This window comes from Podarcis cretensis (genome assembly GCF_951804945.1).
Source record: "Podarcis cretensis genome assembly, chromosome: Z".
Classification (NCBI taxonomy): Eukaryota; Metazoa; Chordata; class Lepidosauria; order Squamata; family Lacertidae; genus Podarcis; species Podarcis cretensis.
Window position 1 is genome coordinate 18,286,560 of NC_137184.1, and position 69,352 is coordinate 18,355,911.

The following is a 69,352-nucleotide window of genomic DNA, read 5'->3' on the forward strand; positions in this document are numbered from 1 at the left end:
CGATGGCAAACCTAGACAGCATCTTAAAAAGCAGAGACATCACCTTACCAACAAAGGTCTGTATAGTTAAAGCCATGGTTTTCCCAGTAGTGATGTATGGAAGTGAAAGCTGGAACATAAAGAAGGCTGATCGCCGAAGAATTGATGCTTCTGAATTATGGTGCTAGAGGAGACGCTTGAGAGTCCCATGGAGTGCAAGAAGATCAAACCTCTCCATTCTTAAGGAAATCAGCCCTGAGTGCTCACTGGAAGGACAGATCGTGAAGCTGAGGCTCCAATACTTTGGCCACCTCATGAGAAGAGAAGACTCCCTGGAAAAGTCCCTGATGTTGGGAAAGATTGAGGGTACAAGGAGAAAGGGACGACAGAGGACGAGATGGTTGGACAGTGTTCTCGAAACTACAAACATGAGTCTGACCAAACTGTGGGAGGCAGTGGAAGACAGGAGTGCCTGGCGTGCTCTGGTCCATGCGGTCACGAAGAGTCGGACACGACTAAACGACTAAACAACAACAACATGGCCAGGAACCCGTGCATCCGTGATTTTTGTGGTGGATGCTGTGCCCATGGCCATGATGTTTGATCTGATGGTGACTTTGGCCTGATCTAGTGCAAAAATCATGAGGATCCGTGTTTTTAACCATGTTTTTGCGCCCCTGCAAAACAGTGGATGTGTGATTTTTTTGATGCTGTCTACAGAGTAAGACATGGTCTATAGTATCATGGTGATTTTATTTAATTTGAATGAAAAAATCATATGAATTCATGAGGATCTGTCTAGATGCACCTTTTACCTTTTTCCATCAAGAACTATACAACTTTTAGAAGATATCTGAAGGCAGCCTTGTATAGGGAAGCTTTTCATATTTAATGTTTTGTTATGCTTTTATATTTGCTGGAAACTGCTCAGAGTGGCTGGGGCAACACAGTCAGATGGGCGGGGTACAAATAATAAATTATTATTATTATTATTATTATTATTATTATTATTATTATTCAGTGTGGATGCAGATGCAGATTTGGTTAGCATTTTAGCACAAATGGCTTGAGCCTCCACCCTGACCTTCAAAATATTTCCAGGCATCTTCTTCATGTAAATTAAATTTGGGTTGCAAAACTTTTGCGGAGAATTCTGCGAAGAATTTAAAAGTAAATAAAAAGAAAGTGTTTGTAATAAAGTGGGGGGAGGGGGAATGAGCGTCCTTCCCTCCGGGTCTCACAAGCTCAAGAAATGCGTGTAGGGCGAGTGAACTCTGTGCATGCTCAGAGGCACGGTGGGGCTCTTAGCCAGCCTACTCCACGCACTAAAGATTCCGAGCTGAAAAGCCGAGGAATGATTTCGGCTCTTTCCGCCTCCTCCCGCCGGAGAGTTCCGAACTTCTTTAAAGGGATCGCCGTGGCCTCTCCTTTAACTGACTCATTGATTGGGGGCGGAGGACGGAAACGCCGAGCAACGAATTACTGACGGCAGACGAAACCGTAGAGCTAAGAAAATAAGGAGCAGCATGCCCACCCTTCAATTCCTGTTTCCTCCCACCGGAACACAAACATAGATGACAGGTCGGCGCTCTGATCCCAACTTCTATGGATCGATTCCTCCGATTCTAACCCACCCAAGAAAGGGCACCTGTAGGTTGTTAGCATACCTCTGTCTCGGGAGATCATGAAGGCGTGTGCTTTTGGGAGTTTAAGATAAGCTGTTAAGCTGTTGGAAGGTTACAGCGCCTTATGTGGCTGTAGAGACTGATGTGGGAGAGAGATGTTTTGTTGCATCTGGGGCAGATGAAGGCACCCGGTTTCGCTGTTACAGGTGCACCATGGCGATTCTTCTCGCTGTGCTCCTCCTAGCAGTCATTCCTCCTCTGAGCACTGCTGTGGATCCAGGTACTGTGATCATCTGCAAGGGATTCACGCACGGCGAGATTGATGTTGCCAACCTTCATGTCACGTTTGCAGACATCTTTGTAATGTACATAGCGATTCTCCCCTCGAAAGAATCCTGGGAACTGTAGTTCGCCACACCTCAGAGCTACAGTTTTAGCACTTTTAAGCAAGCTGCAATTCCCACGATCCTTTGCGGGGTGGATTGGAAATATGATTTAAATGCAAGGCATTTCAGGCAGCCAAAGTTAGCAGCCCTCGTGGCTCTTAGGGAGCAAAAGGGGCGCGGAGTAAAAAAAGAAAGAAAAACCTTCGCAAGTGAACTCGGAAGTGAAATCGTGCACGAGTCTATGGTCATCTCTTTTCGTAAGTCTACATGCATCTCTACCTTGTGTAGGAGCCGGCCAAAGCGGGGGGCGGGGGGCCGTGATGGCGTCACACGCATGGTTAGGGGCGTACGTGACACGTCTGCGCTGCCGGATGTTCCAAGATGGCGGCGGCGTTTGCTGCTTTTGCTTCTGCCTGCCTGTCACCGAGGCACCGTTAAAGCCGGTTGGCGCTGCTTGTGCTACTGCTGAGCGAGCGGTAAGCAGGTGAGTCCCCCCGGGGGTGTCGGGGGCGTAGGAAGGAGAGGGCGGAGTAGGCCGGTGCGGGGATAAAGGTGGAGCCTCCAGGCTCAGCAGCAGTCTACCTGGCAGGCCCTTCCTTTCTCCCACCCTCTCTTCTATCCGTCGCATGCTATTGTGGTGAAGGAGAAGGTTATAAGGATGAGGATGCAGCGGTCGCGGGTGGGCTTTCTTCACGAGAAATAAATCAGCCTCTCAGGGCGAGGTTGTGACTTCTCTTGCATGCACGCAGGAGGGGCCCAAGTTCGGCCCCCACTCGTGCTAAGTTAAATATGCTGGCATTCTTGTTTAATTCAGCCCTTCTATTCATAACCACGAGGACCCGAAAATTATTCTAAGGGGAGGATGTAGCTCAGTGGTTAGAGCCTGTGATTTGCAGGGACAGGCTCCTATGGTGAGGCTAGGAACGTCCTGTGAGTCTGAGGCTCTCCAGTGCTGCTGCCGCTCCATGTTGACAGTGCTGAGCTACATGAGTCAAGTGATGTGACTAGGTAGAAGGTAGATTGGGAAAGGCTTCAGATCACCAGGTAGAACAGTTGCTTTGCATGTAGAAGGTCACAGGTTCAGTCCCTAGTGGCAATTCAAGGTAGGCCTGGGAAGGACCCCCATGAGTGTGAGAAGCTATATATAACTTAGAACAGGCTAACCAAAGTTAACTAAGTGGTTTGGGAAAGTTTAAAGGATTTTCACCTGAAGTCTAAAAGAATATAAACTTGGCCTGACATGAACCTTATAGGAACACTGGGAACTGAGTCAGACCCTTGATCTTTCTAACTCAGTATTGTCTACACTGATTGGCAGCAGCTATTCTCCAGGGTTTCATGTTCAGAGGCCATTCCTAACCCTATGTGGAGATGCCAGGAACTGAACCTAGCATAAGGCAGGTGTTCTACCACTGAGCCACAGCCTGTCAAGATTTTGACTTCTGCTGCAGGCACCCTCCCCCTTAATAGATAGCTGTGGACTCTGAAGAAGGATATCTGAACATAACTGTGAGATCTGATTTGCACCACTAAGGAAATTTTTGCACAGGAAATATATGGAAATGTCCTGCCAAACACTTGGCCAACTGTGTCAGACCAACACAGCTACCTACCTGAAACTTGTGCAACTTGTACTCTTTCCAGTGAGAGATGGCATCACCTGTTGAGTTTCTGCTCATCATCCTACAGGGGGAAAAACAGGTGCTGAGAAAAAGGGAGCCAATCCAGGAGTGCAGTGTAAAAACATCAGGACTGCTTTGTTGGTCTATATCTTAATCCCACATTCTGAGTCACTCAAAACAATTATTGGCAGTGATAAAAAGGGTGTTTGCCTGTGAGTGTGGTTAAGAGTTGCGGGGGGGGGGGGGCATGTTATAGAGTAGTGGATCTCCCTTGCAGACAGAAGGTAAGGTTGGGAGAAGCTCCGATTTGAAATCCTGGAGATTGGTTTAGTGGTCAGATGAGGTGAATAGACAGGTAGCATATTCAGTTTGCCTGGGAATTTCTAGCTGCCTTTTCTTTGAGCCAGGAAGCATCCCAGCCTTTTACAACTTGTGGTTAATAACAGCCCTGATTTTGCTTAATGGGAGATTTTTGGATGAGTTGGCCTGAAGCCAAGGCCTAAAAGTCCAAACGCTCATTTCTAAAAACTCACATTTCTCGACTTCATTCACTATCACAGCCCCACACAGCTAACCAAATGAATTGGTCCAATTAAAGGATATCTCCTGAATCTGATTTGACCTTTGCAACTGTAATTTCCTTGCAGCTTGTGCATTGGGTTTAATTCAAGTATGACACTGGATGAACATGTGTCATAACATGTGTTGTAAAGAATAAAATCTTATTTTCTTCAATCAAAAAAGCAAGTCTTTGAAAGCTTTGTAAATATTGCTTTAAAACTTTGTGTGTTTTAAGGCGGTGCGCGTGCACACACACACACACACACACACCAAAAAGCAAACAAACATGGATGTTGTGAACTCCATAAAGACATGAAGGTGTTGCTTTTAAAAGCCAAAACTAAATCTAGTGGCCTTTCCTGAAGGCATCTGCATCTGCATTGTACTTTGTGCAATGGTGCCTTACAAATAGGGTAGTATGTTCCATGAAATCCAGAGTCCACCCCCCACCCCCGATGGCGGCCCAGACTCTACCTGAAGGCATCCTCCCCTCGCCTCCCCTCAATTATTGATTCCATTGTTCCAGCTTCTCTTGCTGTTAAGAAGCTTCTTCTGACATTGGACTGGATTTTCTCTCTTCCTAGAACTTAAACCCAATACTTCTAAGTAATTTAGTCCTGCCCTCTATGGCAGCAGGGAACAAGTCATTTCCCCCTTCTATGTAATGGCCCTTCAGGGGTTTAAAGAGCACTGTAATTCCGTCTAACAGTCTTTTCTTCTGTTGAGTAAACATTCCAAGTTCCTCAAAACTTATTTTTCCATGCTGTTGACTATTTCTCTCATTTAGAAATCTTAAAGGAAGTGAGTGCCCAAAGCTGGACCTGGAACTTAAGATCAAGCCTAAGTAGGGCAGAATAAAGTGGAGCTCATCATGTCCAGTGTAGATCAATTGCAGTCATAGATTCATAGAGGAAGGAGCCCTGAGGATCATAGTCAGAATATACAGGAATATGCAGCTGTCAGAATATACAGGAATATGCAGGAATATGCAGCTGTCAGAATATACAGGAATATGCAGGAATATACAGCTGTCCCATATGGGGATTGGACCTGCAACCTTTGTGTTACCAGCACCACGCTCTAACTCACGGGTGTCAAACACAAGGCCCGCGGGCCGAATCCGGCCCGCCAGACCTCGTCATGTGGCCCGTGTAGCCGCCGCCGGCCGCCAGCCTTCACCTTTTATTCTCGCTTTTTTTTGTTTTGTTTAGACACAATAAAGTTTACATGGTGCGGCTCCCTACTCGCCTCCCCCCGTCGCTCTTAAGGACGTGGCTGCTGCTTCAAATGTCCCCGCGTCTCTCAACTTGCGCCTTCATCGTCGGAGGCCGAAGCGAGGCGGGCAGCTGGCTTCTCTCTTCCGCTCACTGCTCAAAAAGAGCAAGCGGAAGGTCAGGTCTCTCCGCGCCGCGGAGGGGGAGTCTTTCTCCTCGGAGAAACTTTTTTATTCCAGCCTTGGATCTTTTCCGGGGATGCTGGATCCTCCCCGCCCGCCCCCCAAACTCCCCTTTTCTTCCAATCCTCAGCCACCTTGGAATCCCTCTTCGTGGGAGAGAAGCGTTTTTGGCTTCTGCGGAAGGTTTCCCTTGCTGCCGCCGCCGCCACCAGCAGCAGCAGCAGCGGCAGCCCCGTCTGTCTGAAACGGCCGCTCTTTGGTTTAATAACACGATTTTGTTATGTCTGCTCAGCTCCGGCCAAGCGGCTCCTTCTCTGCGAGCGGATCCATGTGCGTCCACGTTACATCGGGGATTCCCACAGCCGCACTTCCCGTGTCTCCCCCTCTGCCCTCCACCGAGGCGCGTCCCCTTGCAACATCTGAAATTATTTTCTCAGAAACGCCAACTTTGGGGCTCTTCTTTTCTTCTCTCCCTCTCTGCCCCCCCTCCGCTGCTCTCACGCTCTCCCCCCTCGCCGATCCCAGGATCTGATTAGATTTCCAATCACAACCCAGTGTGCAATCGGATTTCTGATTTCAGCCAGGAGCAAGCCAGCAATCCGGAGCATCCGCGTCTTCTCCTCGCCAAACTCTCCGCGTTATTATATCCATTCGCCTTGCCTCCAACTCCTCTGCATTCCTCCCTCCCAGAATCGCACATCAAATGCAAAGAGATCCTGATGGTGGTGGTGGCGGCGGCGGCGAGCTTGGTGGCGGGAGGAGGAGAAAGCAGGAAGAGAGAGAAAATAAAATTCCCACCATATGTTAAGAATCCATAATCATTTTTTTTTTTTTTAAAGGAGAGTCCGCTCCCAGGGTGGGTGGCTTCGAAAGCCCCTCTCTCCTCACACATCCTGCTATTGCTTCCCGATCCTTCCCGGCGTGCAAACTCGCCCTGCGGGAGGCGTCCTCTTCTCCTCTGCGCTGGATTTCACCATCCCGGGGCTTCCCTTCCTCTTCATTTCGCCTCCCTCTCCATCTTTGCACAGCTAGCCTTTCCAGGACCAACAATGCCCGTGATCAAGTTGTTCTTTGGGAATATGGGGTGGCTGTTGGGCGGGGGGGGGGGGTGAGTGGGAGAGAGAGAGAGGCACGCACGCACACTCCAAACACCCTTAAAATAAATGTAAAGTAGACCATCTACATTATTACAAAAAACAGTAATAATTGAATGCAGTGACAATAATTTATAATAATAAAGAGTGGACACATAGTCCTACAGATACAACCGGCCCTTTGAGGGTGACCAAACTGCTGATGCGGCCCCCGATGAATTTGAGTTTGACACCCCTGCTCTAACTGACTGAGCTGTCCAGGCCAGAATCCTTTCCATCTGCACTGCCGCCAAGTCTCACTGTACGTGGGCATTTGATCCACAAGTAGTCCCTCCTCCCCACTCAGAACTCTTGATTTGGCACTCTGAATGTCTCCCTTTTAATAAAAATTAAACTAGGTCATACTTAAACAAAATATCCCAGGGGAAGTTTGTATTGGAGAAGCTTATCAGAAAGGGTGATGATATTCTGCCTTTCTTGGAAGATTGTTCAGAGCTGGAGAAATTCCAAGCTCATCTTCAGACACCCCTGTGACTCCCATCAAGATCCACTGATCCCATGCTTTTTCATTTTAAAAATGGAGGGAGTTTTGCCTTTCTCTTTGGTTGGAAGGGTTGCCTGTTTTGTTGTGTGCATACCTGTTTGAGGGTGGGGGAGTTCTAAGCAATATCCATTTTTTCTTCTCTGAAATAGGCATTTTGCAGTGATCACAACAACTTCTTAGCTTTCCAGAAAGACTGGGGCCCCCTTGCTTTGGGGTTCTAGGAACATGTAATAGTGCAGTGCATTTCAGATGAAAGATTTTGGTTCTGATCTAAAACCTCAGGGCAGCCATGAAAGTAAGCCTAGGAAAGCCCACTGTCATGTTTGCTAGCTTTCCAGGCTTCACATGCCAAGATTAGTTGTTTGGTACAACACTGTGGCCTAAAATGAGAGGAAGAAAGCAAGGGTTTTCTAAAGTGGGGGAGCATTGTTGTTGTTCAAGCACAATTGAAGCAACCATGATCAGGGATGCTGTGTGTGTGGAGGTTATCCCTCAACATCTGGAGGGCCACTGTTTAGTTGGACCTCTTTTTTATGATTAATACACCCCACCAAGTTGCTTGCACAGAAACATTTATATATATATATATATATATATATATATATATATATATATAATATTTATTAAATTTTTTTTTTAAATTATAACATAATAAACAAAACATACAAAAAATATCACATTTCATAACATATTTTCTTATCCTTTTTGGACTTCCTCACATCTCCCTCTCCTACGTTCCAAAATATAAAAATTAATTCAGCAATTTATCACCTTGTCCCCACCTTATCTAATTTTCCAATGTTATATCTTAAATTTTAGATATATTCATTTGACTTTTTAAAACTTTTTAGTTTAGCCTAATCATTATCTAAAAGTTGATTTTTTCCTAAATTTAGCTTATCTTCATAGTTCAGTTTATCTAGTTCAATGGTGCCAAGTTGTTTGTGATCAAGCATCCTCCTTAACATTCATACAGTTTACAATATTTTTGCAAATAGTCCTTAAATTTCTTCCAATCTTCTTCCACCGTCTCCTCTCCCAGGTCTCGAATTCTGCCAGTCATCTCAGCCAGTTCCATATAGTCTATCAGTTGCATCTGCCATTCTTCCAGTGTGGGTAGATCTTGGGTTTTCCAATGCTTAGCAACGAGTATCCTTGCTGCTATTGTTGCATACATAAAAAATGTCCAGTCATTCCTTAGCACCCTCTGGTCAACGATGCCCAAAAGGAAGGCCTCTGGTTTCTTAGGGAAGGTATACTTAAATACCTTTTTCAGCTCATTGTATATCATTTCCCAGAAGGCCTTAACCCTAGGGCAAGTCCACCAGAGGTGAAAGAACGTTCCTTCACTTTCCCTGCATTTCCAACACTTATTATCAGATAAGTGGTATATTTTTGCAAGTTTGACTGGGGTCATGTACCATCTATATATCATTTTCATTACATTTTCTTTCAAAGCATTACATGCAGTGAAATTCAGCCCAATGGTCCATAACTTTTCCCAGTCCTCAAACATAATATTATACCCAATGTCCTGTGCCCACTTTATCATAGCCGATTTAACCATTTCATCTTGTGTGTTCCATTTTAACAGCAAGTTATACATTCTTGAGAGTACCTTAGTCTTAGGCTCTAACAGTTCCGTTTCTAACTTCGATTTTTCCACCTGGAATCCTAACTTTTTATCAAGTTTAAAAACTTCTTTAATCTGAGCATAATGTAACCAATCTCGCACTTTGTCTTTCATTTTCTCCTGACTCTGCAATTTCCAATTATCTCCATCTTTTTCTAATATTTCCCAATACTTCGGCCATTTGGCCTCCATATTGAGTCTTTTCCGGGCCTTAGCTTCCAATGGTGAAAGCCACCTTGGAGTTTTGTTTTCCAATAAGTCTTTGTATTTTGTCCAGACATTAAACACTGCTTTTCTGACAATATGGTTCTTGAAATTCTTATTGATCTTAACCTTGTCATACCATAAGTATGCATGCCAACCAAACGCATTGTCAAAACCTTCCAGATCTAGTACACCAGTGTCTTCGAGAAGCAGCCAATCTTTCAACCAGCAAAAAGCTGCTGATTCATAGTACAGCCTTAAGTCTGGCAGGGCAAAGCCCCCTCTTTCTTTCGCATCAGTTAATATCTTAAACTTAATTCTGGGCTTTTTGCCCTGCCAGACAAATTTAGAAATATCTCTCTGCCACTTCCGGAAACACTCTGTTTTGTCCACAATCTGTAATGTTTGAAATAAAAAAAGCATTTTCGGCAATACATTCATCTTTACAGCAGCAATTCGGCCTAACAAGGAAAGTTTCAATCTTGTCCAACTTTCTAAGTCTCTCTTAATTTCTGCCCAGCATTTCTCATAATTATCTTTAAATAGACTCAGATTTTTTGCTGTTATATTTACCCCTAGGTATTTTACTTTTTTAACCACGTTCAACTCTGTCTCTTTCTGAAACCGTTCTGACTCTGTAACTGTCAAGTTTTTCCCCAATACCTTAGTTTTCTGCTTATTTAACTTAAATCCCGCTACCCGACCAAACTCTTGAATTAATTGTAATACTTTTTTCGTGCTAGATTCTGGCTCCTGAAGGGTCAAAACTAGATCATCTGCAAACGCTTTAAGTTTATATTGTTTCGCTCCAACCTGAATACCTTCCACCAGCCGGTCCCCTCTGATCATGTTCAAGAGCACCTCCAGAACAGAGATAAATAACAGTGGGGAAATCGGGCAGCCTTGTCGTGTTCCTTTTTCAATTTTGAACTCTTTAGTAATCACATTGTTAACTATCAGTTTAGCCTTTTGTTCTGAATAAATTGCGTCAATCCCGTTCCCAAAACTCCATCCCACCCCCATCCCTTCCAAATTTCCCTTCCTAAATTTCCAAGAAATATTATCAAAGGCTTTCTCCGCATCTATAAAAATTAAAACTGCTTTTGTGTTGATATTTGTTTGCAAAAGTTCCAAAATGTCAATTATGTTCCTTGTGTTAGCAAACAAATGTCTTCCTGGGAGAAAGCCTGCCTGGTCTTTGTGAATTACCTGATTCAAGACTTTTTTAAATCTACTTGCTAATATGTCTGCAAATATTTTGTAATCCACGTTTAGGAGGGAGATGGGGCGGTAGTTCTTAAGTTGAGTCTTTTCAGTTTCCGATTTTGGTATCAATGTGATAAAAGCTTCTTTCCATGATTCCGGCGCCTTTTTCCCCTCCAAAAGTTCGTTGCTAACCTCCAGCATTGGTTGTATCAAATAATCTTTCAATGCTTGCACAGAAACTTAGAGGTGATGAGGAGAGTGCCTGTTTACACATTTGCAGCAGGGCCTCCCTAATTTCAGGACATAGCCCCCTTGATTCCAGTGAGTTACCAAGCTAGGTGTAAACACTCACTGCAGGGTTGCATTTCCAAAGGGCTGACGTTTAGCAGGGTTTTGCTTATTATGAGACCCTCTCCATTTTAAGAAGGCTTCTGTCTTGATAGAGTAGCACTTGAAATTGTTTAGTGGGAGCACCTGGCTATAAGGCATGTGCTTCAATGGACTTCCTTTTCAATGCAGCCTTCTGTGAATGGAGAGCTATTTTCAGATTCTCACAGTAAAAAATTAATTGGCAGCAAATGAAAAATGAACTTAAATAATATATGCAAGTTAATGATGTGGACAACTTCCCACTCTGTTTTTCTATGATTAATTTTCACCTTTTGGAAACAGGATATTTCTTTTTTAAAAATTATGTTATACTAAACATTAATGTAGCAATGAAGGATTTCCTTGTTTCTCCAGAACTTGTTGATGTTAACAACTCTTCAAGCATGCTAAAATTGACATGTTGAATTTTCTGTGCCTTCCTTCCCCTCCCCTTAAAGTCTAATGTGGTAGAATAACATCCTGTTGAGTTGTCACATTTTAAAATATTTACAAACATTCCAAAAAATTATAATTCGTGAGTAAACATTTGCATTTTTAATTGTGATGAACAAGATGAACAAAAAATCATCTTGCATAGGAAATAACCCTGTACTGGACTTGTTCCTCGAATTCTTTGGATGACAGTATTTCAGTAAACACTCAAAAGGATCACACCCCCCCCCCCATCATAATGGTGACTTCTGGCAATGCTTAGTTCACACTTCTTATGAAGTAGGAAGCCTCTTTAACTCTTTGTCTTCTCTCTCTCTCTCTCTCTCTCTCTCTCTCTCTCCTTTGCAGTGAGTGCATGAAGTGAAGCTAGTTCCACAGCATCCTCCAGTAATTCTCCTGAGCAACTCAGCTAGGAGTCTGTCATGCAGCCTCCGCCACAAACCATCCCCACTGGGGCAGGCGGGCCCCCTCCACTGGCAACATCACAGAACATGTATTGGCGAAGCAATCCGTTCGGCAAGCGGGCCACCGTGCCAGTCTCTGCAGCCGCAGGCCCGGTGCAACCCGTGACAGACCCCTTTGCCTTTGGCAAGCAAGCCCCACAAGGCACCCAGTTTGCTGCCAGCAACAACCCCAGAGGCAATCCACCTGTTGTGCAAGACTTTTCTCTAGCAGCGTTTCCTCCACATGCAGCAGACAGTCCTCATGGTCTGCTCTCATTTTCCCCAGCAGCGCCTGCCTCTCAACCTGGAGGAAACAGTGCATTTTCGAGTGTGGCAGCCCCCATGCCATTGTTTGCTCCACATGTCACAAACAGTGCCGAAATGCCTTTGAGCATTGAGCCTGGCAAGCGTACCCATAGCCCTCTGGGGCAGCATCATTCCATGGGGATCGCTCTTGAAAATTCTGTCAGCGGGCACCAGGGGTTGGCTCCTATGCCAGACAGACCTCTGAGCAGGCAGGAGGCTGGCGGGAATCCAAGCAACCCTGCTTCCCTGTCAGCATCTTTGTCTTTCTTCTCTCCTGCCCAGCAAACTGTGCCTCAGTGGAAACCCTCCCAAGGGAGCTCAGGGCCACCTCAGGGCCAGGCTTATTCTCCCTACCGAGAGCCACCATCCCAAAACACCCACTATGCTGTAACTCAGTCTGCTGCTGGTGTTTCCCAGCCAGGTCCCCACATGGAGCCCCATCAGAATTCTCCGCAGCAGCCTCTCGTTCACAATGCTGCTCAGGCCCCATTGACGTATGGCGATGTCTCCAGCATGACTTCCAGCCAGAGCTCTGGTCACCATCACACTGCTTGGCAAAACACAGGAGCAGGGTGCCCTTGGCCCGGCCACCTCCCTCAAGAACACTTTTACCTGCAACCTCTTGAAACAACTTACACTCTTGGCAATCCCACCACTCAAGAAAACGACTCCTCAGCTGAACCTCAAGGCACATCTGAAGCGGCCAGCAGGCAGTGCCCGACCAATACTGATTCAGGTACAGTTTCCATGTTTTTCAAAGGAGATGAGGCTGAGAATGAGGAAATCCTTTCATCAGAAGGAGCCGAGCAGGCCAGCAGCAGCGCTGACACTTTTCAACAGACGATGGGCCACACATACTACCAGCCCCTCCACTCTCAGCAGATCCCGGCAGCGTCTTTCTCTCCTATGCAGGCAAGCACAGCTGAGGGCCTGGAAGCTCAGCATCCCTTCAGAGCCACCTGTGAGCCACCTGATGCCCAGGCTGGCAAAAGTGCAGCCTTCCTCACTGAAGACAAAGCCAGCCTTGCCGATGCTCGAGGGCCTGTCAGCACGCAGTACGAAAACATTGAGAACCTGGAGTGCGTTCCAAACCAGGAAGTCCTGCCGAGCGAGCCTACAAACCAGAGTCGTTTGTCTCCCGGGGTGGCCCCAGATCCGACCAGGTACACCTCACTGCTAGGCCCATCACTGCCGAAGTCTAGCGCCACCAGCCGTCTGGAAAGAGGGCCAAACCTTGAAGCGCCTGATCTGTTGCCTCACCCCATCCGGTCCGACAGTGTCTCCTCCAACTACAGCAGCCTGAGCCAGTGGAGTCTCCCCAGCGCATCTCAGCCACAGGAGCTGGGCACATTTATCCAGCAGGAGAGCGGGAAGCTCCCAGAGGAGGAGGCATCATCGTCTTCCTCCATGGGCTTCTTCAAGCAGATTGATTCCTCCCCTTTGGGAGGGGATGGTAGCAGGCAGAGCCCTGGCAAGAGTTACCACCACAGCGGCCCTTTGTCCCATGCACCAACCCCAAGCCCCCCCAAGCCCATGGGGGTCTTTCAGACAAGCGCCAACAGTTCATTCGAGCCTGTCAGGTCGCATGGGTTGGGGGTCAAGCCCCCTGAGGCCGACCAAGCGAAGATGGTGGCCGAGCTGAGAGAGAGCCTTTCAAGTGCCAAGAAGAGCCAGGCCACCCCAGTCGCCTCACCGGGGAACCTGGAGCAGCCTCCCGATAATCTGGAGACCCTTTTCGTGCCCCGGGACTACCCCTTGCCTCTCACATTGGGGAGTGGTACTGCAGGGCCTCTGCAACCCAGCGGTGGGTCCTTGGTGGAAAACGTGCAGTCGGTCCCTGAGAAGAAACTGCCAGGCAGGGGCCAGGGAAACAGGAAAAAATGTGAGAGCCCAGCCACTACGCTCTGGGCCCAAAGTGAGGTGCCAAATTTTGGGGGGAATGTGCTGTTGGCCCCGGCTGCTCCAGCAGTGCAGGTGCCGACCAAGCAGGCAGCCCAGGTGCTCCAGCCACCCGAGGAAGGTTTGCCTGGCCAGCAGTCCCTCTCACCAGGGTCCATCCCCCACCCACCATCCCTGGCTGGGAATGTGTCTTCCGAAAACTTGGAAAACCCTCCCAAACTGGGGGAAGAAGAGGCTCTTCGCTCCCAGGCGAGTTCGGGTTACGCAAGCCTCCTCTCCTCCCCACCTACGGAGGCTCTGCAGAACCAGCCCGTCCTGATCGCCCAGCCGAATCAAAGCTACAGCTTGGCTCAGCCAGTTAATTTCTCCCTCACTGATCAGCTGAGCAAGAGTGAAAGCAGCCACTTGGCAAAAGATCCCGGGGGTGGCAATAAGCCTCTGCTGGGCTTCCACACCAGCAGAAACCCTCATAGTGAAACCATGCCTCTGGGGCAACCCAGACCTGCAGGTCAGGCATCTGTTTCTGCTGCTGCTCTGTCAAATTCTAATTTTTTACAAAATCCCCTCGGCACTTCTGAAATGGCCTCGAATAAACCTTCCACCTCACTGATGCACCCAGCCTCCGAAGGCACCTTCAACTTAGCTTCCGAAAGCCAAAAGGCTAGTGTTTCAGAAGGGCTTCCTTCAGACTTGTCTGGCAAGTCTAGGGCTAATGCCTCCAGTGTGACGTCAACCCCTCTGACCCTCGCTACGGGCCCTGTGAACAGCAGTCCCAAGAACTCAGGCAGTCAGGAGCTTCCCAGAGTGCTAGATTTCACGGTAGCAAAGTCCCTGGAGCAAAGCAGCACCACCAGCTGCACCCAGGTGCATAACCAGTCACTCTCCAGTGGGCTGGTGTTTGGTCACCCTGGCCGAGGGGAGAATGAGGTTCAGGATCCACAGCATTTCTATCAGCAGGTCACAAAAGATGTGCAGCCTCCGGGTGGCACTTCCCCCCTGCAGCAGCAGCAGCAGCAGCAGCAGCAGCAGCAGCAGCAGCAGCAGCAGGCAGCATCCTCAGGGCAGCCCCATGATCCGTCCAACTCCCAGGTGCATCCTGGAAGCAGCTCTGCCCAGCAGCCCCCAGGCCACAGGACTTATGAGGCTGATGGGGGTTTGGTAACCTACGCTCAGGCGTCCATGGAGAGCAAGCCGGTGTCGTCAAGCCAACCTCAGAGTGCTCCGGCTGCCACCAGCCAGACTAATGCAGTGACAGTGGCTGGTCAGCCAGCCGGGATCCCCTCTCAGCATGAGCCGCAGCACCCGCCGCCTTCTCAGACCCCCTGCCAGACCACCTTCATCCAGCCACAGAACCCTTACTACTACTATGGGCACCCCTACAACAGTTATCCTTCGTACCAGACGCCATACCCTCCAGTGGACCCCAGGACTGCTCACCTTTATTACCAGGTGGGCTCACAGGTTGTTTTTCCTCTGTGCCGTTCTGTGGTTGGCTGTAGGTGGGGTGGTGAGGTGGTAGGGAGGGTGGGCGTGTTAGCGGAAGCCCAGGGGGAAAAGCAATGGCTGGCTTAGTGAAAAAAAAGGGGGGGGTTGCTTCCACATTGAAAATCTTCCTTTCCCCTTCTCTCAGTTTCTCTCTTCTGAACAGCTGATGGACAGATGTCAGCTGAGAATCACAGAATTGTGGAGTTGGGAGGGACCTCCCCAAGTATCATCTAGTCCAACCCCCCTGCAATGCAGGAATCACAGCTAAATAATTTAGTTATTCATTTATTCATTCATTTAATTAAACTTCTTACTTGCCTTTTTTATCATCAGATCCCATGGTGGGTTATTTACAAGCATTAAACAAAAAAAAAAAATCAAAACAATTAAAAGCAGTTCCATATATAGAAACATAGAATTCTACAGTTGCAAGGGACCCCACGGCTCATCTAGTCCACCCCCTGTAATGCAGGAATCGCAGCTGAAGAATCCCTGCTGGATGGACATACAACCTGTTTTAAAAACTCCAATGAAGGAGAAAGTTCTGAGAAAGTTCATTCCACATTCTTAACAGCTCTCACCATCAGAAAATTCTTCCTAATATTTAATCATAATCTCCTGACTTGCAATTTGAAATCATTAATTAGGATCCTCTGGAGCAGCAGAAAACAACCTTGCTCCATCTCTCATGTGACTGCCCTTTGAAGATTGGCTCCCACGTTGAAGATGGAACAAGCTTAGAATCATAGTATTGTAGAGTTGGAAGGGACCCTGCGGATCATCTAGTTCAACCTCCTGCATTGCAGAGGAATCTCAACTAAAGCATCTATGCCAGATGGCCACCCAACCTCTGCTTAAACACCTGCAAGGAAGGAGAACCCACCACCTCCTGGGGGATCCATTCCCCTGTCAAACAGCTCTTGCTGTCAGAAAGTTCTTCCTGATATTTAGTTGGAATTGCCTTTCTTGTAACTTGAATCCATTGGTTCGGGTCCTCCCCTCCAGAACAGAAGGAAAAAAAGCTTGCTCAATCTTCCATGTGATGTTCCTTCAGATATTTGAAGATGCCTTGGTTTTTGCTGCTTCAGAGGGGGTTGGATGAAATCCCAACTGCAGACTAAGGTTCCCCACTCCTGATGCTCTCAAAATGCTTTCAACTAGAACTCTATCCCTGATTAGTTTCTGTGCGAGTTGCCAGGAGCTCTAATGCCAACATATCTGGAGTGCAGTGGCATGTGGGAAGGTCTAGCTTTGCCTATGATTTGAATGTGGCCAGAGGACTTGGCGGGTTTATGCCGCTATTTGACTAGAGCCTTCTCCCTGCACCCAGTTTTAATTTGTTTTTGTCTTTTTTACTTTTGGCTATGCTTGCACAGTTTCTGGAAACCACAGGAGGGGAGAGTTGCTGTTGTGCTTGGGTCCTGCTTGGGAGCATTTTCCCATTAGGACATCTTTTTTCCCCACCGTGAGGACAGGAAGCTGGACTGGTTGCGCCTCTTTTAGCCTGACCTGTCAGCCTTGCTGTTACATTCTTAATTAGAAAGACATTCAGGGTGAAGGGATTTAGAAACTTCAAAAACCAGCAAAGGGGAGGATCATGTGGGTTCCCCCAAACATGTGATACCACATGGCAATTGTTGAAAGGAATGATGGCCTAAACTCCCCATTTCTCCTGACGTCTGAGCCTTTGTTCTTTCCAAAGCTTCTCTAGTTAAGGTAAAGGTAAAGGTACCCCTGCCCGTACGGGCCAGTCTTGACAGACTCTGGGGTTGTGCGCCCATCTCACTTAAGAGGCCCTTCTCTAGTTAGCAGTTGGCAAAAGGTCAGCTGGGAGAGGAAGGGGATCTAGATGTGGTGGACTTCGGCTCTTGAGCTTTCTGTTGAGTAATATATAACCTCTTGCCTCTAGGAGCATCCATACGGCCGATATGATCCTGCCTCCCAGCATTATGACACCACGGCACCCAGTAGGAAAGCTAGGAGCTATCATCAGGGGGAGCCAGAACGCCCCAGCTCCAGAGCAAGCCACACCTCTGATAAACCCTCCTCCAGGTGTGCAGTCCTTGAAAGTGGTGTGGGGTGTGTGTGTTTATGTGTGCACCCCTTTCTGAAAGACACTTTAGCCAATCCTCACCCCATCCAGAAGTTTCCTGTTCATTTTTAAAAATAAAAATACTTCTATATTGCTTTTCTTAAATAAATAAAATCAGAGCAGTTTACGACAATTGTGCATCAAACCATAAGACAAGCACCATATAAAAAAAGTAAACGTAAATCTGCTAACTATCGTGGAAAGATGTATTCTTAATTGCCTGTGTAAGCCTGATGGAATACGAGCATTTAAAAGTTGACATAGAAGGCATCCGCCTGAACCTCTATTTGCAGAATAAATTTATGGCTGCTGCAGTGTGAAACTACAAAGGCCTGTTGTGTCCTGGCTTTACCAAGCAATCTGGTGCTTGTGAAGTGGTTCTAAAGCGTCAGGAAGAACAAAGTAAATCGGAAGCCATCAGTTAAATTTTAGCAAGAAACAACCAGTTAAGAGCTTCAACTTGTGTGATATCACTGCAGTTCAGTTGTGAGCTGATGGGCATGGATCTCTTTGATGATTGATGTTTAAAACAAATAAAACAACCCCCTCTTCCTTCCTCTTGCAGGCAGGGATATCCTGAAGATTACTACAACACCAAAGGCGGATGGAATGATTACTACTCGGACTATTATGTAAATCCCTATGATTATGGAGGTAGGGAATATCAGTGGGTTGCTGTTTTTTTTTGTCCTTCAGCAAAACACATTTTATAACCATTGCTTCATCTTATAGTTAACCTAAATCTAGCATTATATTCTCCCTTTTCCGCTGAGGACCCTTATAACATTTGCAGAGTTTCAAAGATGGAGGCAAGCAGCAGGTTTATAGGGACGATCTTGTACTGGAGAAGAGCATGGTTGATTAGGAATATTGCATCACATTGAGTCAGACCATTGTTCCATGTAGCTCAGTCATGTCTGCACTGACTGGCAGCGGCTCTCCAGGTTTTCAGGCAGGGAGTTTTTGCCAGCCCTACCTGAAGATGCCCCTAGAGATTGAACCTGGGACCTCCTGCATGTGAACCAGATGCTCAGCCACTGAGCTTTGTGGCCTTTCCTTTAAAAATAAAGTAAAATCTTAGTCATCATGGCTGTGAATAAATACCTTGGGCAAGATTCTTGTGTGGGTGGTTACAGACCAGATACAGGTGTACCTTAGAGGAAATGGATTTTGTAGATCCATTTCAATCAGGGTTTAGGCCCAGTTTTGGCACAGAAACTACTTTGGTTGCCCTGTCACTCATTGTGCTCATGAAGCTAGTAAGGGAGCTACTGATGCTAATTTCAAGCTACCAAGTGAAGTTCTTCTTTGAACCTTTTATATTTCACTGGCCTGGAAAAGTGTTTTTAAGATTTGTGAATAATTAACTTGTAAATCTACAGTAGCAGTTTTCTCATTCATGATAAAAGCTAATCCCTAGGTGTGGAATTGTATGTCAGTAATGAAATTGGCAACTTTACAAGTTTGAGAAGGAAAAAACCAAGCAGCATTGGTTGTAAGAAAATGGGTTTGTATGTTTTGGAATGATGCATAGCAATGCCCCCATTTGCCTTGCTGAGGATGCTTTAATTTTATTATATATTTTGAGATGGCTTTGTTTTGAAATTCCCAGGCTGTAGCCTTATGGATGCTGACTTGGGAGTAAACCCTGTTGAACTCCCTGAGTGCCTCCATTGCTAAAGGTGGAAATGCAGGGTGTGCATGTCCCAGTAAATGAGCTCAGAGGTTTATTACCTTGCATGGGATCTGGCTAAAAAATAATCTCAAACCTAAAAATAACATTTTCTGGAGAGAGAAAGAGGGCACTTCTTTGATGGCAAACTCCATCCTCTTCAAAACCTGACCCCATTAGTTTTCAGAGGGGACATTCCAGTTCTATTCTTAATTATAGCTGAAACAGCCTCAAGTTCACACAACTCTCTTACACACACCTTGTATAATAAATAGCAGGGATGCCATTTTTAAATTTGACACGCCTGGATTTTCATATAGAATGCTAGCATGTGCTCTCTGTTTCTGGCAAGTCTTAAAATGTGGCTTGAAATGGTTGTGTGAAGCTCCTGGGATTACTGATTTTCTCCTGCCTTTGCCCTCCTAAGGTCCAAGCCGTTACCCATACGACGCCAGGTACAGAGACCCCAGCGTTTACGACCAGAGGTACTGGGATTACCCAGAACAGCACCCTTACCAAAAGAGAGAGGCCTATCCCTACGCAAACAGGTTTGTGAACCTCTGGATGTCTGGAATGGTCTTGATGGGTGTTTCTCAAAACACCAAGTGCACCTCCCACCCCCAGAGGATTGAAGCTCGTGAAGTAGCAGGATCACATTCTGGGCCTCACATTTGAGTAGAAAAAGCCCCTCCTTGGCAGGGAACTTCCTCTGTCAGAATTCTGCTGCCCTTGCAGGGCCTGGCCATGGCAGCAGTGACAGAAACAGCTAAGGTTCTCCTGGCTTCTGAGCCTGCATGCGATCCCAAGGGACTGGATGTCCAAAGGACTGGCAGAGACTGGAGAACTTCAAGTGGATTGAGGTGTCTATCTGTCCTTTAGCTGTGATTCTCACATTATCTGTGATTCCTGCATTGCAGATGGATTGGACTAAATGACCCTTTGAGTCCCAGTTCTACAGCTCTATGATTTTGCAGACTTTGAAATCTCCCTGTAATAGTGTGGAATACAGGTGACATCCACACCACACACTTAAAGCACTATGGTATAATGGTGTTTTTAAATGTACGGCGTAGATGGGACCTAACCACATTCACACCATACATTGAAAACAACATGACACCACTTTAAAAAGTCATAGCTAAGAAGTGTAGTTAAGGGTTCTGAGAGTTGTTACAAAACCCCTATTCCCCTTACAAAGCCACAATTCCTAGAGTTCACTCAGAAGGAGATTGATTGTTGAAACATTGAGAATTCTAGCTGTGGGAGGGGAATGGGAGGAGGCAGTCTCCCCACAACTCTGTACAAATTACAGCTTCCGGGATGCTTTGGGGAAAGAAGCCTTGAGTGTTTGAAGCAGTATAGCGCTGTGAACGTGGCCTCAGTTTTACAGTGGAAATTAGGATTTGAAGGGCCCTGTTGCAGGTCCACACCAAGTAGGCAGAGCTCAGCAGTGGCACCAGCAGGGCCTTTGAGTGTTAACAAGGCACTCTTGTAGGCCCCTGGGCCCCTGTCCCTTGTAGACTTTATGTGCCAGCACTGACCCCTTAAATCAGGCTCACTGGCAGCCTGTGCAGTACTTTCAGGACCCCTCCGTTTGGAGCTTCCCCACAATCCCAAGGCCTCCCTTGCACTTTCTTTTGTGTTTTGTTTCCATGCCTTGCAGCCACGAACAGTATGAGGAGCACTGGCAGTATGACCCCCGTTTCACCGCCAGTTTTGATGACCTAGAGCCTCGCCGGAACCTCTATGGGGACGAGTTTGACCGACACAGTGTTCACAGCGAACAGTCTGGCCACAGCCTGCGCAGCTCCCACAGCCGGCGGAGCAGCTTCAGCTCACGCTCCCAGCAGGTAAGACTTTGGCCTGTCTCTGGAGAATCACCTGGCAGCACGAAAGAACCCCCAGCACTGCAGTCTGGGTTCCCCCCTCCCCCTGCACTAGCTGTGCCTCAGCTGGGTCTCGCTGATTTCTCTCTCCACCTCCACCACCAAAAGAAACTGTCCCAGGGTTGTTGTTGTTGTTGTTATTGTATTTATTTATATCCCGCCTTCTTCCCTGACAGAGACTCAAGGTGACTTAAGGATAAAATAAGAACAGCTAGAAACCTATGTGCGAGGTGGAGAAAATAATTTAAAAAACAACTAAACATTAACAGAAACACACACACATATATATGATTTATTAAGGCCTACAAATAATTTACAATAAAGATGTCACAGCACCAGCTCTTTTCTTAATAAAGATATGATGATGATTATGATACTATTAATACTATTCTTATTGATGTTCAATGTTTTATGTCTTGCTTTTCTCAGAAGTTGGGGTTCAAGGCTTCCAAAGTTTAAAAACATCATTGTAAAATATAAAGTAATAAAAGGAAACTAGTTAAAAACAATACAGTGCGGGATGCACGTTCGCAACCCGCAGTGTTCGCAACCCGCATTGCGCACACACAGGTTGTGATTTGGCGCTTCTGCGCATGCGCGACCGCCGAAACCCGGAAGTAACCTGTTCCTGTACTTCTGGGTTTCGGCAGTCCGCAACCCAAAAAGACACACCTGAAGCTGCTGTAACCCGAGGTATGACTGTACATCAAAACACATTTAAAACCAGCAGTTAAAAACTGAGTTTGCTCTGACAGCAGCCCAGTGGTTAACACCACCTGCACCTTAGTCTTCCAAAGGTCTGTCTGTACAGGGAAGTCTCAACCTGCCAGCAGAATTATAGCAAGGAGGGAGCCATCCTGACCTCTCTTGGGAGAGAATATCCTCAGGGAGCAGCTGAAGAAACTTCACTCTCTCTCACGTCACCCCCAACCATTCTTCTGATGTGGATGGCACTTAGAAGGTGCTCGACTGATGATATTAGAACCTGGGCAGGTCCTTGTGGTTTATTAGGACAACCTGGGCTCTCACTTGAAGGGCGGTGAGTAGCTTGTACCTTGCCATTTCCTCTGCTCAAACTCTGGCCCTTAAGCACTTCTTCCTTATGTTTCCCTTCCAGAGCCAGCTGTATCGAAGCAACCATGACCTGACAGCTGGCACCTATGAAGCGAATCACCAACCAGTCTCACTCCACACAGAGTACTCCTATGACCACTTTGGCGAGCAGTCCCCTTTCATGGACAGCTATGCAACTCAAGCTGCGTGGATGACTGTGGAACAAGGTAGCACCTGGGCGGCTTCTTGGGCTTTATGCATCCAGTAAGGTGCAAACAGAGAGCCGACACCTGCCAGACGTTTGTTCTTAACCTGCCTGCCTGTTTCTTTCCCCATCACAGCCCCTTCAAGGCCTCTGCCGCCTGAGAAATTTTCAGTGCCCCATGTCTGCTGCAGGTTCGGTCCTGGGGGCTACCTGATCAAGGTCCTGGCAAACCTGCCTTCAGAGGGGCAGCCAGCTTTGGTTGAGATCCACAGCATGGAGGTAAGGGAGGGGAATGCCTGCCTCAGCTGTGCTCCACCCAGGACTCTGTGTCTTGCTATTGTTAATGCTACAGAATCTCTCACTGCCTTACCAAGTTTGCAGGCTAAACCATCCTGTATAAAACATTGCTCTGTTCATTTATTTGTTGCATTTATATCCCACCTTTCCTTCAAGGAGCTCAAATATGAGGCCTAATGTGGTGGAATGAACACATTATTTTGACGGTGAAAAAAAATTAAAATGGAGCTTTGTTGGAAGAGCTTCTATTTATTTGTTGAACTTGACTAATTAAGACACTTTTTAAACAGACAAAATAGAGGAGGAAGCTTTCTAGGAAGCTTCCGGTTCATGCCCAGCTTTCATCGCTGTCTTTGCTAGTCACACACTTGAAGTGCCAGGTGATCTGGGACAAATGTATTTATTATTATTATTAATAATAATAATAATAAATAATGCTTAATAGCACTTAATATGTATAAAGGGCCAGCTCATTTTTAAAAAAAAAATATGATGATATGCAATGAAACAAAGCTTGCCATTAATTTCACTAAGCCTTCTAAAATATTTATCCCATTGCTTTTCTTTATGTGATGTGGTTGTAAACTGTACTTTATATTAATAAGTGTGTGTGTGAAAGAGAGAGAGAGAGAATACACACAACTGTTTTCATGGTTTTATATGTAGTTATCTGTTTTATATGTGTCCTTATAACTTTGGCTTGCCTCATGAAATAATAAATTATTATTAGTATTTACCATGACATTTGTCACTTCAGGGGTATATTTTAGAACCCACCATATTTCTGTGATTGTAAGCTGTTTTAAACTGGTTTGCATACTGTGTTTTAATGTTGTAATCCTGCCTGGGACCTTTGACTGATGAATGGGTAATACATTACTATTGTTGTTATTATTAATAGTTATGTCCCCCTTAATTCAGCAGAGCCCACTCCCCCATTGCTGAGTTCCCTAATTTGTGAGTTCAGCAGGGTCTAGTTAGTGCTGCCTTCAGTGTAATGAGATGCATCACAGACCCTGTCCACGATGCTCCCCTCTGCTTGCCTTGCAGATGGTGATGCAGCACTCTCTGGAGCAGGAGGAGATGAGAGCCTTCCCTGGCCCCCTCACCAAGTATGTGAAGCACTTGCCTTTCGTCACGTCGGAGGTTGCTCCGAGCTGCCTCCCTTGGAGGCCTAGTTCCCTGCCTCACCACTGCTTTCTCTTCTCCTCCTTATAGAGAAGAGACTCACAAAGTGGATGTTATCAATTTTGCCCAGAACCAAGCCACCCGGTGTTTTCAGAATGACACTCTGATCGACAAGGAGTCTGCCCGGCTCCTCTGGGACTTCATCATTCTCCTGTGCAGACAGAATGGGGTAAGAGTTCTGGGCTTCCTGCTAAATATCTGAACCAGTGAAATACTTAATATCCTGCAGATTAATCCTTCCAACTCACTGTGCTTTCAGTTTTATGGGATGGTTGCAGTGATGTACAGGGAAAGGCATGCCCAGCCCTGCCCTCCCACCTTGAGCTTTGAAAGAATGCCTGAATGCAGAGCTAAAGAATGATAATCACTCTTTGGGTATAGTCTACCAAACAGTTAATTTTACTAAACAAACCTAAAGTCACACTTGACTGCGAACTCAAGTCCTGCAGTTTCTGGGCTAAGGGGGACCAGCTAGATGTTTCTCTCCCCACCCCCTTGCCAGGTTGTGGGATGTCTCCATCCAAGCTGCCCTTTTGAAAGAGTGTTGCTGTCCACTGCTTTCCTTGCAGACAGTGGTGGGCACAGACCTTGCTGAGCTCCTGCTGCAGGATCATCGCACAGTGTGGCTCCCAGGGAAATCACCCAATGAAGCAAACCTGATTGACTTCACGAACGAGGCCCTGGAGCAGGCAGAGGAGGAGTCTGGAGAAGCCCAGCTCTCCTTCCTCTCAGACAGCCTCATCGCCACCATTGGCAACCTCGAGAAGGAGACAGACCGGTTCCGGGAGCTCTTGCTCTATGGCCGCAAGAAGGTGACGGGCTAGGGATGGCTAATTTCCTTCTTTCTTACATAACAGTAATACGTATGTGTGTGTAAAATTTTAGTGTTGTTACTGAACCAAAGGCAACAAAAACAGCACTATGACTCCCAATTCTGGAGATACCTTAATCTTTGTTATAATAGTAATTTCCACCTTACAATGGCAGATGTTTCTGTTAAAAGGAAGGGAGGAAGTGTTTCGCATGACATTAGTGCAAACTGCTGGGTACTGGTCCTGTTTGGTTTTGCATTTGTGATGGTGGTGATGTCCCACCAACTCTCCAGCAAAAGCGTCCTTGTGTATTCTTCTTCTTTGCCAGTCATAGCTTGCATGTTGGGTTTTCAGTGAGGGCGATACACCACACCCTTCTATACCAAGATGTTGAAGTAGCCCCTTTAAGGTCTTTCTAGAAGCTGGCATTGACCCTAGGTGCTGACACCAAAAGAAATCTGATTAAAGGTTTCTCGGTCAAATGCTGGTTTCTTCCTGATCATGTGTTGGAGTGAGGAGGAGAGCTATGGGTGCTGAGCACACCCCAGGGAGATCCATGCCCAGCTTGACAAGTTTCTGTCCCCCCCCCCTCTCACCAGGACGCTCTGGAATCAGCCATGAAACACGGGCTCTGGGGCCACGCTTTGCTGCTGGCCAGCAAGATGGACAGTAGGGCTCATGCAAGAGTGATGACCAGGTAAAATATACCTACCTCCATGTGCACTCCCAGCCCTTTTTCCAGTGAACTTCAATACATTTTTAAAACTCTGCTGCCGTCACCTGGTTACCCACACCTGTTCTTTACTCATCTCTTGCCTGGAGTAAGCAAATAAATGCGCTTACCACGATGGGTGCATGTTCTCTCTCCACTATCAGAGGCAATATGCCAATGAATACCAATTTCTGGAAATCATAGGTGGGGAGAATTGCTGCTGTTTCCTCAGGTCCTGCTTACAGGCTTCCCATCGTGGACATCTGCTTGATCACCATAAGACGGCTGGACTGCACAGTCTAGCAGACTTCTTATGGTTGGCTTTAAAAGGGATTTACCAAATCAAAGGAGGAGAAGGCTATCAGTGGCTACTAGCCACAATGGCTTTGTTCTGCCTCCACTGCCAGAAGCAGTATGCCTCTGAATACCAGTTGCTAGAAACCACAAGTGGGAAGAGTTGATGTTGTGTTCAGGTTTTGCATTTGGGCTTCCCATTGGAGCATCGTGTTGGTTGCTGTTGGACTGGCAAGCTGGACTTGATGGGTTCCCTTTGCTTGATCCAACTGCTGCTGCAGGGCTCTTCTTATGCCTTCAAAGTGCCGTTGGACTCTCTTAATGTCTCCTTAGAAAGACCCCTGACTTTGTGTGTTCTTGGCTTGTCAGGTTCGCCAACAGCCTCCCAATCAACGACCCCCTGCAGACTGTCTACCAGCTCATGTCCGGGAGGATGCCCGCAGCATCCACAGTGAGTCCTGAGTGAGAGCCTGCCTTGTCCCTGCCCATTGGAGGAGGCCACAATTCCTCATTGGGCAAAGGGCTTTCAGTTTTGTGTGTGCTTAAACAGGAATGCACTGTTAAGTGCTCCCTTAGCAGCCATGCACTTTGTGAATTTGTAGTTATTTATTCGTCAGACTTGCATTGGCTCATCTTATTTTATATCTTTATGCCTCCATTCACATTAGTCCCAAGGCAGTGTGCAAAACAATTGTAAAAGCAAAACAGTAAAATCACAGTACAGTGTTGTTGTTTTTAATGCAGAAACAAACTGAAAGGCAGAGGTAAAGACTTAGCAGTGTACTGGAAAATTCATTTATCCTGTCTTTCTCTCTCTGCCACCCCCCCCCCCCAGTGCTGTGGAGATGAGAAATGGGGAGACTGGAGACCCCACTTGGCAATGGTCCTTTCCAACCTGACAAATAACATGGAGGTGGAGCACAGGACGATCACCACCATGGGCGACACGCTTGGTAAACCACAGAAGCAAATCCCACCGATGGAGATTGGGGTGGGAGAGAAGAGTGATCAGTCTCTGGGAACAGAGGGCCCCTGGGCCTCAGTCCTCTCCTGCCCCCATTTTAAAGGATGCCTTTTGTCTTTTGCCACAGCTTCGAGAGGCCTCCTAGATGCTGCTCACTTCTGCTACCTGATGGCTCAGGTTGGATTCGGAGTCTACACGAAGAAAACAACTAAGCTGGTTCTGATTGGCTCAAACCACAGGTGGGTGGGGAGGAATGGGTTGCCATGAAGCCCTAAGTAATAAATTTATAACCCACTTTCTAAAGAGGGGTGAGCCTTCACAAAGCAGCATGCAAACACCAAATAACCAACACAAACACAGTTTCAAATGCATTGAAGCAGCCACCCTTCATTATCACCATTTTTTTTTTAAAAAAAAAGAGCATTAAAGCTGCCTCTCCCTGCCTCAGGGTTGTGGTTGTTGTGCAGGAAAGCCTTGCCTTTGTGTACATTTTGATATGCACCTATTGCTGATCCCTGGGCCAATTGCAGCCTCGCTGAGGGACTGTGGCTTGTCTCTCTGCCCCTGTCCCAAGTTTCTATCTCTGAGGCCAAAGAAGGGCCATGGTAATGAAATTTGCTGATGGAGCTGTTCAAGGGGTGCCAGAGGGTCTTGCGCCTTTTTCTACCTCCATATTCTAAATGGCCTTCAAGTCAAGTGCCTGTGTCTCATTCACACCCCCTTCTGTTTACCTTTCAGTTCACCTTTTTCAAAGTTCTCCACCAATGAAGCCATCCGAAGGACAGAAGCCTACGAATATGCGCAGTCCCTGGGGACACAGCCATGCTCGTTGCCCAATTTCCAGGTTTGGGGTGCCTCCTGTCTTCTCAGTCTCCTGGGTGATGGCTGCTCTTTGTCCCCTTGTTGTTTTGCAGTGGTTGCAAATGCTTGACAGCTGTTGTCCCCTTCCACTTTGATCTTGCTTATAATGTGCAACACAGCTCAAGTTCTGAGAAAGCATGGAAAAGAAGCACCTTGCCCCTGCAGTTCAGGAGCCTTTCTTGGGAATGCGTGCTGGAGGAAGCTCCTTTTTGGCTTGTGTGTGCTGGGGGCGGTGGCAACCCCCAGCCCCACCTCCACCCCACCCTCTGGGCCACACAGCTTCAGGGCAGGAGAGGGAGAGGAAGGAAAAGCAAAAGATGGGAGTGGCCACAGAAGCTGGGAAAGGAGTGTTTCAGGTTGGATGCATGGAGCTGTGGAGAGATCAGATCATTTTTTTATACCATTGCAGACTCACTAAAACAAGAGCACACACAGGATAAATCCTGAGCATGAAAACATCTGCTTGCTTAAAATGCATTGTAATACAGGTACAAAGGATTTAGCAAAAGATAGAAACATAAGATTAAAAAATTGCAGCTAAAATGAGAGCATCGCCTTAGAATCCTAGAATTGTAGAGTTGGAAGGGACCACAAGGGTCATATAGCCTCCCCCCTTGCATTGCAGGAATCTTTTTGCCCAGTGTGGGGCACAAACCAAACAACCTTGAGATTGAAAGTCTCTTGCTCTGCCGACTGAGCTATCCCTCAGATCTTGAGAGACATTTGAGCAGAGGAGAGGAACTTGGCCAATAAGCCTGTTCTTTAACACCTGCTGAAAATATTTCTGTTTTGCCAGCCCTACATGGGCAGTTAAGAAGACCTCCTTCCACAACTGTTAATTGCTGTCTTATTTCTAACTTTTTTAATGGCTTTTATTTCAAGCTTTTAAGGTTTTATTGTTGTGACCCGTTTTCATTTTTTTAATGACACATTGATCATACAAATACCTTTCTTAATTAACTTGCTTGCATCAGCCGAAAGCTATTCCAGGCACAATCCTGGTGTCCTCGAAGGGTGTTTCCTCATAAGGGGGCAAAGTCCCCTGTTACATTCCTCTCTATGAAGGTTACATGACCCAGACATGAGCTGTTGATAAGAGTCTGGAGTGAACGCCAGGGCAGGGGCTGGGCACTAGGCACCTTGTAGGTTTGGGCTGCTTGAGAAGAAATGACAGCTCTGAGGTTCTGGAACATTGGTGCTGCTTGTGCAAGCAGCATGTCTATAATAATATAATAATAATAATAATAATTTATTATTTATACCCCGCCCATCTGGCTGAGTTTCCCCAGCCACTCTGGGCGGCTCCCAATCAGTGTTAAAAACAATACAGCATTACATATTAAAAACTTCCCTGAACAGGGCTGCCTTAAGATGTCTTCTGAATGACAGGTAATTCTTTATCTCTTTGACATCTGATGGGAGGGCGTTCCACAGGTCGGGCGCCACTACCGAGAAGGCCCTCTGCCTGGTTCCCTGTAGCCTCACTTCTCGCAATGAGGGAACCGCCAGAAGGCCCTCGGTGCTGGATCTCAGTGTCCGGGCTGAACGATGGGGGTGGAGATGCTCCTTCAGGTATACAGGACCGAGGCCGTTTAGGGCTTTAAAGGTCAGCACCAACACTTTGAATCGTGCTCGGAAACGTACTGGGAGCCAGTGCAGATCTCTCAGAACCGGTGTTATGTGGTCCCGGCGGCCACTCCCAGTCACCAGTCTAGCTGCCGCATTCTGGATTAATTGCAGTTTCCGGGTCACCTTCAAAGGTAGCCCCACGTAGAGCGCGTTGCAGTAGTCCAAGCGTGAGATAACCAGAGCATGCACCACTCTGGCGAGACAGTCCGCGGGAAGGTAGGGTCTTAGCCTGCGTACCAGGTGGAGCTGGTAGACAGCTGCCCTGGACACAGAGTTAACCTGCGCCTCCATGGACAGCTGTGAGTCCAAAATGACTCCCAGGCTGCGCACCTGGTCCTTCAGGGGCACAGTTACCCCATTCAGGACCAGGGAATCCTCCACACCTGCCCGCCTCCTGTCCCCCAAAAACAGTACTTCTGTCTTGTCAGGATTCAACCTCAATCTGTTAGCCGCCATCCAACCTCCAACCGCCTCCAGGCACTCACACAGGACCTTCACCGCCTTCACTGGTTCTGATTTAAAGGAGAGGTAGAGCTGGGTGTCATCTGTCTAGGCCAGGCACCCTCATGCTTTTAACTGCTCCTGCTGCTGCTGCTGCTAAGGCCATCACCTAAGATTCAAAATCCTCTTTCTTACAGGTTTTTAAGTTTATCTATGCCTGTCGACTGGCCGAAGTGGGGCTGGCCGCACAGGCCTTCCATTACTGTGAAGTGATTTCCAAAGCCATCCTCAAGAACCCCTGTTACTATTCCCCGGTCCTGATTAGTCAGCTGATCCAGGTACAGTATATTGGGGTTGGGGGGGGGTTCAACTGCCTTTTTCCAGTGCTGTGTGTCTTGGTTAAGGTAGGCCCCTCCGAACACAACACACAGCCCTCTCCCATGTTTCTATGAGCAGTTAGTCCCTGGATATCTTCAGTGGAGAGGGAAACATAAAGTTAGAAATGACTGCAGTCTGTGCTTGAATGCAGCATATATTCTGGACTTGTCCCAAAACTTAGAACATTCTGGGAAGATACAGCAATGAAAATTTTTAAGTAATACCTGACTATAATTTATGTATGGATCGTCAGATTTTGCTATTCAGAAATGTTAAAGAAACTGTACTAATAGAGGACAGGGAATTGATGCAACATCTATTGCCTGCTGCCAGAATTATTATCTGTCATGACTGGGGAGGAAATGAGAACACCATCCATGAGGAATGGATAACTAAAATCTGGGACATAGTTAACATAGTTAAGCTCACATATATAGTGAGAACCAGAGAGGGCAGACTAAAAGATAGTCTCTTCATCAGGAAATGGAGTCTTTTTATAATGTACTGAAGTAATAAGGTACAGGAGAATGTTAACCCATTTCTGTCACTTGAAACTTTGTGATGTTAATTTATTATGTTGGATTTTAGTATGTAAATTTATTCCTACATGTTTAGCTATCCTGTTCTACTTTTGTCTTATTTAGTTTTATTTGGCATCCGCTATTATACTTTGTTATGTATTACTATAAATAAATATATGTAAATCTTTTAAAAAGTGGTTGCAGTTGCCTGCCCCAACAGAGCAGTCCCAGAAGCTCCCTTCTCTCTGTCCTCCTTTGACCATTTCCAATGGTTCTGCTTCACAGATCTCCCCTCGGTTGCGGCTCTTTGACCCTCAGATAAGGGAGAAACCTGAGCAGGAATTTTTTGATGAACCTGATTGGTTGATACAACTTCGAAGCTTAGATGGGCAGATCAAGGTGAGTGTGCTGTCCTCCCATAAGTTCAGTGTGTGAGATTCCCAAGCATGTTCATTCAATCAGTGTAGCCCCGCTTTGTGCAGTATAAACAGAAGTGAGCTGAGGGTTTCAGCTGAAAACCTTTCCCTTATTTTTAAAGAGTTGCTTGGAAACATTAGCAGCCTTATACCTCATGTTGCTCAGGAATATTAAGAAACCAAGAAAAAACCAGTGCAGTTTTGAAATCAGTTTTGAAAGGTTCAATCCACCATCTTGATTCAAAATTGCATCCTAGGGTCTCCAGACATAGACCAAAACTTGCTCCTTGATCTCAAGAACCATTGTACAAAAGAAAAAGAACCCTGTCTGTAACCCTGAAGGGATCCATTGCCAGTCAGTGTAGACAATATTGAGCTAGATGGGCTCAATGCTTTGACTCCTTGTAAGGCAGCGACCTGTGCTCCTCTCTCTCTGACTAAGGGATGGAGGTCACAGAGGGGCCTTTAACCTAGAAACCTTTTGCAATGGTGGTCTTGGGCCTAGCAAAGGGAAACATGTAGATATGTCTGTCAGTTGAAAACTGCCATCTTTGATTTTTTTCTTCTCCCAGGAGGGCGGGATCGCTTACAGCGCAGGGAGATCCACACCTCAGCAATATGCCTGCAGCACACCAAGCTCTGAACTGGACCATGTCAGTCAAAGTGAGGGGATGGGGGCTGGCCATGAGATGCTATCCGGCTCTGACAACCCACTCCTGGCCTCTTTGCTTCCTGGCACAGGTCACCCTGTGCAGCCGAGTGTCCAGCTGATGCCTTCCGGTGGGTGTTCCTTGCCATTGTTTCATGGGGTAGGGAGAGGTCAGAGATGGGGCAGGGAGAATAAGAAACAACAGTGAATTGTAGGGTGGGAACCATTTGTCAGCAGTGTCCACTGTTGGAATGTGGTGGTGGGCTCCCCAGGACCCTTTGTGCTCCCAGTTTAAGGCCTTGTTGTGTTTGGTGTTAAGTACATCAGAGGAGCCCTGATGAGTCACTCCAGTGGCCTAACTAGTCCAGCTTCCTGTCCTCACAGTAGCCACCCAGATGCTGCAGTGGGAAGCCCACAAGCAAGAGCCGGATACAGTTGCTCCTTCCAACTGTGAAGGCAGCGCATAGCCATCATGGCTAGTAGCCACTGCTAGCCTTCTCCTCCTCTGTGCCAGTAGTCATCACTTGGTTGGGGATCCAGTTTGCTCTTTTTGGTTATGATGTCTCAAGGCACACAGGCTGCCTGGGTGGAGCTTGTTTCCACAACCCATGCAGTTCATTGATGGTAGGTTTGATCTGCCAGCAGCCACTGAGCTGCTTCTGGCCATGCAAATTGACCCAAATATATTCTCATCCATCAAAGAGGGGTGGAATATTCTTTGGATTGATAGTGAGTTGTTCTGGGCTCCAGTCTGTTGTGGGTTACAAACATCCTAGATGTCCATTTACCTTCTTTGTCACTCCCTCCATAGCTCCCCAGGCCATCCTTGACAGCTCAGTCACTGCGGCACCTTCTTCCCATTCAGAGGCTACTGGCCATACGCCTTTCTACCCTGCGGCTCCTCCTTCTACAGGGCAAGGACCCAGCTATGCCCATGCCTATGGAGCCGAGCAGAACCCTCCATACCCCACGATGGGGATGGTGCCACAAACAGGTCCATCCTCTCAAGCAAATGAGCTTCAGCTGCAGGAGCAGCTCAACCAAGATGCAGGTTTGTCCTGGCATTGTGGCAGGGATGGGGTGTGACAGAAAGGGGTCTCTCTGCTTTTTTCCATTCTTGGAGAGCTGCACATGTTTCAAAGGTCCCCATCACTTGCTTATGTCCTGCATTGCAAAGTTACGGTCACATTGGGGAGTGCCGTACAATATCGAATGTCCACACCAAAATATTATAAGAACATAAGAAGAAACCAGCCCTTGACCAATGTTCTGAACCGCAGGCCCAAAGAAGGGCTTGTAGGAGTGGTTGGGTGCAGGGACACTAAAGAAGAATGTGAAAAACATCAGAGTGGCCAGTTCTAGAGAAGGTGTAGACTTACAGCAAAGCAGCCTGCCAGTTCTCCTAGCCTTTGCAGATGCAGGATAGACAACATAGCAAGCAGATGGCTTGTCCACACCCAAGCAAACATGCATACATTCTTCATAAACAAAGCGGCATATGTCATTTCACCTGACTAGATGAGGGCATTGATGGTGGATACCCAAGTCTTAAAGATAGTTCCCCTTTCTGGGCTCAGAGCCCAGCACCCCAAGCCTCACAGATAAGGGTAACATCAAAGCATCATTAGCCTCTATAAAAGCAAGTGACTGTGAACATATGTGAGCTCATTGCTGCAACAACTACCAATTAATTGTGGGGTTATCTTGACAGCCATTAATTGTGGGGTTATCTTGGCAGCCAATATGTCATTAGCAAAGCTTCTGAAACAATTCACCTTTGATTCAACACAGCCAGTAGCCCATCTCGTTCAGTATCCTGTTCTCACAGTGGACAGTTAGATGCCTTTGGGGAAACTCTCAAGCAGGATCTGAGCAAAGGAGCCCTCTCCCCTCCTGTAGTTTCCAGCAACTGATGCTCAGAAGCATGGCTGCCCCCAGCTGTGAATACAGAGCATCGTGGCCACCCTGACTAGTGGCCATTGCTAGCTCTCTCCTCCATGAATTTGTCTAAAGGTAAAGGTAAAGGTACCCCTGCCCGTACGGGCCAGTCTTGACAGACTCTGGGGTTGTGCGCCCATCTCACTTAAGAGGCCAGGGGCCAGCGCTGTCCGGAGACACTTCTGGGTCACGTGGCCAGCGTGACATCGCTGCTCTGGCGAGCCAGAGCCGCACACGGAAACGCCGTTTACCTTCCCGCCAGTAAGCGGTCCCTATTTATCTACTTGCACCCGGAGGTGCTTTCGAACTGCTAGGTTGGCAGGCGCTGGGACCGAGCAGCGGGAGCGCACCCCGCCGCAGGGATTCGAACCGCCAACCTTTCGATCGGCAAGTCCTAGGCGCTGAGACTTTAACCCACAGCGCCACCTGCGTCCCTGAATTTGTCTAGTCCTCTTTAAATTTGTCTAGTCCTCTCCGGACAGTGAATTTGTCTAGTCCTCTTTAAAGCATCACCCTCTAGGTTGATGGCCATCACTGCTTCCTGTGAAAGCAAGTTCAGCAAACGTTGAGCTGGTTTATCCATTGGTGCAATTTAATGATGCATTCATTCTTGTGCCTCCTTCCAACCCATTGCATACTCATCCTGACCTGTCTTTTATATCTGCCTCAGGAGTGCAGGGTGGCTCCCAGGAGACTCAAGCTTGGAAGGCCAGACCAGAGCCCAGAGAGGATGACTTCTATGGGAAGATGGCAAGCATGGTATCCATCCTGCTCTTACTCTTTTTTTAACGTTTTGTTTTGTTGGGAGCACATAATGGCCATTAATTTGGAGCCAAATTCCACCCATGACCCTGTCTGAAAGCTCTGTCCTTCCTTCCTCTCCAGTTTGTAGCTCAGGTATATACGAGGGCCAAGCAAAGGGGCATCTGGAGGTCCGCTTCTGGGTTCTGCTTTCGAATCCGTCGCTCGGAAGTGCTGTCTTCCCAGCTAGCTGTGCTGACGATGAGTGTGTGGCCATCCTCATCTGGCACACACATAAAAGGGTTGTACCCAACGTTAACCCAATACTTGGAGGAGACCCAGTGAAATTAATGGGACATGACTGATTTAGGCTTATTCATTTCAGTGAGTGTACACTGAGAAAAATTTTTGTTGTGTACAGCCCAGAAAAAAAAGGTCTGGTATTGAAGGCGTGCTGTGAATCCCCACCCTTGTTTGTGTGTGCTGTGTGCATGCTCAGACGCCAGGGGCATGCTGAAGCAGAAGGCGAGGTGGCTCATTGGTAGAGTGCCTGCTTTGAATGTAGAAGGACACAGGTTCAGTCCCTAACAGCATCTCCAGGTAGGGATGGGAAGGGCTCCCTGCCTGAAACCGTGGAGACAACACTGAGCAGGATGGACTTGGTATAAGGCAGCTTCTCATGTTCCTAAGACCGTTTGTTTGGCAGAGTAGCCCCCTCTGTTTTAGGTGTGTGGGCCAGATTTTCTGGACACCTCCCCCCCCCCCCCCGGATAACCTAATCCTCCTTTCCACACAGTCATACTGAAGAGTGGCCAAGAGCAGAGGAGCCAGGTCAGGGGTCTGCAACCCGCGGCTCCAGAGCCGCATGTGGCTCTTTTACACCTTTGCTGCGGCTCCAGGGCGGATACTAGCGAGGGGAGGAGGCACATTGTGCGCCCCGACACTCCCCACTGTGGCGGGCGCTGTACTGGCTGTGACGTTGCATGGGGGCGGTGCGTGCGTTATTCACACACTGTCCTGACGTCACCTTCCCGCCTGCCCGCCTGCCCGCTACATTGTAAGGGGCATGTACGCTGGTCACTGCATTGAAAGGGGGCATATACGCTGGTCACCGTTTTGAAGGGGAGTGAAGAACACACACACACAAAAAGGTAACTTGTTAATTTAACATTTATTTCTATGAGGAGGAGTAATTCTGAGGGGTCAAACAAAGAACTAATAAAAAAGTGACAAAAAAGTTATTTTTATAATGACGAGTTTTGCGGCTCCCAGTTTTTTTTTTCTTAGGAAACGGGTCCAAGTGGCTCTTTTTGTCTTAAAGGTTGCAGACCCCTGAGCCAGGTGGTCAAGGGGGGAGTCCAGTCAAGACCTGCTACAGGCGTGGAGCTCCTATAGTCTTCTGGATATTGCTGAACTGTTGTTATAAACATTAATTACCCGCCCTTCACCCTAAGGTCCTTGGGTGGGTTGCAACTTTAAAACACAATATTAAAAGCAGTTTAAAACAACTGAAAACTTGCAACTCCCATCATCACACTTGCCACATTTGCTGGGGCTAATGGGAGTTGTAGTTCAGCAATTTCCAGAGGGCCAAAGGCTCCCCACTCCCAACTTGTTGTATCAGGCTCACCATATAGCCTTTGCCTTCCCACTTAACAAGCTCAACTTGTGGCTGAAGAATGTGCTGGTCTGACTCTGCATCCGCTGTTAGTAGGTTGGCTTAGCTTGCTTGTTGATGTACTGGCTTTGTGTCTAAGCAGGGCTCGGGCCGACGATCCAGATCCACCTCCCAGTCTTCTTCAGTTCACATGGTATGCCATGCGCAGACTCCCTACCTCTGTCGCTCTGTCTGTCTGTCTGTCTGTCTGTCTGTCTCTCTCTTTCATTCCTCCCTTTTTAAAAAATATCTCATTCTTTCTTCACACCTCCATGCTGCATTGGAATTTTTTCTCTGCCCTGATGAACCTTGGGTTGTGTCCAACTAAGTTCTGCTCAAGAGTAGACCCACTGAAACTGACGAACCAAAGTTAACAAAGCTGATCAACCAAAGTTAGTCAACATCCATCCATCCATCTACAGTGGTACCTCGGGTTACAAACACCTCTGGTTACAAACACTTCGGGTTACAGACTCCACTAACCCGGAAGTAGTACCTCGGGTTAAGAACTTTGCCCCAGGATGAGAACAGAACTCATGCAGCGGTGCAGCAGCAGTGGGAGGCCCCATTAGCTAAAGTGGTACCTGAGGTTAAGAACAGTTTCAGGTTAAGAATGGACCTCCAGAACAAATTAAGTTCGTAACCACTGTATTTCAGCGGATCTGCTCTTGAGTCAGACTAACAGGGGACCCAGACTAACGGGACCCACAACACCTCTTGGCACCTGCTGAAGCTTCCTTCTCTTTTGGGGTTGTAATGTTATCCTGGTTCCTTTTGTAACAATTGCAGGGCTTCGGGGTGCGATCCCGGACCACCTCAGAATCCTCTGTGCACTCTGTTGGGCGCGAGAGGCGGAACTCTGCAGCCAAGCAGCCCTCCCCGCCCCCACCGCCCATCCCAGAAGGGAAGCCAAGCAAAAAAGAGCCTGAGCCTCGGAAGGTAGGCCAGCATTCAAGGTAAAAGTAGCAGCTTCATCTCTGCCCCCAGCTTTTCCAATTGGCTGGGTTTGTTGGGGGTGGGGCCATTGTCTTCACCCTCTTGCAGGACTTACCTTTCTTTTCTTTTCCCTGCAGAGTGGAGCAACGTGGCTTGGCTGGCTGATGGGGAAAGGCAAGAACGAAGCTCACCTCCCTGATGATAAGAACAAATCGGTAGGTCTACCCTGAATCCCAGTGGTTGTGAGTCCTTAACTGAACATCTGCACAACCTGCCTGGTTTGCCTCCTAACCAGTTCCTATGTGTTCTCCTAGATTGTCTGGGATGAAAAGAAACAGCGGTGGGTCAACTTGGATGAACCGGAAGAAGAGGTAAATACTGGGCAGAGCTGCAGTTCCCAGAGTTCCCTGTAAAAGAGGGATTGGCTGTTCAACCATTTTGGAAGCTGTAGCTTTGCGAGGGGTCTAAGGGGTCTCCCAGCAACCCTTGGCACCCTGAATGAATTCGCAAAATTATTCAGGAGAAGCCGTGACTGTCCAAAGTGGTATCACAGTGCATGATGTGAATGTGACAGATAGTCTGGGGTCAAGCAAAGAGCAGAGTTTAGTTCGTTTCCTTTCCTAATGCACCTGCCCCAGGAGGTGGCCTTGGTTTCAAGGGTCTGTTTTCCTCCTACTTCCAGAGCAAGCCACCACCTCCACCTCCTTCAGGGTTCCCTCAGGTCCCTCAAGCAGTTCCCTCTGGATCAGGAGGACCTCCCAACAGCTCCGTAAACATGTTCTCCAGGAAAGCAGGTAACTGTTCAGGTGTGAGCTGTGTTCTGGGCATTAATAGCATGTACAATAGACATGTTTGATTGTTTCGGTCCTTGGCAGAGGATTCAATCTTTGCCAGTCATTACAGATGCAAGAAGCTGCATGTCAGGTCTGTTACCGTTACGCAAAATTATGTGCGAAACAAATAATTACTAGGCAGGGATTAGGCAGAGAAGTGTGTGTGTGTAATTATTATTTGACAACTATTAACAATAACGCACAGAACTACAGTATTTCCTATTTAAAATACCTTGTATACCTCAAAACCTACTTGAATCTGCTCTCAGAGTAGGCAGTTACTTTCCTGACAATAATGTGTAAGGGGCAACCAGTTTTCCCAGATTTTATTTCCATATTCACTTGCAGTTCTTGCTCTTGGATAAGCAGTTATTTTTTGCCATTATGACCAAAGGCCAGGTTTTAAAAAAAACAACAACAAAAAACTTTGTTAGTTGTTTTTTCAGTATAAAGTGAGTAGTTTTAAAAACAGTTTAAAACAACAACACAGGAATTGAAAGTAATACAGCAAAGGTGGCTTCCTAACATCAAGGGGCAGGGAGTTCCACAGGGTAGGTGCTGCCACACTGAAGAATTGGTTCTTTGCAAGTGTGGAATGACCATTACGTGGCTATTCTACTGGCACGTGTTGTTCTCCGCACTTCACACTCCCAGTGTTAGTGAGCTTGAATCCAGCTGTCCTGCTTAGAGTAACTGAAAATTCATTTATTTATTTAATTTATATGCCACCTTTTCCTTCAAGGAGCTCAAGGCAGTGTATATAGTTCTCTTCCTTCTCTGTTTTAATCCTTACTACATTAGATTGATAGGTAGTGACTGTGACCCATGGTCACACCTATTGAGCTTTATAGCCAAGTAGGGATTCAAACCCTAGTCTCTCCCAGGCCCTAATCCAACACTTAACTGTTACATCATGCTGGCTTTCTGTGAATGAATGGACCTAAGTTAATAATGTCCATTAGTTTTAATGGGTTTGCTTGGACCCTTGCTAATGTGATTATGACTATTTTTGGAGGGTGCTCTTGCTTCCTGGTTGCCCTCACCCACCCACTCCCTGATCTCTACCTTCAGACTCCATCACTGCATGGTGATAAGCTTTCCTCCTTGCCTCTTTCCAGCAGGAAGCAGAGCCCGGTATGTCGACATCCTGAACCCTGGTGGGGCCAAGTCACCCAGTGGTGGTGCTGCGCCCCCTGCTCCATCAGACCTCTTTGCTCCCCTGGCCCCCATGCCCATCGCAGCAAACCTCTTCGTCCCAAACTCAGGTGAGTCGAGCCTGGAGAGGCCTCTCTCTGCCCCAGCCCACCTCCTCTGCCTCCCTCACTTCCTCTTGTATAACTGTTTGAGGGTCAGTCTGATTCCTCTTGTTTGGCCTCTTTCTTGTTCTTTAAGGAAAGGAGGAAATAAAAGTGTCATGAGTTTTCACAGTCTTCATGGGAACTGCCATTTAGTGGGTGGATTCGCCAGCAGCTATAAGTATTTCTCGCTCTCTTTAGGTGCCTTGGGTTTTATAATAATAATTTTTAACAGTGGGATTTGAAGGTTGAACTAGATGACCCTTGGGGTTCCCTTCCAGCCCTACAATTCTCTGGTTCTTCCTTGAAATTTGAAATTTCCTTTACCAGTTGACTTGATGTTTGAACAGCCAGCACTAGAGAATATATTCCCCGATTGATCAATAGATCTAAAAGAGTAAAAGCCAAGGTGCTAAATAAACATGAGTTTCTACAACATAAAAATGAAAATACTAAAAAACATATTTAGAGTAGAGTATACAATATGAAGCAAACAATCTTTTATGGCTTCGTAACTCTGAAATGTAGACACTGTGTAGAACATCCAATTAACAAACAGCAATTAGTCTCCCCACCCCCACCCCTATTCAGTTTAGAGGGTGAAACTTTTTATCGCAGACAGCTGTTTTCTGGAAAATCATGGAAAGCTCTAAAGTGCAGAGGTGGCTAATTTGTTTCCCTCCAAACAACGTTGGACTCAAACTCTCATCAACCCCTGAGTCAGCATGGCTGATAATCATGGATGATGGGAGTTGTAGTCCAGCAGCAGGTGGAAGGTCTACTTGCTAGTCCCACCTACTCTCAGGGGCAAAGAGGAGTTATCCTTTGCTTGTGGTCTTTTCTCCTTGGATAATGGGCTGCTCAGTCTTGGCCTCTCCCATGCGCACCTTTGGGTCCAACCACCCTGTCTGAAGAGATACAAAGCTTGTTTTGTGTACTAACTTGGGGTCTCTCTCCTGCAGTTCCAGAGGATCAGCTGCCTTTGGAGGAGAAAGGGGTGGGAGGGCAGCTGGTGCCAGGAAGCCAGAGCAACCCTGGAGTGGCTGCAGAACCCTCAGTAAGTTGGATTTGCAGTGTTAACCTGTTCTCAGAGAATATTAAGACTGCCTGTGGCTACTAACTTGATGGATATGTTCTGCCTCCAATGCTGGAGGGGCAGTGTGCCTCTGAATCAGACCACACATGTGGGGGCAGTGCTGCTGTTGTGCTCAGGTCCTTCCTGTGGCATAATAGGCATCTGGTTTGCCACTGGGAGAACAGGAGGCTGGACCAGATGGGCCCGCTTTGGCCTGATCCAGCATGTCGCTTATAAGTCTTTAGGAGGTTACACAACCCTTGTTGGGGACTGATATGGATTTGTCCCATAGCAGGATTTCTGTTTTAAGAAAAGAATTTCGTAAAATACCTATTTTTTTCAAAAGCCTATTGATCTTTGGATTGTTGGTAGCATTTTGCTGGGCCTTTAGGGTCCCATTCCCTGGTTTGTTCTGCCATCTAATTCTGCTTCTTTGTTTTTCTCCCTGGAGTACTTAAATTCTGCCGTGTTGCCACCTGGCTCTGAGCTCCCTCCCTCCAACCCAGAGGACTCCCAGCCTGGAGAGGTAGGTCTGCATGGCCAAATGGGTGGGTGGGTGGGGCCTCTACAGGCAAGTCCTAAACCCTTAGATAAAGGGACAGCAGCAGCAGGTAACTGAGTCATGAGCAGATTTGCCCCTGAAGTTTCGTGTTACCTCCAAAATCAGAACCAGGAGTAGTTGGCAGAGGCTTTTCAGATTTGTTTTGGCATTTGGAGGTAGTCATCTTCTGAAATCCATTTGCTGGAAATGACAGGAAGGGAGAGTGTTCTTGTGTTCAAATCCTGCTCTTGAACTTCTCTTTGGGGCATCTGGGTGGCCACTGTGTGAACAGGAGGCTGGACTAAATGCCACACCTTTGGTCTGTTCCAGCAGGCTGTTCTTTCAGGCTGGGCAGGGGGTGGGCGTGGGGGGGGGTGCTAATTGATCAGGTCTCTGCATAAAAGAACAGAGGAGTCTGCCTTATCATTGGCTCAGTATTGTCTACACTGACTGGCAGTGACTCTCCAGGGTTTTCATACAAGGAGGGACATTTCCAGCCCTGCCAGGAGAGGCCATGGGGGCCTGTACCTGGGACCTTCTGCATGAAAAGCAGTTGCTCTGCCATTGAGCTGTGGCCTTTCCCCACAGGAAGGAGGTTGTGGAGGAAGTTTCTTTTTTTATGTGAAAAGGCAGGGTGGTAGATTCTCCTCTTTCCCCCTCTGTGCATGTGTGTGGTTTATCATATTAAATGCCATGCAGATGCATAACCGTAACCCCACTAGATTTACAAATCATAGGCAGGCACCATTACCTGCTGCATCTTGGGTGTGTTTAACCAAAGAAGTTACTCTCCTGCCCTTTTATTTTTTATTTCTGCAAGTTAAGCTAACTTACCTCCTTTTGTAATTCATATCATTTAACCATTGGTGCTGGAAGGTCCTTTCTCCACCCCATTTATTGAAAATAGGAGAACAGAGAGCTTGAGGCAGAAGCCTGCATGATGACTTTTTGATTCCCTTTTTTTGTGTGTGTTGTTGTGTGTGTGTGTATGTGTGTGTTTTTGCTGTTTTGTAGCTTTCGCGCTCTAGCTCAATGAGCTCATTATCACGTGAAGTAAGCCAGCATTTTAATCAGGTACATTTGGCTGGCCATCCTTCCTTAACCCTGGCTCTCTCCCTCTTTGAGTTCTCTCCTCATCCTCCCTACCCTCCATCTCTCTCTCTCTCTCTCTCTCTCTCTCTCTCTCTCTCCCCCCTTTTATGTTTGCTTTACTTTTTAATACACATCTTCTCCTACCTGCATTTCATGGGACTAACATGAGGCCACAAAGATGAAGTATTCCTCCTTGCCTTTAGAGAGTCACAGTTGTGATCCAAGTTTAGCTGGGCTCCTTCCTCTCTTAGTAATCCTTCCCTTTGAGAATTTTGACTGCATTGGACATTCCACCTCTTTCTGTGGGGGACGGACACAACTTACTTAGTCTTTGCTAGAAGAAATAACTCAGGACTGAGAGCTGGATTTATTCCAGTCCTCAAAATATGGTGGTGACCCCCCCTCCCATATTTATTTGTTGGAATTCTTGGACCAGCCTTCCCCAACCAGAAGCGTTGAACTACAGCTTAAAGGGAAGGCTGATTTAGACAGTGCAAATTTGATATGAATATTCAGGGCATTGTACTTCAAACAGGAAAAGCATAAAGATAAACGTGATGAATCTTTAAAGCTTAACACAAAGAACATTGAAACCAATGCAACAAAGACTCAAGAGCAGCATTGAAGAACCCAGCAAATTAAACTCTCCTCATGTCAAACACTCAGATATGAGTTTTTACTGCCCTTCAAATACTATTGCAGTGGCTTCCTCTAACCTTGGTGCCTTCCAGAAGTTGCTGGACTACAACTTCCATGGTCCCTAACAGTGGGTGGGCGTGATGGCAGTTGTAGTCCTACAACCTCAGAAGTGGAGTTAGCACCATAATGCTGAAGGCTATTGTACAAGGGGAGTGATACTTGGGGACCTGGAACACGCGCCATCTCCAAGTGGACATGTTGCTGTTCTGCTTAAAAATAATTCTCTCTCTCTGAAAGTCCTTGATTCCCTGGGCAAAAGAGGGAATGTGGCAGACCAAGATTTTTACAGCCACTGCATGGTGGTGCATCAGATGTACCAAAAGCACTCTGGTCTCTGTGTGATGCTTTGCAGGGGAGGTTTTGACCTGAGGAGAGCCAGGCTGAGGAGAGCCAGGTTCCGCCCACAGGGCCAAGACGTCACTAGCCGCCTCTGTGTGGTGGTTTGTTTCGAAAATTTATAAACAGAACAGGCACTGTTACAGGTGCCACATAATACCCATTTCCCATTTGTAAGAACTTGGATCTCCTAGTCAGGTAGCACCAATGCACTTTGGAACCCCCTGCCTATTGATGTCAGACCTTTCCTGTACTCTTTTCAGCACTTGCTAAAACATTCTTGTTAAGATGAGCCTGCCCAGATGTTTAGAAAGTTGATGCAAGTTTTAATCTGTTTTTAGTCTACTGCTATTTTTACATTTTTGAAATTCCTAAATCGTTACTGTAAATTCTTCTTAGTGTCAATTTTATTCTTTTGTTTTATTTAATTTTTGGTAAACCGCTTTGAGGTTTTCCTTTTGGATGTGAGGGCACGATCTGGCTGCGAAATCTGTCACCCCATTTGGTCACCAGTGTTTTCTTTTTACATTTGAGAGGTGTATAATTTTTATGAAACAAGCAAACGGGTCTGGATAGCCTTTTTGAAGCAGAAAAGTTTTCAGCAGGTATCTAAAGCAAAAGAGCAAGAGGGCACCTTCCTAACACCAATAAGCAGGGAGTTCCAGAGTTCCTACCACACTAAAAGACTGAATTTTCACAAATGTGGAATGGACGCTGTGGTGCTTCTAACAGCGCAATTTCTGGAGATCGAAATGATCTGATAATCGATCTGTCTGGGTTAAGGCCTTTTACATTTGGAGGAGCCTCCAAAGCAGGTTTTCTTCATCTGGGCCTCTTAGCCTTTAAAATGCAAGGAGCGCAGAAGTCTTTCCCCCAGCTCTGTGAGGGAGAAGCCAAATGCTGCTTATACTTTCGTGGGGGGTGGGGGGCTCCTCTGATAACATGAATTGGGGTGAGTCCACCATGCGGTTCTCAAGCAAGGCATAAGCCTCACTAATGCAGGTTGCTGGCTGGTGCTTCCTCAAGCAACTGGCCACCATTAACCCCTTCTGCTCTTCCTCCCGCATGCTCCAAGCAAGCAAGTCATTTTGGGTCTGTGCATGTGCCTTGGTTTGGCGATGACCCTGCACCCTGCTGCTGCTGTTGACAATGTGGGAAACTTCTTGAAGCGCTGGGGAGGGGGGAGGGCCAAGAATGCGTGGGTTTAGTTCCTTTTGTGTGTGTGTCTTGTGTGTTTCCATCCATGTATAACAACAAACTTCTGTTGCTCTGCACCTACTTGGGGGCGCTGGCAGTGTTATGCAACCTCTTCCTTCCATCTGTCAAGTGCACAAAATGAACTTGGTAAGAAACGGCGATGCCTCTTTTTGTTTGCATCTCACTAATGGAAAGCTCTCCTTCTCCACTGCAGCCACCTTCAGGAGGACCCCCAGCCGGCACAGTCCAGTTTTACAACCCTTCCCAGTTTGTGCAGGTAACATTGTTCATTCCTGGAAACACACAAAAAACACATGTACATGCCCCCTGGTAAGGGAGATCCTCCCTCTTCTGCCCATTCTACAGATGGGAGTTATGAGGGTCACAGAGGAGTTGTTGCAAAAACATCCCATAATTTACATCCTGAGCAAAGCCTATATTCTTTTGGGGATGGGGTGAGTAAATGGTCAAGAGCAGGGAGTGGCAGGAAACCTTTGGGCCTCCAGGTGTTGCTGGACTACAGCTTGCCTAAGTTGGCTTGGCAAATTCTCCCTAGGTGTTGTGAGTTGGTGTCCTGCAACATTTGGAGGAACCACTGACCAGGAGACGTTTCTTTGTGTCTCACCTCAGCCCACAGGTTTGCTTGGGGGATGCTTTTGCAAAAGCCTTTCAGCTTTGGGGATTTAGGTTGATTTGGCACAGAATTCCAGATGCTTTGCATTTTGAGTTTATCTATTCAACTTGGAGTCAAAGGGAAGTAGTGTTCCCATACATTTATGAAAATGTCCCTGGTATGAACTGCCCTGAGACATACGAGTATAGGGCGCTGTACAAATTTAATAAATAAATAAAATGTTCTGTTGTGGGTTGTTGATTTTTTTCTTCTCTTGTGTAGGTAGAAATTGGATTCAGCTTTGTTTTTTCTTGTCTTTTTCCAGTCTGCTGCAGCTTCAGGAAACTCAAGACATGGCAGAATTGGACAGAGAAAATACCCCACCTTAAAATAGCACCCAGCAAGTCTGTCACCTGGGCCGTCACACATGAATTTACAAAGAATTTCTCAAAATCCCATGCCACGTACAGAATCTGTCCTCTCTCATATTGAGGGGAAGATTCGTTTTGGTGGCTTTTCCCACTGAGACTCTTGACTTGCATCAGTCATCAAATGCACCCCGTTACGTAAAAGCCAGCTGGAGTGTTCTAACTCCAGAGAGAGACAAATCCCCAGTAATGAAATGGCTACTCTCTGCTGCAAGAATCAAAAGAGAGGTGGGGAGAGGGCTGTCCTCCCCCCACCCTTTGGCTGACTTTGATTGGAATCCATATATTCTTCAGTGGTTTCTGTATGCTTTAGGAAAGGGGAGCTCTTTCCCAATATTTAGGGGGATATTTGTCACCTTTAACACTGCAGTTTGTGGCCTTACAGGGATTGGGGCACAGTTTTATGCATATAAAACCACCAGCCTGCATTTGTTGCTTATCCTGAAGCATTTAAGAGATATTTGGCTGGGATTTTTCTTGACATATTGACCTTTCTCCCACAATACACCTCCTCCCTTTGAGTGGGAGGCAGGAAACATAGCTCATCCAAATAGATATATGTATAATGAATTAAAAAAGGAAAAAGGAAAACTGTGATTTGTAATTAAAAATTAATTGGAAGTGGATTTTCTCTAGTATGTATGTAGTTTGTGTTTAGGCTCCTTCTGCAGCCACTGTATAGTTAAAAAAACAAACAACTCCCAGAAGCTCTTTATATCGTAGATGATGCTCTTCTCTCTCTGGCGATTCCTCTTGAAGTGCAATATATCTCTCTCTTTCTCTCTCTCTCAATCTCTTGGTTATAAATCTCTAAATTAATGCAGTAATGGTTTAAAGGTTGTTGTTCTTTAAGTGGGGGAGGGTCTTTCTCTTACTTCATGATCAGAATCACTGTGGTATTCTATTAAATCAAGCAGATTTTGATTCAGCCAACCTTCCCTTTGAAGTAGGCCACACTCACACCCTCTTAAGCTTGACAGAACCCCAACAGGAGGGAGACTTAAATATTTATTTATGTGCTGGGTTAAGATTTGCTCTGGTAGTGATGGAGCCAATTCACTCACCCACCACAACCAATCATGCTGAAGAGATGAAAGAGATGTTTAGTTGGAGGCACTGTTATGCAGTGGTTCAGCTCCTTCCTCCTGCATCATGTCCAGAAAGGAGTGGGAAGTGAATGGACTCCTGGGCACTCACTTGTGGGGTGCCTCAGGTATCTGTACTCTCCCCCATGCTTTTTAACACTGAAACCACTGGTAAGATCATCAGGGGGTTTGAGCTAGATGTTCACCAATATGTGGATGATACCTAGCTTTACCTCCTGTTTAAATCAGAATCAGTGAAGGTGGTAAACATACTATGTGGATGTCCAGAAGCAGTTGGGGGATGGATGGCGGCTAATGGATTGAGGTTGAATTTTCACAAGACAGATGTACTGTTTCTGGGGGACAGAGGGTGGGCAGGTGCGGGGAATTCCCTGGTTCTGAATGGGGTAACTGGACTCCTTAGACCAGGTGTGCAGCCTGGGAGTCATTTTGGACTCACTGCTGTCCATTGAGGCATAGATCAACACTGTCCAGGGCAGCTGTCTTATCAACTCCATCTGGTACACAGGCTGAGACCCTATCTGCCTGCACACTGTCTCGTCAGAGTGGTACATGCTCTGGTTTTCTCCCGCTTGGACTACTGCAATGTGCTGTATGTGGGGCTACCTTTGAATGTGATTCGGAAGCTACAACTAATCCAGAATACAGCTGCCAGACTGGTGATGGGGAGCAGCTTCTGGGGCCATATAACACTGGTTCCAAATTATATCTACTTTGGCTCCCAGTACATTTCCAAGCACAATTCAAAGTGTTGGTGCTTTAAAGCCCTAAACGACTTTGTCTCTGCATACCTGAAGGAGCATCTCCACCTCCACCATTCAGCCCAGACACTGAGATCCAGCTCTGAGGGCTTTCTGGTGGTTCCCTCACTGCGAGAAGTGAGGTTAGAGGGAACCAGGCAGAGGGCCTTCTCAGCAGTGGCACCCTTCCTCTGGAATGCTCTTCCGTCAGATGTCAAAGAAATAAACAATTATCTGACTTTTAGACGACATCTGAAGGCTGCCCTCTATAGGGAATTTTAAATGTTCGATCTTAATTGTGTTTTAATTTGTTGGAAGCCACCCCGAGTGGCTGGGGTAACCTAGTCAGATGGGCAGCATATAAATAAATCATGATTATTATTACTGATTTATTAATATTGACTGGAGTCTTTATGGGTTAACTCCACATATTTGGAATCTGGAAAGCCTTAAATATATGACGAAGGGATTACTTGTGTTTAGGAGGAATTGTTAACGATCCACATTCAAGAGCCCTGGACTTTTTGCTGACAGTGTGATGATGGTTGCTTCTTTTTTTACCTTCCAAGTCTTCTCAAATACTTGTGCCCCACTGGCCATTCTGCCCTTTTTGTGCAGCTGTCTCTGATTCTGTGTCTTTTCATGTGGACCCGCCAAAACATGTTCTCAGCTCAAGAGGTTTTCCTTGGCACAGAGAGCCTTCTCCTTGTCCTCTCTAAATGTTAGAATCAACACACTGTACATTCTTTAAAAAATAAAATATTTTGTGCTCTGAAGCACGTTTCACAATTTACTTGGCTTGTGATTATTGGGGGGTCACGCAGAAGAATTGGGGTTCTCAAAATATATCTCTTCCAAAGGGGAGGGGCTGGTCACAACAACAGAAGACCCTACCATGCGCCACAGTAGAACCATAGGCATCTCCCCCTCAGCACCATGTTTTAAATAATGCTAATAAAAAAGCTGGAAAACTAGGATTGCCGTCTGCTCAGAGCAGACCTACAGAAATCAATACACTGCCGTTAGTCGTGTCCAATCAGGTTCAGTGGGTCTGCTCTTAGTAGAAGCTAACAGTGGACACAGCCAGCTGGAGCTTGTGGCTCCTTCTCAGACTTACCTAGCTCACAGGGTCATTGTGAAGATCGAAGTGGGAGAGTTGGAACATAAATGTACTAAATGAGTAAAACTCTGAATTTGAGAGGAGCAGGGGGAGAGCTGTGGTCCTTCAGGTGTTATTGGACTACAACTCCCATCATGCCTGGCCATTGGATGTGTTCTCAGGGGCTGATGGGAATTTGAGTCCAGTAATCCCAGGAGGGCCACAGAGGTGCTCCTGCTTTTAAAGTCTTTCAGCCCACGGCTACAGTATGGGACTAACGTAGGGAACCCTCACACAATGTACCACGGATACTTTTAGCGGTCCTAACCTGTGGGTCCCCAGATGTTGTTGGACTACAACTCCCATCACCCCTGAGCTCTGGCCTTGCTAGCTAGGGGTGATGGGAGTTGTAGTTCAACAACATCTGGGTACCCACAGGTTGAAAAACCGCTAAAAGTGGTGCCATACTATATAAAGTATTACTACTAATGTTGCTGTTGTTTCAAAGATAGAAAGGCAGTATCCATTTATTTTAAAGTATTAAAAGCCCACGTCGTCGTGGTCCGTGGTGGGGAAGACACCCCCTCCAGGACACCTCTACAGGTGTTTCGGAACTCCAACTCCCGTCATGCCCTGCCATTGGCCGCCCTCGCAGGGGCTGATGGGAATTGGAGTCCCCGCCGCTAGGCCCATCTCTGAGGCGGCGGTTCCGAGAAGGACTCGAGCTTCTGGCTCCCCTCGCGGAGTGAGGCGGCTGGGAGGAGCAGCAGGGAGGCCCCGCAGGAGGAGGCAGAGGAGGGCAGCGGCGACGAGAGGCCGGGGAGGAAAGCGGCCTGGCCTCATTCAGAGAGTTGCAGGTTTGGGGGTGCTGATGGAGGCGGGGGGTGGGACTGGAGGGAAGTGGATGAGGGTGGGGGCTTGTCCCGGGACAGGGTGTCTCAACGCACATTGTGTGTGTATACGCATGTTACTGTGTTACATATTATTACTGTGAATAATATGCAGGGAAACGGTTTGAATCGCTCCTTCATCGGCTGCTTTAATACAAATGATATTTTTTGTTGGTTAATCACAATGACATATATATTATCTTGGTGACAAACCGCAATTCTAAAAGGGATCCAGCGAAAACTTTGGTAGAGTTCCATTTCGTGCTTACATGCATTGGTGTGTGTGGTTGTATGAAATACTGTATCACAGCAGCATTTTATTTTTTAGGTCAATATAAATGTATAAACACACACTGCAGAATAGTGGACACGACTAACTTAGTTCCATTAACCTCTAGTGGGTCTGCTCTATTCTCTAGTATAACATAGCTGGGTAGCTGCTTAAACATCCCATTGAAACTCACAGTGTATGCTAAAGTTTTTACAGTTTCAAAACAGGCCCTTGTTCTGCTGGCATCCCTCCTTTTGAGCTCTGGATCACTACCTTGACAAAGGCCTTGGGATAGAGCCATCAGCCACTGCTGCTTAGCGTGCTTGAGCCTACAGAGGCAGCTGCTATTCCCATTTTATAGACAGGGCTAAAGAGGCTAAGCAAGAGCGGCTGTAGAAGAAGCAGGTCTTGAATCCAGTCCTGTCTTCTTCCCAAACACTGAGCCACATTGACTGCCAACCTCATATTTCTTGATTCAAGCAATCCCTGAGAAACCTGCTATGGAAAAAGGTGTGTTGGCTGAGTCAAACTGTTTGCTTGTAGCTATGGGTGCTTGCAGCTTCTCTGGGAAACGGAGGGGTGTGACTGAGCCTTAGAGTGGCAGCACCTTTCCGGAGCTTTAGACTTGAACAGCTATTGCCAGGCAGATTCTGTGTACACAAACACTGTCACTGCTCATGACGGTGTTCCCACACAGTTGCAGGCTGTGGAAATAAAGCACCCCTGAATCAATTGATGCACCCTCATCCCAGGTTCCTGACTTGTGAGTCACTCAGCTGGCCACCTGTCAAATGGGAGTGATCTGGCTAATCAATAATATATTTAAATTATTTGCTTGTTACATCTTTGTCCTGCCCAAAGGGAGCCCAGAATGTCATATTCACAGTCCAACACAATAACAACATAAAACACCAAAAGCACTCCTATAAAAACTAATAAAAAACAGTTATTCTAGAAAGCAGAGATCCTATGTGGAGGTTGGGAGCTTTAGATGGGAAGCCTTTAATAATGCCTGGAGATCTTGGCTAATCTTTTTTTAAAATAATAATAATAATACAAAATAAATTGTTGTTGTTGTTGTTATTTTATTCCTAGGTGGATCCCAGCAATGCATCTTCATGTTCAGGCAACGGGCCTTCCGTTCCTGACACTGGTGTCCTGATTGGGGTTCTTTTCCCACTCAGGAAAATATGCCTCAGGCTGTTGCCTTGACTTCCGCATAGATGGGATATCCAATGGATTTTCCTAGGGGACAATGGAGCACACACCGAACCCTGAGGACAAAGTACCACAAAACATACCACCCAAGGAGGCTGCTCGGGCTGCCAGACAGGAGGCGGGTGACAACGTGGATTTCCTCTCCAAGCACCAGCAAGAAATCCAGGCTTCCTTTTTCAACAACGCTTTGGAAAGCCATCTAGAAGGGTTCCAGGCCCACACGGAGCTCAGGTCATTCACCCCAAAGCCTCCCCGCAAGCCCCCAAGACTTGAGCGAACTTCTTCTCTCGATGAACTGATCTGGCGGAGGAGGAGGCTCTTCAGGATGAGCCGAGACAGCTTGGTGGATCCCTCCGAGATGAGCTCCTCCAATGGATCCCTCCAAGGGGAGAATCCTCTGGGACAGATGGCAGCCTCCACAAGCAATTCGCACTGTGACCAGGAATCCCTTTGTGGCTTGCAGCAAGCTTCGGAGGCGCCCCCCACCAGGCATGGCAACTTGCATGGGAAGCTGTCTAGAGTGATGCCCACCCATCCTCCACCCCCTCTGGAGCTTGATGGCTCCTTCCCTTCTCTGAGGACAACTAATAGGATCGACCCAGATTGGGCGGATTACAGGCTTTGCTCCCAGAGTGCCTTTCCAAGGGCAGGCAGCAGCTGGAGTGACACCAGGCTCCACAGCCGCGGGATGGTTTGTGACAACTGCTCCACCACCTCCATGAAGTCCACTTTCAGTCTCTTGACCCCCATCCGCGTCAGGGATGTGCGGAACAGGTAGGGTCCTTGTAGCGTGGGGGGAGGTCAAGAGGGGGAGTCATGAGGAGCATTCCTCCACAGGTACACTTATGCTAATTCTCACTGAGTGTTCAGTGAGGTGGGGACGGAATTTTCTGTTGGAATAAAAAATCCCTGAGGTCGTCCCAGGGAAAGACTTAGGAACAGGAGTTGGCAGGAATCTGATAACCCATTCTCATCTCTTTCCTGAAAGGGCCCCTTAGATTTTCAAAATATATTTGATTTAAACTTTTAGTTCATTTGCTTTCATCTTTTTATTTCCCATAGCTTATGAATATAAATACACACAAAAAGAAATAAATAGCACTAAGAAGCACAACTTGTTTGAAGAAAGGAATGAAGGGGGGGAGCAAATAAATAGAAGTACATAATATATTTTACAGGATTCCCAGTGGTGTTTATGATTCAGCATCCTGCTATATTTTGTTACACCAATACATAATAGAAGGGCACTACCTTTCAACTAGGTAATTCCCCACCTGCCTGCCTTCCCTGACTCTCATAGGATGTTTCCCAAACTCTGTTTTTGTTTTGTTTTTCATTTCCCAAGGAAGAAAGAATGAGGAAGGCAATCTGGGATAGTGGATTGTAGCATTACAGTTGTCTAGGTGATAGCCTTGGCCAGCAATGCCCCAGCTCCACTTAGACTGACATGCCAGCCAGCACCTTGAGGGTGCAGATCTGGCCATAGTGACACATGCTTGAGTTACATCTTACAGTTTGATTTACTGCTGCATATTCTCAATGGGACTCTCTTGGAGGAGTTTGGTCTTAAATGCAGTGAACAGGTTATGTGTTGGGTTTTAGGAGTGTATTCCTTCACTATCACAGTGGCCTCATCAGCTGTTGTTCTGTTTCCAGACCCATCTTTCAAGCACCAAGAGTGCAGGATGTGGCAAGCACACCTCCACCTGTAAAGAAACCCCACCCAGGCAGGACATTAGTTCTGTTGCATCACTGGGCAGTTTTCACTTCAGCCTCAAATGAAGCAAATTTATAATATTTTTTTTTTTAAGAAATAACAATGCATTCTCTTTCCCTACAGAAGTTATTTGGAAGGCAGCCTTTTGGCGACTGGTGCACTGCTGGGAGCAGATGAACTGAACCGGTATTTTCCTGACCGGAACATTGGCATCTTTGTTGCCACCTGGAATATGCAGGGCCAAAAGGTGAGGGAAGAAAAAGGCTGGCTGGGGGCTTTGCCTGGTGATTGGCCTTTGATCCAGGGAGCCTGGCCAAGTCAAGAATACTTATTTGGAAAGGGCCATCATAGCTCAATGGCAGAGTACCTGCTTTGCATGCATAAAGTCCCAGGTTCCATCTCCAGAGGCATCTTCAGCCTGCAGAGCCACTACTGCCAGTCATTGTAGACAATACTGAGTTAGATGGACTGACTCAGTATCAAGCGGCTTCTTATGTTTCTATGCATAGTTGTGTCCAAAATTGTCTGGGAAGCCTCTTCCTCCCTCTTGTCATGCACATCCTGCAAATCTGGCCACAATAACAGTTTTGCCCACATACAACAAGCAAGATGGCAGAGTAGATCATTCCTGCTCACATCCCTTGTGACATTTTACATGTGCCACTTAAGAAGTGTAGACGTTCCCTAGTGATGCCACTTTATGAGTCCTGTTTTGAACTTGTTTTATACCTTTATGGAAACTTTATTGGAAGCACACCTGGAGTGCATGATGTGTGTCTGTAAACCTAAAGAACTCTATTGGTTTAATGAACCTGCATGGGATTGATTAGTAGTCAGCTTGCTGGTTACATCCCCTAAACATGTTGGCGCTTGTATCCTTGAGAGTCCATTCCTTCTCCTTCCCTATCACCCTCCCACTTAAGTACTCACCTAGAGTTTGGAAAAGTCTTCCTTGTCTTGCAGGAACTTCCTGAGGTGTTGGATGATTTCCTGCTGCCGCCAGGCCCTGACTTTGCCCAGGACATGTATGTAATAGGGATCCAAGAAGGCTGCCCAGATAGGTATGGAAACCAAGAGAAGCTGGCTTTGGCCTCGTAACCCCCACCCACTGCACAGAGGGTGGTTTGCCTACAAGGGGTCAAAGTCTGTAGCTGAGCACTGCCACATGACCTCATGCAGGGCAATTCTCCCCTTGTAGAGTATAGCCAGTACAGACCTCCTGCTGCCTGATGCAAGTGTACCCTGTTTCTTCAGTTCGGATCATTGTCAGTGTCTGAAATAAGGGCCCCAGGGCTCCTGGGAGGCAGGAGGCCTTTGCCTCGCCTCTGTTGTGGGTGGAGCGGAGAGTTCCTTGCAAGGATTAGGAAGTCTGGGGTTGCATCCAGTACTAGTCCTACTCAGAGTAGATGCATTTAAGCTGATGGACATGGCTAACTGTCAGGGCTTGAGTCAAGTGTAGGTCAGTAACAAAAACAACAAATCATCCGAGGCCAGTGAAGTTAAATCTTTATTCAAGGAAACCAGCCACAGAGCTCAGGCCTAGTGGTCTCAGCAACTTTTCCTAGGAGGTCTTGCCCCAGTGAAGCAGTTGCAAAGACTAAAGTTTCCTGCCTTCCCACCCCTCTCTAAGACTTCTTCTCTCCAGTGTTTTCCCCATGCAGTCGCAAACCGCGTCTGCACACAACTAATCACTGCTCTTTTCATTTCTCTGTGCATTCTCAGAGACTGGGTGAGGGGAGCTGGTCGCAGCAGTAGGCGGAGATTCCCTGTATTCTTCAGCAGCCTCTTGATCCCTTTCCTCTTTAGCATCTGCTTCAGCCTCAGTCTGAACTGCCCTCTGCCACAGCCTGTTCCTGCTCACTAAACCCTGCCACCTCTCCTACTGCTGACACCTCCTTCCAGCCTGCTCCTTCTCCCTCTGACCACGCATCATAGTCTCAGCACAAATCCTCTGGCTCTGAGCCTTCCTCCCTTAGGGGTTCCCTAAGGGGTTCCCCAGCTCCTCTGCATCCAGCCAGTCCATGACACTAACTTACGTTCATTTATTTCAGTGGGTCTGCTCTGAGTAGGACTTAGCTGGGTACAACCTAAATCTGGGGGCACTGCTGAGGATTCCCTGCACTTTTTAGAACAGTGTCAGACACCCCATGTCATGTAAATGAGCCTGACACTTGTCACTAGCAAGCCTTTTTGAAACATGTCTGGTGGAGTTCAAGGCTGGGTGAGGAGAAGCTCGCGCAACAGGTTTCCTTTCCTCTGCTTCCCCCTGCCAGGCGTGAGTGGGAGATCCGCTTGCAGGAGACGCTGGGCCCCCATTACGTCATGCTCTATGCGGCATCTCACGGTGTACTCTACATGTCAGTTTTCCTGCGGAGGGACCTCATCTGGTTCTGCTCAGGTGGGGCTTACCAATTGGGTGGTCTTTGAAAAAAGTTTAAGTCATTTATGCATTGAATTTCTTATCGTTGATCTTGAATATGTAGTTTTAGTATTTTTGTTGCTTTGCATTTTTTTAATTTAAACATATTTTTAATTAAAGGTTTCTTGGTTTACAAAAGTATGTGCAATGTCTCTTTTTTCAAGTTACATTTTCTACAGATCAGTTTCATTTGATGAGACATGAGTGTTATATTAGGAAGAAAAGGGGGAAAGAGGTGAAGAGGGGAATGGGTGAGGGGGGTGGGGTGGGTGGCAATGCTTCTACTTAGTGTATGTGTGGGGTTTTGTGTCAGCGTCACTTTTGTGGGTTCTCGTTACTATTCGCTTGTGTTCCTTTGGTGGTGAGAGAGGCTGGGGTTGGCCTAGGGTGTGGTTGTTTGTTTGTGATTGGCCATGGTGAACTTTGTTTTCATGTGTGAGTGGGGTGGGTGGGTGTTTTTGCATCAAATTAACCATATTGATTTGTATGCTATTGGTGGATTCTTGTCGTCTTGTTGGGCTGTGTATGTGATAAAGGGGAGCCATACCGGGGTGAAGGTGTTTTCTTCTATTTGTCCCCATATCAGTTTCAGTTTATTAGTTAAGCTGCTTTGATTATTACTTGGATAGAAAAGCAAGGTATAAGTATTAAATCTAATCAAGCTGGATTTAAATTTATTTAGGGACAGTTTTTATTTATTTATCCTTTAGGGGTCAAGGCAGCTTCCAGCAAATTAAAATAAACCTTACATAATATTTTCACATTCTTACTATGTTTCACAGAATAGGACAAAAAGAGAAAAAAATGTGCACATAATATATTACTCTTTTTAAAGTAACAAAAATAATAAACAGGGTCTTAATGTCTTCTCCAAACTTCTAATTCCAAACCAAAATTAAAATTGCTCTTTTTTTCAATAATTCATACAGAATATTTCCCCATGCATGGTTACAATAAATTAATTTATATTTTACATTACTGCTATATCCCAAATCCTAGAAAACCATTCCGAAGTAGGGACTGGGAGATAGGAGAGAGAGAAGCTAGCCATTTATAATCAATCTAATTTTAAAAATGCCCATAAAACTGCAATATCCAACAGAATTAAAATGACTCAAACCCAGGGGTTGGTTGTTACTGTTTTTCTTCAATGTGATGAAATCTGCACCAATATAAGCAGAAGCTTCAACTTTTCTTGGAAGGAAAGTCCCTTGTTTAACCACCACCACTGGCCTGTGATCTTGGTTTATGCCAGAGGTCAGGGTTGGCCACGAGTTGGGTGCATCACCTGTGACAGGCATTCTCTCCCTCCTTCGTTCCAGAGGTGGAATATGCCACCGTGACAACTCGCATTGTGTCTCAGATCAAGACCAAGGGGGCCCTCGGAGTTTGCTTCACCTTCTTCGGCACTTCCTTCCTCTTCATTACCTCCCACTTCACATGTGAGTATCTCCCCAGGCCCCCATCCCCATATATAAGCAGCAGATGGGGCAAGGAACACTGCTGCCCCTTCTTTCCAGGATCAATGGTTTGAATGGGACTTGTCACCAACATCTCATTTCAAGAGCAGGCTCTAAAATGAACCATGCAGATCAGGCTGGGTATTTGTGGAATATGGGACTGTGTGTCTGTGAGAGAGAGACGGAAGCAGAGGAAAGGCAATTGACCAGATGTTTTCATCCAAGTCATAGATTACATAGAGCTTCTAATGTACTATCCTCTGTTGGCATTTCTGGGCTTTGTCCCTCTCCCCAGTCTTTGTCCTTTTCCCATTTTTCTGTTGCTGGATGTCTGTATTTGTATGTGTGGCATTTCTGGATCCTTTGACAGTCTGTTGTGAGGAAAATCTTGCTTAACCTGCTTGATGGTGCTGATTGCTAAATTGGGCTGCCTTGACTCAGCCTTGTGGACCACACCCCATCCTGCCCTGGACCTGTGCAGTACAGCTGGGTTTCAAAACAGAATCCATCGCCTCTTCTCCATATAGGAATCTCTTGATAATTAATTGCCAGAGCAAGCTACCCATGAACTCTGTCCCCTGTCTCCTGTTTTCAAGAGGCCTTGCATTAAGCAGACTGTCTTTTCTTTTTCAGCTGGAGATGGCAAAGTGTACGAGAGGGTCCTGGACTACAACAAAACCATCCAGGCTCTTACACTTCCAAAAAACATTCCAGATACCAACCCCTATCGCTCCAGCCCTTGTGAGTAGCTTGATGTCTGGAAGAAAGGCCCTTTTTTGTTGTGTGAAATACTTGCAATTTTGTAATGAGCTGCTCCTTCCCAGTAAATGTAAACCACCATGGAAAACTTGGTTCTAAAAAATAAGCTGATTTTCCTCTCCAAATCAGTGGTCTAGCCCTCATGTGGTTATTGGTAAACACAGTTAACACAAGCCAAAGTGAATGTTTTTGAGCTCCTCCTTCCAGCTGCAAGGCAGAGCCTGAAATTTGCTGGAGTTCCTCCTGCTCATGCATGTCATGGTAAACCACAGTTTAGTGTGACGTAGAGGAACTGCCAATTACAGGCAATGGCTTTCCACTAACTAGAGGCTGAAACTTCTAATCTGCTGCCCTCCTTGCAAGGAAGGAGGAGGAAGTCCACAATCTTTAGAGAGATTGAAAACCTCATCACTTATAGTTTCTTTTCCTTTGGCCCAGTAAAAATAAGAGAATGTATTTAGGCCACCATAAAGCCCTTGAAGAAGGGAGCTCCAGAGCTAAGCTGCTGTGGAGGCATCCCCCTTAATTTAGAATGTTAACAGTGGCAGTACTTAGCAGTTTATTTACGTGCTTCTTGAAGGTCAAGGCTTGTGACAATCTCATCAAACTCCTGCATCTCACAATTTGGTTGCTGAACTTCTGCATCTTGAATCTTCAGCTGAAATAGGGTCATGGTAAGATTCCTCACCTAATCCCAGCTCCCTTTCATTTGGCTCTGCAGCAGACGTCACAACCCACTTTGACAATGTATTTTGGTTCGGGGACTTCAATTTCCGCCTGAACGAGGATCGGGAGGTGGTGGAGCAGATCCTTAGCCAAGGGCTGGAAGCGGACATGTCTAAGTTGCTACAGCATGACCAGTTGATTAAGGAAATGGCCAGTGGTAAGGAGAATATCACAGCCATGTTTCCATCCCAAAACTAAAGCTTGATTCAGCCCTGATGAAGCCATGGGGAAAGTTGACTCTTTGCGTCCTTCCCTCCCACAGGATCAATTTTCAAGGGGTTCCAAGAGGCTCCCATTCTTTTCCGCCCTTCCTACAAGTTTGATGTTGGGCAGGACTCCTACGATACTACCTCCAAGCAGAGGACACCATCATACACGGTAAGAACATCTACATGAGCAGCAGACAGCATCTCACCTGGAAACTTCAGGAAGAATGATATTGTGCCTTGGTGGGAAAGAAGTACAGAACTTACCACTGAGTGTCTTTTATGCTTGTGAAAAGGAAAGTGCCCTTGGAAGAGAGCTGGCTGTTTCTCTGCTGTAGCGATTAACTCACCTTTCCCCTCTTTGCCCCTTGGACTTCTCAGGATCGTGTGATCTACCGAAGCCGTCACAAGGATGATATTCAAGCTGTCAAATACTCTTCCTGCCTTGGGATCAAAACGTCAGACCACCGGCCTGTATATGGGTTATTTCGTGTCAAAGTCAGGCCTGGAAGAGACAAGTTAGTATTGACACTTTGCGTCGTGGTGGCCTTTGGCATGAATCTGATGGAGGGCTGGAGGTGAGGGGTAGGTACTAAGCAGCCTCCAAGAGAGAGCAGACTGGTAGCACTTGTTCCCCTGCTGTAGGGAACCACATTGGCACAGGAATTGCGTCATGGGCAGGCAGCACAGGTCTTGCAGACTAGTCCCCAGAGAGGGATGTGTGGTCTAATTCAGTAAAAAGTCTTGATTTTGACAGTAGCATGATTAACCAGAGTGGCTGGGGCAACCCAGTTGGATGGGTGGGATATAAGTAATACTAATCATCATCATCATCATCATCATCATCATCATTATTATTATTATTATACTCTCAACTCCTCTCATCCTACTCAGCCACTGGGGCTGGTGGAAGTCATAGTCCAGCAGCATCTGGACGTTCCCCACACCTGGCATGGATATCCCTTGACAGCAAGGATGGGGAAACAGAGGCCCTCTGGATGTTGCTGAATAATACTCCCCACCATCAGCACCAGCATCTTCCTTGAGCCTTGACGATGCTGGCTACTGGGGTTGCTGGGAGTTAAGAGTTCAACAAGTGTTGGAGATGCCAGGAGTCCTGCTTTTATGGCTTGTGAAGATGCAGCTTCCTCCACCTGCGTGTCACTTCCCACCTAAATGCTGCCTTGTCTCTTTCCAGCATCCCACTGGCTGCTGGCCTGTTTGATCGAGAACTCTACTTGATTGGCATCAGGCGACGTATCACCAGGGAACTTCAGAGGAAGCAAGCACTCAAGGACCAAAAAGCCAGTGCCGTCTGTTCTGTTTCCTGACCTCAAAGGGCCATCCAAAGAGGGCTTTTCTGAGCTGGGCACAAGAGGAGCTTCTGACTGCTCCCCGCAGTGAAAGGGCCTGTGCAGGAAAGAGCGCCAGCATCTGTCGCTTGGGGCCTCCTGCCATCAGGTCTTTGAAACTGCCTTGTTGCTGCTGTGCCTGGAAACATGGAAGGAATGCTCTTGAGGTTGACAGTGACTGGCTCTTTGTAGACACTTGATCACAAGAAGGCAACAAACTTGTCCAGTGGAGCTGGGGGGAGACTTTCCTAGACTGAGATGCTCCCTTGTCTCATTGATGCCGTTTTGGGAAACTTGTTGCCTGAAAAAGGGTCATGGGCATCCTTTTTGTGTTTTAAGACCATGTGCTCACATCTTGGTTTTCATCAGGTGCCTCTGGGGACCAGCTCTGGGAACATTCTGCATTTGTATTTTTACTCCATTTGTTCCCTGCCACCAAGAAGCTGAATATGCAGAAACATTTCAGCATGCTGCTAGCTTCATTTGCCCCCCAAAACACATGGTTTTCTCAATTCCAGAAAGAGCAAAGTTCCCATTTGGAACAGGCACATTTATTTTTGAAGTAGGAAGTGCCAGGGAGAGTGCTGATGGCATGTTGCAACTCCTGGGAAGGGCCTCGGATATCTTCCCTCATTCCCAGACCTGGACATAGATTAGTAGTATTAAGATATAGAAGGCTTTCTGGTTTCATTGAACCAAGAACCTTTGTTGCTTGTCTCTTCCCAGCTGGCTACAAAAATCAGTGTTCTTTGTGGCAAGACCAAATTTTGACTTGTAAACAGGTGCAAAGCAGGGCCACAGGCATGTTGGAGTTTTGGGTTTACCCTTCCACCATTTGGTTGCTTGTTACTGCTCTGGACTGCATTTGTGTCCATAATTTAATAAACCAAGAGCTGGATTTCTAAAAACTTATTTCAAATGTGTCAAGCTTCCCTTCTTCTTCAGCTGCAGTTTGCATTGTTGATTCACCATCAAACATCCTCACAAAGCAAACAGAAGGCATTCCATCAGGTTAGGATAAGCTTTCAGTCATTTAGAAAAGGCAGGACCCCACCCCTAAATGTTGTGATATGTTAAACTCTGCTCAGAGTAAATAATGCAAAAGGAAATTAATATGATTCCATGTTAGAGTAGGAGCTTGTGTCTTTAATAGGTTGAATTTTGTGCCTCATGGCAAATTTCACACCTATAAATGCCCCAAGATGCAGGAATCTCCCCTGTTCATCACTGTTGTGCACAAATGGATTTGGGATAGGGGGACATCATTCTGCTAGTGACTGGTTTGAGTTGCCCCTCTTTCACAGAAGTTAAAACTTGGCTTCCATGTGGCAGGGGCCACCAATTTGAATGTCTTTTAAAAATTAAGAGTCCTGATGTGCCTCTGTGGATCTACCAGTCACTATCAGCCATGATGGCAGTGTACTGCCTCCGTTTTCAGTCACTTCCTGCCTCTGAAAACCGTTTTCCAGAAACCACAGGAGGGGAGAATGTTGTTGTACTCAGGTCCTGTTTGTAGGGTTCCCATCGGGGCATCTGCTTGACCACTGTGAGAATTGGATGCTGGACTAGATAATCCATTGGCTTGATCCAGCAAGGCTCTTTTATTCATGATGGGGCATTGCAAGCATACTTGAAGCTACCACTGGCTAAGCTGTTGTAACTCTATAGAGGCAGAGGAAAAGGCTGGCCATGGGTAAGTGGGCAGTAGGAGAGGAAAAGAATCCCATTCTTCAGATAGCCCAAATATTCGCCTGAGGCTTCCAGTCACTGTTAAGCACTTTACTCTTCCTGCCTAAGTGAAAGACCATAATAGTGGCTGTCAGGGGCTCAGGAGCAGAGGCACAGGGAAGAGAGGAGATGGAGAGCGAAGGGGAAGAATCCGAGGGGAGCGTAGGAGAAGAGGACAGTGGACCGAGGGATTCCATGAGCCTCTCCAGCGAATCGGAAGATTCACAGAAGGGGGCGCCGGTGGCCAGGGCAAGGGGGGTTCCAAGGGGGACACCCCAGAAGCAAGGGGCCAGCGGGGACTCCCAGAGCAGCAGTTGGAAATCAGGACCAGCTTCCCCACCAGAGCATAGTGGGGGGGAAGAGTCACAGGTATCGGGAGTAGCGTCTCCCCCAGCAGGGAGAGGAGAGGAGTCAGGGCTGACCACGCCTCCATCGGAGAGTCAGACAACGGAGGGGAGGTCAGATCCGGCCAGTATCCCGGAAGAGGGAAGCAGTGACAGAAGTAGTGTAACGGTCAGGAGGAAGGTCACTGGGTTGGCGCGAGAGGCAAGTTCAAATGTACAGGAGCGTGGGACAGCAGAGAATGAGGATTGGGAACCGGGTCCTAAAGCCCGCCAGAGGCAGGGGGAGGAGCTAAGCGACTCAGCGTCAGAGGAGTCCAGAAAGGGGAATGCCCCAGCGGGCAGGAGGACCCAGAGGAGAAGAGAGCAGCGGAAAAGGTGGAGCAGGGCTAGGATCTTAAACTGGTGTCAGAGGGGAGGAGATTCAGACGGGACTTCGCCGATCTAGGGTTTAAGACGTAGGGCTGCGCGCTGCGGCTTTGAAATGGAAATTGAACTTCAATAAAGACTTTTGTACATTACGACAGCCTAGCGTTGGTCCTCTGTGAGCTGGGACCTAGAGGCAGCTCTGACAGTGGCATATACTTCTACACAAGTACTGTAGTAAGAATGTACTTCTACACCACTCTGTTTGTTACCCAGCTGAGGGACCACCTCTTAAATAAAACATAGAACCAAGGAAATTAATTCAAGTCCAGGAGGGACGCAGCATTGATTGTAGCTATTGCAACTCCCAGTTAAGAAGTCTGCCATGAGGAGCATCAGAACAAGGGCTTTTTGGCAGCACACAAAGAGCCACAAAATATCTAAACATTTTTAAAACATAAACATCCTTCTGCGTACATCAGGAAAGGTTATGGGTCATGAGAAGTAAAAAAAAAAAACACAACAAAAACCATGCATGGCTCCATATCAGTATCTTCACCCTTGCAATCACCTTGGAGTGGCCCAAATGTGGCCAGGCCATTGGTCTCAAATGTCATGCTTCTATCACTGCTACTCTGGCAACCAGGTCTTTGGGCTATTGACATGCCTTCCTCGTATCTCACTTCCCTTCTACTTTCTCCCAAGAAGCTTCAAGGATAGCTGGTTTTACAGTCCAGAACTAACTCATGATAGAACAACATCCTGGAAGGCCATTTGTGCCACCTTGTTAGATAGGGAACCTCACACAGAAATCAAACCTTTCCCTTTGTGCAATCTAGCTAAGAGGTTAAAAGCAATTAATAGTGAAATATTGAAACGTTACAATCAAAAATATACACCTTGGGTCTCTAATTTTTATATCAGTATATTCCTGTGGCCAAGCAAAAATCAGTATGTAATCACAACACGTGACCTGTTATATTAATTTATTTGTGTTCTTTACTACCATGGAGTGGAACAGGTATTTGTCGCTGGGCTGCAGGCACCTGATTTAGGACAAAAAATCAACACAAACAGAAACTTTGAGAATAATAATAATAATAATAATTTTATTGTCTAAACCCTGCCCATCTGGCTGGGTTGCCCCAGCCACTCTTGGGTGGCTTGCAACACATATAAAATCAAATCAGCAGGCTGTAGTTTTGTGGGAAGCTCTTTCCACTGTCTTTTCAGTGGTGCATGTTTTGCAGTTCGTTTAGGAAACTTAAGAAGCTGTTTCCAGAGACAAAGGTGCTTGAGTTGACAGGCCCAGAGTGCTCTTTTCAAAGTTACGAAGGTGCCAGGAGAACCTTCACAAAGCTTCCTCTCCTGGGCTCACACACACGGGAGCTGCTTTGGCAGGGAAACCACAAATCTCGACAAGTGGATCCAAGAGGGCTTGTTAACGGAAGAGCCGATACATCCTTGGAAGCCGCCCATCCTTGCTGGAAAGGGCTGCCTGGATGTGTTCATAACTGGGCAGCTCAGTCAAGTCCCCCAGGCAGGCTACAGCCGGCTTGTTCCTCAGCATCTTTGTCACCACCCTCTTGATGTCGCTAGCATTCACTTTGCCTAAAGAAGGGGAACAAAACTATCAGGCATGGCTTCAAGGGACATTCAGAACCTATACAAAGCAAAGCCACATTGCCGCTGTTTCTGCTTATGCAAATTTAGTTTTTAAAATTTGGTGCTGAGTACATGTAGGTATTGGCTATTGGACTGTAATGGTGAACTGTAAGAACAACAGGCAAATGCTTCCAGCCCAAGGGTCGCACCTTCCAAAGGCACTGAGTAGGGATAGAGCAACAGATGCGAATGTTATTCTGTTAAGATGGGAGGCAACATTCCAGTTGTGTAAAAGCCAAAGGTATCTTTTCACCCATACATCTCTCTAGCCTCCACCCAGCCAAAGCAAGAAACATCAGCACAGCTAAAGGACACGTTCCAAGCAGGCAAAGGCACCCGACATGGTGCAGAGCACACCCTCTGGAAAGTCATGAAGGCTGGATCGTGAGGCCCAGAGGGATGCATTCAGCCTCAGAGCTGGAGGCTCCTCACCCCACTATTAGCAGGAGATGAGTTTGGGATGACTAGCACAAAAAGGGAAATCTAAGCCAGGAAGGAGGTGCAATAGGAGCAATGGAAATCAAGGGGCCAGCAAACAGCAGTCATGTGGCCCAGAGAAAGGAAGAAGTGGCTAGAGAAATGAGAGGGATCTAAAACTGCATTAGGAGCCAGAGCTTTGTGTGTGTGCCCAGGAGTGTCAAAGTGATGTGGGCACAATGAAGCTGGTCTTGGTAAGAGCCCAAAATAAAACTGATGGTTACAAAAATATATTCTCCCTCAGAAGAACATGAGAAGCTGCCCTCTAGCTGCATATTGTCTACACTGACTGGCAGCAGCTCTCCAGGGTTTCAAGCAGAGGGCATTCCCAGCCCAACCTGGAGATGCTGCTGGGGACTGAACCTGATATGTTCTGCATGCCAAGCAGGTGCTCTGAGCTATGAGGCCCAGAAAAAGAAGAGACCCTAGAAAAGCCAGTCAAGTTTACTTACCAATCAAGACACAGAGCTCATGGGGCAGCTTCCTCATGCCAGTTGCCAACACCTGCCTTCCGACATCCTCAAAAATAACCGGCCGAGACTCCAGGTTCATCATCAGCATGGATTGCAATTGAGTCTTTGCTCGCTCAAGTTCAACCTGGAAGAAGAGACCGAGGACAAACGCAACCTATGTTTCAGGCTTTTGTTTCATGTGCTCCATGGGGAAGGAGGGAGCAGGGTCAGTGACCAAAGGCACCAGAAAGTCATGAGCAGCACAAACCTCCCCAGGAGTTCCTCCCAGGTACCCAGATGGGAATTTGCTGCTGCTGCTCTGTTTAAGAACAGCAGGTAAATTCTAGGAATATGGGGAACAGCTAACCTCTCCAACTGCTCCTGCCATTAAAATGAATTCCCGGGTGATTATTTCCACCATTTCTCGAACCTGGAAACAAATAATGAAGTAAGTAGATGAAAAGCAGCAATGAAGGTGGCTGTCAAGTGGGGACAGGAAGAATGGAAGGAAGGCAACTGTATAAAATGCTGATCACCAATGAGTTCTTCCTGGAACCCCCAAAAGATGAAGAGTATCACCCAATCTTGCCCCACTGAGAGCAGTGGGATTCCAGGGCTGCTTGCATGCCAGCCTGGAAAGCTTTTAGCTGTGGTTGTAAATGCATCCCCACACTGCAGTTACCACTGATCAGCTCATGAGGTGGCCAGAGGAGATGCCCAAGACTGGACACCAAGTGGTCTGTGATGTGAAATCAGTCCAGGAAAGCCACCCACCTGTCTGGGGTCTGCACTGGCATGGATGCACAGGAGGCCTGTGTCTTCATAGCTGTGGTGGTAGGCTGTGGCATTGTACATCCAGTGATGCCTGGAAAGCGGAAAAGCTAAGGTGAACTCCCACAGGCAACAATTCTTGCTGGCTCCTCCACCCTCATCTTGCTCTTCCACTCTGCTCAATACCTCCAGTGTACAAATGTGCAATTCATCCCCAATGCAGAAGCACAAGTCTGGGATCTCAGACAAGGAGGTCTTGTGAGGGGATCTGTCACATTGCCCCTTGAGCAGAAGAGACTCACCGGTTGAGCACGTTGAGGTACAGCCGGGTGAACATGCCTTTGCCTGGCCCTCCAGCAGAAAAAGACCCACCTCCTCCCATCATCATGTTCAGGACGGCAAAGGGGATAAAGTCTTCCTCCTAGAATGTGGGGGAGCAAAGGCAGTGGGTGGCTGAGAGTTTGGCGTAAAGGATGTCGAGTGCAAGCAGAGGCTTCAGGGGGTGGGGAGGCCCTTACCAGAAATGAACAGGTTTCCAGCCCAATCATGATGTGGGTCAACTCTGGGATAGGGGTGGGCCCCAAACTCACATCTGACATGTCTTTCTCCAGCTGCAGAGGGAGAAAATAATCAGAAAAAGAAAACAGATGCTCACCGCAGTCTGTGGCTTCTTCCAATACGAAGCTTGCACCACCAATTCCACCTGGAAGCACTTCTTTAAGCATCCACTGGCTAGCAGGAGTGGATTTTCTCTGGCTTACCTTGAGGATCCCTCCTGTGTACTGGGCGACAGACCTGTCCACTGCTGCAGCCGTACTGCTCCCCCACACAGGCTCAGCTCCAAGGAAATACTTCCGGGCGCAGTCCACCAGCTGGTCGTGCTCGATCCCAACGCCAGCCAATACCATCCTATTGGGTGTGTAGTAATTCCGCATGTATGAATGGAGAACCTTCCTGTCAATTTTGTCTATGTTTTCAGCCGGGCAGAATCTGTTCAATCCTACCGTGTTTTCACTGAAAGCTGCCTATTGGGAGAAAAAACGGATGGAGAGGCTCTTTTTTGGGGGGAGGGGGAAGTGATCCACAAATTCATTTGCATTCCCTTGCCTTATAAGAGATGAGTCCCAAGAGTCTAATTAACAAGAGATTACCACTGGCCTGGGACGCAGGTGGCGCTGTGGGTTAAAGCCTCAGCGCCTAGGGCTTGCCGATCGAAAGGTCGGCGGTTCGAATCCCTGCGGCGGGGTGCGCTCCCGCTGCTCGGTCCCAGCGCCTGCCAACCTAGCAGTTCGAAAGCACCTCCGGGTGCAAGTAGATAAATAGGGACCGCTTACCAGCGGGAAGGTAAACGGCGTTTCCGTGTGCGGCTCTGGCTCGCCAGAGCAGCGATGTCACGCTGGCCACGTGACCCGGAAGTGTCTCCGGACAGCGCTGGCCCCTGGCCTCTTAAGTGAGATGGGCGCACAACCCCAGAGTCTGTCAAGACTGGCCCGTACGGGCAGGGGTACCTTTACCTTTACCTTTTTACCACTGGCCTAAATATGTTTATCAGGCAAGACAATAAAAGTTTTTGCCTTCAGCAGAAATTCAACTCTTGTGAACATAGAGCACCAGCAACAAAACCAGTGGCTTAATCACAACAAGATGGAGATCTTCTAAGTGAGCTGTTCTTGTGTCCAGGAATTAGGGAGGTAGCCTATCCTAGAACAGGTACACAGTCTGGGAAGGCTCTCAGAACCAGCACTGGGCAGCTGTTCTGGTAATGCCCCTATTTGGCCCACTGACAGTGTCGTTCCAAAGAGCACCCTCATAGTCAGTTCAAGAGATAAGCGGTCTCTTAGCTACTGCTCTTTTTCCTAAGCTGTGCAGCTGAGGGATTCTCAAGCATCACACACAGAGCGCTCAATTTCAATCTCAAAAACATGTTCCTGGAACAGATTCAAACAGGACCTACTGCATGAATCATCTCTGTAAGCAGTGGCTCTGGATCAGGCCTCATGTTCAGGTCCTCCAACTCAAAGCGGACTGCCATGCGTGTCATCTCAATTTCCTCATCTGTTCCAAGAGAAAAAAGGATCCTAAGAACATACGAAGAGCCATGCAGGGTCAGACCTGTGGCCCATATAGTCAAGCATCTGGTTCTCACAGTGGCCAATGAGGTGCCTCCATGGGAAAGCTGCAAGCAGGATCTGAGCACAAGAGAGTCCTTGAATGCAGCTCACAGAACCAAACTCAAAGCAAGGCCAAGAATGTCACTCCTTGACCTTTTGGTCAGTGTACAACAGCACATTTACTGAAGCTGCATTTACGACGGCACATTCACATGCCATTCTCATGTGGAAGGAAAGTCCTGCCTGAACCGCAATATGGTCCTCAAAACAGAGCCAAGCCTCTGAGTTGCCAACAAATAAATTTCAGAGGACATGCATTTATGCCCCCATGCTACTCTTTTCCTGCCCTGAATCCCCATATTCATGCTATCTGCTGCAGCAACCATAGCCCCTGTTATGTCTTTATCTGTGGAAATAGGGGCTCCCCAAGCCAGGGTTTCAGTCCTCTCTCTCGCTACAGTCTCAAGATTTGTACTGCCTCACCTGATAATCTGGGCTGTAGCACCACATCAGACAGCAGACTGACAACAGTATCCAGGCCTTTGGCATCGGCTGAAACGGCGTACATGGTGGTGTCCCTGCAAAGGTGGGTGAATTTGGGTTGATGAGCAGTTTAGGACATTCAGCCTCTGTGAAGTCATGGCCCTGAGACACCTCCTACATTGCTGTGATTCTGCTGAGGCCCTTTCTTAAACTATATGAAAAAGCAGTCTTAACTGCATGTGAAGAAATGTGCACCAGACTTAAGAAACCCTGGAAAGCTACTACAAGTCAGAACAGTTTTGTTATTTATTTACTGCATTTCTATCCCAACTTTTCTCCAAGGAGCACAAAGTGACCCACGTTGTTCCTTCCTTGTTTAATCCAGGTTAGGTTGAGAGAGGCAGCGACTGTCCCACAGTCACCCAGTGAGCTTCATGGTTAAGTGGGGATTTGAACCCTGGTCTCCCAGGTGATACTCTAACCACAACACAACACAGGCTCTAATCTGAACCCTAAAAAGGATTAACATAAGAGCCTGGCGTGAAAGTAGGTCCAACAGTAAAAGGCCTATTTTAAAGGTCCATATATTATTTAGCTTTTTAAAAGAATGAATAAAATACAAATTCAACAGATGCCCATTTGTTTCCTGATCATTTTGTCTTCAGCAGAGGATGCTTAGATTGACATACCTTGACGCCTGACAATCACAGATGCCGCCATGCTTCTCCAAAGTGAGGAGGATTTCATCCTTACTGCCAAACTGAGCTGTAGACTGAAAGCACAACAGAAAAAGCAAGGAAGGATGTCAGCATAAACAATGTTCTAGCCATGGGTGACCATGGCTGTAGCCTAAGAGAGGGGGGGATTCTCTCAGAGACTTATAGGATTAACAGGACATGGGGAGGAGGCTGGATATGAAAAAGGTGAGGGGAATTATAGGGCACATACATGCTACCAAATAACAGTAGTAAGGATCACAGGTTATTACGATAATTGCTGCTGCTGCTGTTATATCACTTATTAAATTTATATACCGCTCTTCATCAAGAGACCGCAAGACAGTTTACAATAATATGTTCAGTGTGATACCTAACATTAGTCATAGTCTGATTGGGTCCACTGACTTCAATGGATGTTGGTCACCCATAATTGCAAAGAGTAAGTTCAAGTACATATGACTATCACTCATCACTTTACTTACAGAAAAAGCAAGCTTTTCAAGAAAGTGTGAAATGCCACCAGTATGTTTTGCTTCATATCTTGAGCCTGAATTTATAAGGACTGAAAAAAGGGCAGAAGAGAGAGAAGAAAAGAGAATCAGTTTGTTTACCCTCCAAAAGTAGTGTGGACGCTCAGATCTTCCTGCGCTTGGGATTGGGAACCCAGTCAGGAGGCATGTCAGGAGGAAAGGCTCAAAAGCCTCTTCACAAATATGACCCCCACCCCAAAACATAAGGCTCTTTGCCAAAGCAAAATTATTCCCATCCCTTTAGATTGGAAAACCAGGATGGGTTTGCTGGTGGGAAGAAAGCAGAGAATAGTCTGCTTTTCCCATCCTGGACCACACAAAATGTGTCACATAATATACCCAAGCAGATAAATCTGGTACCAGGAAACCTGCATAGCTGCAACTGAAATCAACTTACTCCCAACTGTACAGAATTGTCCAAATTTGTTCTGGGAAGCCACCTGCATCCCGTTCTCCAGGGTGGTCACTTTGGTTTCAAAGCCCTCTTGGCCATCAACAGTGGCAAAGACGGGCTTTGGCACTCCAGGCAGAGGAGCTGTCAGAGGGATGTTGGGATAGCTGCCCCCACTGCTGTATTTCCGGTAGGCAACTAGGCCAAACCTACAGAAGAAAAAATAAGAATTTACATTGATTTAGAAATAGTTTCAGCAACTATAGGTTGCATTCGTTTGCTAGATCTACTCAGACCCATTGAAAAATAATGAACATGGTGTAATGTAGAGCTATTCGTTTCAATGGGTTTCAGCAGACTTAGTTGGATTTTAATTGCTTTACTTTTATATACCGCAGGTTTATATATGACACGTGCTTCGTTTGTAAGAACGGCGGGATACAAACAAAATAAATTAACAGTAATTATTATTATTATATATACAGTGGTGCCCCGCAAGACGAATGCCTCGCAAGACGGAAAACCCGCTAGACGAAAGGGTTTTCCATTTTGGAGGTGCTTCGCAAAACGAATTTCCTATGGGCTTGCTTCGCAAGACGAAAATGTCTTGCGAGTTCCTGCGGGGTTTTCCCCCTTCCCCCCCTTTTCTAAGCCGCTAAGCCGCTTATCCGCTAAGCCGATAAGCCGCTAATAGTGCTA

At 46.9% G+C, this 69,352-nt stretch overlaps 3 protein-coding genes across 10 annotated transcripts in view; 2 read left to right on the forward strand and 1 right to left on the reverse strand.

Moving 5' to 3' along the window:
* Window positions 1-2,325: 2,325 nt before the first annotated feature.
* On the forward strand, window positions 2,326-47,291 carry SEC16A (SEC16 homolog A, endoplasmic reticulum export factor). Of its 7 annotated transcripts, none has more exons than XM_079961177.1 (32): window positions 2,326-2,474; window positions 11,421-15,169; window positions 17,115-17,257; window positions 17,863-17,951; window positions 19,397-19,517; window positions 20,633-20,819; window positions 21,973-22,135; window positions 22,250-22,392; window positions 23,461-23,522; window positions 23,629-23,767; window positions 24,168-24,410; window positions 25,010-25,107; window positions 25,786-25,867; window positions 26,252-26,369; window positions 26,508-26,619; window positions 27,119-27,224; window positions 29,509-29,649; window positions 30,496-30,609; window positions 31,199-31,406; window positions 32,087-32,326; window positions 33,884-33,972; window positions 35,712-35,765; window positions 36,401-36,550; window positions 36,685-36,762; window positions 36,862-36,918; window positions 37,230-37,341; window positions 38,499-38,645; window positions 39,638-39,732; window positions 40,202-40,276; window positions 41,306-41,365; window positions 43,830-43,892; window positions 44,554-47,291. In XM_079961177.1, exons 2-32 carry the CDS (start codon window positions 11,495-11,497, stop codon window positions 44,620-44,622), a joined length of 7,233 nt encoding a protein of 2,410 aa, XP_079817303.1. In that variant the 5' UTR covers window positions 2,326-2,474; window positions 11,421-11,494; the 3' UTR covers window positions 44,623-47,291. The 7 variants fall into 7 exon arrangements, with proteins under 7 accessions (XP_079817303.1, XP_079817306.1, XP_079817305.1 ...); XM_079961180.1 differs by having other exon boundaries at window positions 38,502-38,645; XM_079961179.1 differs by having other exon boundaries at window positions 35,715-35,765.
* Window positions 47,292-48,270: 979 nt separating this feature from the next.
* Window positions 48,271-59,531, forward strand: INPP5E (inositol polyphosphate-5-phosphatase E). 2 transcript variants are annotated; one of them, XM_079961573.1, is made up of 11 exons: window positions 48,271-48,458; window positions 49,858-50,754; window positions 51,821-51,944; window positions 52,661-52,758; window positions 53,971-54,095; window positions 55,439-55,558; window positions 56,210-56,317; window positions 57,060-57,218; window positions 57,324-57,439; window positions 57,649-57,785; window positions 58,466-59,531. In XM_079961573.1, the coding sequence occupies exons 2-11, from the start codon at window positions 50,018-50,020 to the stop codon at window positions 58,596-58,598; spliced, it is 1,857 nt and encodes a 618-aa protein (XP_079817699.1). In that variant the 5' UTR covers window positions 48,271-48,458; window positions 49,858-50,017; the 3' UTR covers window positions 58,599-59,531. The 2 variants fall into 2 exon arrangements, with proteins under 2 accessions (XP_079817699.1, XP_079817698.1); XM_079961572.1 differs by having other exon boundaries at window positions 48,272-48,458; window positions 57,057-57,218.
* A 2,616-nt stretch (window positions 59,532-62,147) lies between these two features.
* The window catches only part of PMPCA (peptidase, mitochondrial processing subunit alpha), an 8,694-nt gene continuing 1,489 nt past the window's right edge, over window positions 62,148-69,352 (reverse strand). The window contains exons 2-13 of the mRNA XM_079961824.1: window positions 68,660-68,862; window positions 68,215-68,294; window positions 67,703-67,785; window positions 67,014-67,108; window positions 66,374-66,474; window positions 65,181-65,444; window positions 64,938-65,030; window positions 64,722-64,840; window positions 64,423-64,513; window positions 64,016-64,078; window positions 63,649-63,793; window positions 62,148-62,665 (exon numbers count right to left, since the gene is read on the reverse strand). Coding sequence (XP_079817950.1) covers window positions 62,496-62,665; window positions 63,649-63,793; window positions 64,016-64,078; window positions 64,423-64,513; window positions 64,722-64,840; window positions 64,938-65,030; window positions 65,181-65,444; window positions 66,374-66,474; window positions 67,014-67,108; window positions 67,703-67,785; window positions 68,215-68,294; window positions 68,660-68,862 — 1,507 coding nt within the window. The 3' untranslated portion in view covers window positions 62,148-62,495. The remainder of the gene's footprint in view (window positions 62,666-63,648; window positions 63,794-64,015; window positions 64,079-64,422; window positions 64,514-64,721; window positions 64,841-64,937; window positions 65,031-65,180; window positions 65,445-66,373; window positions 66,475-67,013; window positions 67,109-67,702; window positions 67,786-68,214; window positions 68,295-68,659; window positions 68,863-69,352) is intronic.

Coding starts and splice junctions, on each gene's coding strand:
- INPP5E (XM_079961572.1), top strand. CDS start 50,018: ATGGAGCACACACCGAACCCTGAGGACAAAGTACCACAAAACATACCA. Junction 52,759..53,970: donor CAAGAAGGCTGCCCAGATAG/GTATGGAAACCA, acceptor TCCCCCTGCCAG/GCGTGAGTGGGAGATCCGCT. Junction 55,559..56,209: donor CATTACCTCCCACTTCACAT/GTGAGTATCTCC, acceptor TTTCTTTTTCAG/CTGGAGATGGCAAAGTGTAC.
- SEC16A (XM_079961177.1), top strand. CDS start 11,495: ATGCAGCCTCCGCCACAAACCATCCCCACTGGGGCAGGCGGGCCCCCT. Junction 15,170..17,114: donor CTGCTCACCTTTATTACCAG/GTGGGCTCACAG, acceptor TCTTGCCTCTAG/GAGCATCCATACGGCCGATA. Junction 30,610..31,198: donor GCTTAGATGGGCAGATCAAG/GTGAGTGTGCTG, acceptor TTCTTCTCCCAG/GAGGGCGGGATCGCTTACAG.